Genomic DNA, 60533 nt, shown 5'->3' with positions numbered 1-60533 from the left:
GCTACAAGTAATAGAAAACATGTTCCTGAGTTATTATAATGTGAAATGAAAAACAATGTACATTAAAGACTAGAACCTGGGCAGCCTTGGGCTTCATGCATAATATCTTCCAAGACAGATTAATACCTTTTTTTCCAAGAATACACCTAGATCAACTCTGAGCTTTTTACAGAATATAAATAATTCACAGAATAAAAATAAATATTTGTGGACTGACTTGGTGGGCCAAAATTCTTGGCAGTTTGACATTTTTCCATTTTCAGCTTTATTTTTTATCCCTTTTAAAGTTTATTTATAAAGGCATAGCTGACTAGGGATCAGTACAGCTGTAATAAATGTTCGTGTTGGTTGCAGTCACCTATGTTTCCCAAGCTGGATTTTAAGAAACATTAATTGTGGGGTATCTGAGGGGGAAAAAGATTCTGTGTTCAAATAACTGAGTAACATTATTAAGCTTCCTACCTTGTCCCCCAAGAGTCTAAAGGTGCATAGTTTATTAAAGATACTGTGAAGAGTTGGGAAAAGAAAGTTTTAACTTTGTTGAAAGAGGCGTTTTCCAAGATTTTGTCCATGGTAGAATCCCTCCCACATTTTTGCACCTTGGATTACAGGTGTGCACAACCACACCTGGCTTTGCCAATCCTTTATTGGTTGATGTAATAGTTTCTTTTAGTGTGTGTGTTGGGTGGCTGGGGATTCAAAAAAGGCCTCATCTATGCTATGAAAATGTTCTATCACTGAGCTACATCCTCAATCCTAATTTAGGGTTCTTGTCTATTTTTTAATTCTCACTTCCCAACTGATCTCCAGTTAGCCGGTCATTTGTATTCCCTCCCCCTGTTTGTAAATTTGATACTAGGAATTGAACCCAGGGATACTTAACCACTGAGCAACACCCCCAGCCCTCTTTTATATTTTATTTAGGAACAGGGCGTCACTAAGTTGTTGACGTTAGCTTTAAACTTGTGATCCTCTTGCTTCAGCCTCCGGAGATGCTAGGATAACAGGCATGCCACTGTGCCCAGTTTGGTTTATCCCATCTTTATACTCTGTCCTACATAGAGGGAATCCGTGAAGACCCCAATTCACAGTTTTTTTTTTTTTGTCATCTCAAGAGAAAAACTTTCCTGGGTGTGCCATTCACTTTCCACTGCCAGAGTCACTAACTCTGTCTCCCCATCCAACTTGCAGGATTCTCCAGGATTTGAAGAGCAAAGAGCAAGTATCCATGGACAGGAGCTCTAATTCATCTTAAGAGAAGGCAGTGAAGGAAAACTTGAACTCTGCAAGGCTGATCATGCAAGCCCATGTGATATCAGGTGTCCAAACCCCTGGATAACCAGGGGTTCTGCCTATGGCTGCTGTGCTTGTAGTCTTATCACCAGGCCAGGCCTCTGACTGTCATGGGAGATTTCTGCATTGTGCACTCCTGCATGGCTTTCCACCTACAAGCCAATGCAGCCCCTTGCATTTACATATAGTTGCCCTTCAGTGGATATCTCTGGACCAGGTATCCATATCAAGGTCTTTCAGTTTGTTCTAGTGGTGCCTCCAGCTATAATCCTTGGATGGCAAGCCAGCACCCATCTAGCTTCCTCTCCACCATATGTCCTTATTTTTTTCCAAGTCCCCGCCCACCTACAATGTTGCCCCTCCCACTCTGGCCAGAGATTTTTCCACTCACTGCCCCCCAGTAAGATACCAGACTGGAGCCATCCCACGTCCTAGGGCGCTAGAAGAGGCCCTTCCAGAGGGGCTCGCTACCAGTAGAGGTGCAAAGTACCTCCGTGAGAAAGGGCCCCCCCCACTTCAGCATTTCAGCACCCCCAACATCCAGCCATGAACTCTGCCCTCTGCCCCCTTCCCCTGTTGAAGACCCTCAGTCCAGTCCCCACTACCCTCAATTTCCCTGCAGCGCCCCAGAACCCACCACCACCCTTTTGTCCTGTGGAGTACAATGAGGTGGGCTCTGCTTTGATTTTTGTGTATGACCTCAAATTTTTAATATTTTGTTGGTACCAAATTGAACCCAGGGCTGATAAACCACTGAGCCACATCCCCAGCCCTTTTTTATTCTTTATTTTGATTCAGGGTTTCACTGAGTTGCTCAGATCCTTGATAAGTTGCTGGGGTTGGCCTCCAACTTGTGATCTTCCTGCCTCAGACTCATGAGTTTCTGTGATTAAAGGCATATACTACTGCACCTGTTTCTCTTTGCTTTTTACATGGCGTCTTTTGATCAACAGTGTGAAATTTCATATAAATCTAATGTATCATTTTTTTGGTTCATGCTTTATAAGGCCTCTGTAATAGCTTTGTCTACCTCGAGGTATGGACATATTCTCATATGTTTTCTTGAACCTTTATTATACTCGTTTTTAAATTTATATCTATGATTAAACTCTACTCCAATAAAAACTCAGTGGTATCTTTTGCAGAATTTGACTTATTTTTTTCCAAGTCCTGCGTATTGAATCCAGAGAATTACAGGTATGCACTACCACATCTAGTAGAATTTGACGAGTTTTCACTAAAAGTAAAATGGAAGAACAAAATGTCACAATATTCAAGACAGTTTTAAAGAAAATGAAAAGGCAGCCTCCTTTTGCTAGATATTGAGATTTATTATAGAGATTTTGTAATGGATATGATGTAGTATTAGTGCAGGATTCCTAAGTAGCCAATGGAACAAATAGAGCCCCCCCCCCCAAACAGACCCTTGCATACCTAGAATCTTTGTGCACCACTCAGGTTGTCCAAAAAGAATTATCAATCAGTGGAGAAGGAACAGCCTTCAATAAATACACCTGGGAACTGGTAAAACAGAGCAACATTTCCTAAATAAGAAAAAAATTACAATTCTATCTCATATAATATACTAAAATCTCCTCAAGACGTTTTACAGGATACCTAAGCAATCAAAGGCTTAAGATGTCACTGATTCTGAAGCCTATCATATCCTCTTGGTAGAGAGAGATGGAATCAAAGGTACTCTGCAAAGGGTAGGTATAACTCATCTGCTGCACAAGATGCCACCACGAAGGAAAGGAGGCACAGCTCAGTGAACCAGTGAGGGACAGAGGTGCTATTCTTCATTCTGTCACAACTGAGCTCTTCTTGGAGCAGTTACTGATCTCTTGCAACCATTTTCCAATGAATCTTATGTCTTCTATGGTATCTCTGGGTATTTTCTTTGGTTCACTTTCAACTACCCACTGTTTTGTGACATATGGATTGTGGAATTGACAGCAGCATTGCCATGAACATCTGTTGAGTGTTTCTTCTGTTAGATAAATGCAAGATTTCAGACTGGAGATATATCCTGAGCCACTGTGGTTAAAGGCATCCAGAATATTCTCACCTTTTGCCTTGATTTTCATTGTCTTTTGATTTAGAAATGTTTACAATGTCTCCCCCCCTTTTTTAAAGAATATTTGTACTTTTTAAGGAATGCTTGCCTATCTTCAGATCAGAAATTCATGCCCATTATTTTCTTGTTAAACATTAGTGGTTTTTTTGCAGGGGGTAGTGTACCAGGGATAGAACTCAGAGGCACTCAACCACTGAGCCATATCCCCAGCCCTATTTTGTATTTTATTTATAGACAGGGTCTCACTGAGTTGCTTATTGCCTTATTATTTCTGATGCTGGCTTTGAACTCATGAAGTTCCTGTCTCAACCTCCCCAGCTGCTGGGATTACAGGTATACTCTACCTCACACCCAACTTTTTTTTTTCTTTTAACAGTTGCTTTGACATTGTTACTTTACGTAGTAGTTATATAATTAATTTATTACCCTAAACAGAACACTTCTAAGAATAAAAGTGGGTGATAATAACAATTATATAGAACAACAGGTATAAAATAGGACTATCTTAAGCAAACCAGATGTAAACTCACTTGATACCTAGAGTTCTATGTACACTAACAAATGATATGAATCAAATTTCACAGGCAGGATCATATCCTGTCTGGTAAATAATCCTGGCCATTGCTCTGCATCCCCATTCTTCAGGGAGAGGAAAAATGGTTATATATAAATAAAATGGGAATCTCATTTAATTGTTATGCATAGTTTAAATGGAATATAAAATAGAAGACATAATTAAAGAAAGATGGAAGTAATGCAGAAACTATTTTGGAATAAGGGTTAGGACTTAGGATAATAAGAAGTGAGAATTATATTCCAATAGCTATAACAGTGTGAGCAAAAGTTAGGACCGGTTGAACAGTTACAGATTATTGGACTAGAGAAAACAAGCTGCTTGGTAAAGACATAGGAAAAACCTAGGATCTTAAACATAATTGTGTCAATGTTTGCTCTTTAATTTGTAGGTGACAGGTAACCAGTGAGTTTCTGAGTACTGCATAAGCTTGCCTGAAGCTCCTGTGTAAAACTGAAATGCACTGTGTCAAGGGTATTAATTGGAAAGTTCAGAAATTGGAAGTATGGAGGCCACTTAGTGTTACAGTACTTAAGGGGAGAATAAATGTGGTTCTAGCAATAGACTTTCTACAGATATTCAGCAGTAGGAATATCAGGGGAAAGGAGATGAGGGCAAGAGTCTCCATGTCTGATAATGTGGAGGGCTAGATCTAGACAGATATGTAGTAAGGTTTCCCAGTTCCAACGTATCCATGATGGATGTACTAACCATAATTAATTAACATGAATGGAGCATACTTCCATACCTACAATACTGATCTCTGAGTCTGTTTTTTTAGAATCTAATTAAAGAAGGACCTTCCTCTAATAAATTTTCTACTGACAGAAACAAGTTTTTACTTATATTTGTGTAGTAATTATAGAAATATTGTGGGGAAAAAAGCCAGGGACTCTTATGGCTTTGTTATCCACTGAGTAGGCTAGTATGGTGCCAGGTGTACAGTAAGTGATTGCATATGGGTACACAATAAATTACCTTGAAAAACAACCTCTCAAACATGAGGCCATATGCACATCAAAGCCTACTGCCTAGAATTAGGATGTGGAGAGTGGAAGTCTTGGAGATAACCAGCTCTGAGACCAGGAACATAGCCATTAGGTCCATTGAACATATCAAGAGAGTTCCTGAAAACGGGCCCAGTGCAAGTTATCACAATAAATAAAAGGGTTTGGGGGATTTGGAATGATTCCTTCTAAAGAAGCTCTTGAAATGATGGCAAGAGTCACTCTGGGCAGGTGTGACAAGCTGAGTTGAACTGAATTGTGACAAGCTTAAGTTATAAAAGGGAATGACAAGAAAAAAATTCAGTGTTGGATGAGTATTATCAGAGAGGAATGAAATTTTTATCTCTAGGTTAAGAGACAAACAATTTGTGGCATTAAAAAGTAATATATTTTTTCCCTTTTCTTCTGACAATCATCCTTGACTCCTAAAACTGCTCCACAGATTCTCGTTCACTGCCCCCGCAATACAGAAACAGATCCTGGACTCTCTTCTTGGTTTTCACTTTTCCACTCTTTGTGATTCACCAATCCTCTACCATCCTATTACCATTCAAATCATGGCAAAGAAACTGACATCAATATGCATTTAAGTAATTGTTTCTGCCTGTCACTTTCTGTGGTGAAATAATGCCCTTGTGAAAGCACAGGGTGCTGATCTTCCTGCGGCTGCCCAAGGATGCAAAATCACCATCACTGTTCCACCTACGCTCCCCCAGGAAACCTTTCTCTACTATGGTCTAATAGACACTTTCCTATCTGCAATTGTATTTGGCATAATCTGCATTTCTTAAGCACTACAAACCACCCTTGTGGTGAAAAGTAGTTATTAGACTGAGTTTTCCAGGATCCAACCCTTCCCACCTTCTCTCTCACACTCACCTCTCTCCTAATCAAAAGAAATGGGTGTGTATATACTATGATTTAGCACCTGCTCATAATTATTCAGAAACACGGCTGTTTTGGGAGGAGGGTGGGAAGCCAGAAAAATCTTCCTTGTCAGTGCGAGAGGAGAATAGAGAGGAGATGGGTGACTGTTCATCTCCCCCTCCCCAAACATTGGGAGTTCACTGTGTAATATTAGTTTTCTTCTTTTGTGTCAACAAAACAGGAAACGCACACATATAGTAGGTTGCACTGTTCATCTGATTGCCACAAATGCATCAAACATAGAGCCTGGCAGATGGAATACTACTTAACAAATTTTGCCCACAATGTTGAGAAAAGTAGAAACTAAATACCTAAGTACACAAAATAAAAGTGTATGTGGGAAGCAAAGTCAAGTGCTGCCACTTAGGTCTTCAAAATGTGTCAGGATATTCTTTAGAATAAATAATTGATAGTTTTCACAGAGGAGAAAAAGTAAGAAAATATGAACCTGAACTTTGACGGGGTTGGGGAAAGCACTGGGGGATGAGCATTCTGAATCTCAGCTGGTAGCATAAATGGATATGATATTCTCTTGCAAGAAAACAATGCTTTGCAGGAATGGGGAATGAGAACAGTAACTAAAATACGTATGGTTATTGCTAAGTCATGCATACATGACATGCTAAATCATATTGTTTTTTTTTTTGACTAGAAATTCCATTTCTAGGGAAAACAGTAATAGTCCTAACCTTATCAATATTATTCACAATCAGAGATATTAGGGGCAACCCAAGTATCCAACTGTATGAGACTGGATAAACTGGTGGACATATACTTGATTATATAGATTGTATAGCAAAGGGAATATTGAATAGATCACAGGCAGATGAATTCTGCAAAATCCACAAATGTTCCTTCTAGTTTACATGGTTCCTCTTCTGTTTCTTTATCTGTAAAATGCATATGAAAAAAAAAAGTCTTGCCTAATAAAGTCATAGAGGTATCTAATGAAGACTGTATCACTGTGGCTAGGACATGGTGGATATTTCTTGAATGGGAGTTGCTATAAAGAGTTATGAAAAACCAAATGTTAAAACAGAAGGGAGAAAGTCAAATGCTACTGTATGGTGAAACGACATAGTATTCCCTTCCTCTCTCCTTCCTCTACTGGTCTTCTGTTTATTAATTTATTAGTTTTCAAATTGGTGTTTTATAGATGTACATAAAGTTGAAATTCACTGTTGTATATTCATATATAAATATAATTCAGTCCATTTCATTCCACAATGCCTCCCTTTCTCTATCCCTCCTCCTTCCTCTGACAATCTTTTTCCACTCCACTGATGGCCCATCCACTATCACAGGCTTTCCTCTGCTTTGATCAACTTATTTCACTCTAGCTTCCCCATATGAGAGAAGCATTTAACCTTTCACCTTCTGAATCTGGTTGTTTTCCATTTCCATCCATTTATCAGCAAGTGCCACAACAGGCAGCTGGTGTGGTGACCTTCTTGTGGGCCTCATGTGGCAAGTCAGTCTGCAGCCTGCCACCCTTCCTGTGCCAGGACCTGGAATAGCAGAGAGCAACGTGGGCATCGGTGTTGCCTGAGGTGTTGGGCTCCCCGGGAATGTTGTCTGCTTCTGGGTGGTGGTGGCCATGCATATACTGGGTGAGACAATTTGTGGGGACCCAAGCACAGGCTGTGGCAGGACAGGGCTGGGGAGAGGGAAATGCATGCTTTTCAGCAGGAACAGGTGGAATGGAGCGCCTGGGGCTACACACCTAGTCCTGACACTCCCTCTCTTTCTCAGAGCCCACAGCCAGCCTGTGTCCCACAGCCATACTAGCGGTCCTTAATGAGGAGGCTGTGCCTGAGCCTGAGGGTTAGTGGACTACCCAAACCCCAGCACCCATCCATGGAGTGAGGTGTGAGTAAGCCCAAGACCTGATTGCTCAGACATCAAGTCTTTCTGTCCCCTGGGCCAGGTCTTCCACAGAATTTGGCCTCCAAAACACGATTCTACCTGCTAGAGGCCTAGAAGTTGTGCCTTCTAGAGCAATGGCATGCTTTATGAGTGACAGTGCTCTTGTTAGAGCATCATCATGAGCTATGCTTTTGATGTAGAAAACAAGTCCACGTTCATTGTAAGACTTTTCCAAATAGAAATAAGATTAAGGGATAAAGATGTTTTTCTAATGTTACCAGGGATTGACCCTAGGGGCACTTAACCACTAAGCCATATCCCCAGCCATTTTTTATTTTGACACAGGGTCTTGCTAAGCTGCTTAATGCCTCACTAAATTGCTTAGACTGATGTTGAATTTGAATCCTACTGCCTCAGCCTCCTGAGCCATTGGGATTACAGGTATGGATCACTGTCCAGCTAAGAAAAAATTCTTTTCAACCATCAACTCTTGGTGGATTCCTTCCACTATTTTTATCATAGGTGTGCATACATGTGCAGATGAAGAAGTGCTGGACTTTGTTTTCCTTTTATGAAAATTGGAATTTCATGATCTACATCCCCTTTTTACTCCTAGGGGCATGTTTCATGTGTCCCTCTGAATCCTGAAACAATGGGTAGCCCTATATACTTGGTTTTTTCCTACACATGCCTATGAAGAAGTTGAATTTATGAACTTAGTAAGAGATTAACGTTTACAAATAATAAAATAGGACAAGTAGATGGCATAGTGTAGCACCAATCATTTAAAACTGTCTTTTTTCTGGAAGTTTCCATTTAATATTTTCAGGCCACAGGTAACCATGGGATACAAAAGTTAGGCTATGGGAGGACAACTATATGTATTACAGTTTCCTTCCTAGAATTTTCACATGAGGTCATATTCAGAAGACAGCACACTTCTCAGCCCTGTGATCAGATCATGAGTAGTGGCCAATCCCTTGCCTCCCATGAACCCCTCTATATGTTCTCTTCTTTCCAAATCACACTGGGGACAAGTGCATCATCTGCTTTCACCATGTTGCCGGCACCTGTCTTGACTCCTGTGGCCACTCACACTTCTGCAGCTCTTGCACCCAGTGGATCTTCAGGGACACTGCTATGTGTCCTGTGTGTCACTCATATGAAGGCAACAGCCACACTGTGATCACCAAGATCTGGGGATAGCTCATAAGAGAGGCTCCCAAGTTAGCAGATTGGATCTATTTCTGCAGAGGAAGCAGATGCAGCCATGCCTTCATCATGACCAAAGGTCATGGAGCCTGGCCAGCAGCAAGTAGGACAGAGGGAGGAAGGGGGCTGGTGGTCATTGTACTACTCTTTCTTCAGTGGAAGTCTGGACTGGGGCCATTGTAGCAATGAGAAACCTTTCTGCCCATACCAGGATAGACCCCTCTTGCTTTGGTGTGTACAGAGGGGGTAGCCTGATTTCTCATTTTACAGCCACAGTTGTTAAATCTGACCTGCAGACCTAGGGTGTTGAAGACCTGGAGCAGAGAGCTATGTCATTGGAACTTACTGGGTCATCTCCCTCAACTCCCCCCAAAAGTGATCTTTGGTTATCTCTCAGGGTGCTTGTGAGGTTGTGATGAGATTATATGGCATAGATGATTCCTCATTTGAAAATGTGCTGTAGTTATGATTTGCTTAACAATTCTGAAATACCGTAATAAAGTATGTCTTCTATGACTTTTTTGATAATGACTATGTTCTTTTTTTGCTCAGTGGGAAGAGTTCAAGTTCTAGACTTGTCAGGATGCCAGGGCATTTGGTGACCTGCCAACCTGCCCTCCCTGGACCACCCTTGACTTGTAGTGGACTGCATGGGCTAAAGGCACCTAGGCCCGTGTGTTGGCTCTACTGAGCTGAGCATGTATAGTGGATGGTCAAATAGCACCAGCCCACAAGTCTCAGCCAGACTTAATCTAGCAATCGTGAGTTTTGGTGCACTGCCTGGAAGCTCTGGCCGTAGCAGGGCAGGAGTAACCTGTGAGCCACTTCAGCAGGTGAGTATCAGGGGAAACCATATCTATGACTTTACTCTTGTTCTTTTCTCTGTGACTGCCTCTAAAGGGTCATTTCCTGGGTAAGGGGGCTATAAAATAGGATGATAAAACTTATTATGCTCAAAAATTATAATGATGGACACCACCATCATTGGCTTCTGTGCCACCCCATCACCAGCTGGAGAGTCAGGATGTTGAGATGGGTAACATCAGAGTATCCTGCACTCTGAAGAAGGATTTCTCTCTGCCACCCATGGTGTTCTAACCTTGAGGACATGACTTGACCTTTATGAGCTTCAATTTATCTGTAAAGTAGAAATAGGATGATATTCTTGCTGTTAAGTTTCAAGGAACTATGCAACTTCGATCTTCAAAGTGCTCAAAATGTGGCATCTCCCAAGGGAAGGGGCCTAGAGAACATGCCAGGCACCAGGGTTTAAGGTGAGTCCTGTCTTCCCACTGGCTTTTTCCAAAGGTACCCATCCCACCCCAATTTGGAGTGATTCATAAAGATGTGTGTATGCGTGTATATATGTGTGTGGGAGAGAGAGAGAGAGAGAGAGAGAGAGAGAGAGAGAGAGAGAGTTAGTTAGTTTATGCTGGGTATCAAGATCTACAGTAGTGTCCTAGATTCAATCCCCATTATCCAAAAAAAAAAAGAAAGTAAAGAAAAGGAAAGGAAAGACAAAGAAAGAAAAAAACTCCAGGGGTAGAAAGAAAAGATTGAGGTGTAAACTCCTTAGAAAGCTCCATCCCCTGGGTTCAATCGCCAGTACCAAGGAGATTGGTACAGTTCCCTGATAAAACATCATTAACAGTATGTTGTTATTTAGCCCAACATGGAGCTCTCTCCATGGAAAAGCCCCCACACCTAGGACATTATTAATCCTATTTGGGGCTCTCTGCATGGAAAATTCCTATCGCCAGGATGTTTGTCAGTCTCAATAAGCTTCAATTGCTTAACATCACAGCTGTCTAAATACACTGATACCAGCTGGAGCAAACAAAGTGCTGGCCATGAATTTAAACAGATGATTAAGGAGGTAAGATGTTGAGAGCCACAGCGGAGTCAGAATGGCCCCTGGAATTTTGCCAGAAGTAATGGTTGAGAGGCGAGCCCTTAAGATGATGCTGGATTGATTCAATTGTATATTAGACCTTTACTGTCCAGTAATAGTATGGCTCTTGCTGCATCCAGCACCGGATACTTTGGAGTTCCTGTTGAGTTCTTGGTTCCAAGAGTGAATGAGCGCAGCCCGGGGGGAGGGAGTTCCGGTTGGTGTGGTGTGACCTGGAAGAAAGCCACGTGGGTGGCATACATGGGAGTTCAGAAATAAAGTTTGTTCCTGCTTGAGTGCCTCGTGATTTGTGCCCAGCCAGACTGCGGCAGTAAGATATTCAAAGAATACTTTGAAAATTCTAATATATTTCTAGGGATCCAAAAATCTATGATATGCTCAAGAAATACCAAGGAAGGTTCCCAATCTCTTGCTGACCTTGAGGCAATCTCTTGCTTGACCTATAGGCAGGAAGTAAGGACCAAGAAAGAGTTGTAAACTGCCAGGGGACTGAAGGTAAACTCCTTGAAAATGGGTGAAAGTTTGCTAGGTAAAGGGGCTTAGGAAATCTTTGTCCAAGCATTATGAATCACTAACTGAAGAAAGATTTCATTTAGCTGCATGTTACAGGAAATATAGACTATAGAATCATCCCAGGAATGTCACTAAAACAAACAGCAACAACAACAACAAACCTTGGAGGACAGAATTTTTACTTTTCAGAATTGCCAAATAATGTTTCTAAAAAGTAAATTTTTAAAGCATAAAATATATAAAGAAAGAGAAAAGTTGCACAAATAATTAGCCACCAGAAACTGTCTCTGAGGGAACTCAGATGATGGGATTTCCTAGACAACGACTTTAAGTTAGCTACTATAAATATGTTCAAAGAATAAAAGAGGCTGGGAGCATAGCTCAGAAGTAGAGCTTGTGCTTAGCATAGAAGTTCCTTGGTTCAATTCTCAAGACAAAAAGTAAAAGGAAATCCTGTGGAAAGAATTTTTTAAAAGTATGTTAGTGATATCTCACCAAGTAGAGAAAGACAGAAAATACTAAAAAATAGAAATTCTAGAGTTGAAAACTAAAATACATGAAATAAAAAATCCACTGAAAGACTCAACAATGCATTTGATCTGGCAGAAGAAAGGGTTAATGTACTGGAAGATATTAGAATAGAGATTATGCAGTCTAACAAATAGAAAGAAAAAAGGAACAAAGCCTCAGAGACTTATGAGTTATCACCGAGTCCACCAGTATACATGTAATGGAAATGCCAGGAGAAGAGATAGACAAAAAGTTTGTTAGTCATCTTTCTGCTGCTGTGATAAAATATCTGAGATAAACAATTTTAAAGGAGGAAAGGTTTATTTTGGACCACAAATTTCAAAGTTTCCAGTCTATAGTCACTTGATTTCACCCTTTTGGGATCTGTCATGACGCAGAACATCAAGGTGCAGGAGCATATATCAGAGGAGGATGCTCATGTCGTGGTGGCCAGGTAGCAGAAAGAGGATGGGATCAAGGACAATATATCCTCTTTGTGAACACACCCACAGTAACCTTTCCCCAAAAAGTTTCCACCTCCAAAGTCTCCATGGCCTCTGGATAGCCCATTAAGTTTTGAATCCATCCATGAATTAATCTATTCATGAGGTAAATGCTCTCATGATTCAATCCCCCCACCCAATGTTTCTCCCCTCTGAACACTGCTGCTTGGAGATCAAGCCTTCAACAAATTATTGGTGGGCATCTAAGACCCAAATCATGACAAAGGAAATATTTTTAAATTGTAAAAGTCCAAACTTTCTTATTTCAATGAAAGAGATTAACCTATACATACAAGAAACTCAACAAAATGTAAGTAGGAAAAACTTGAAAGTTAATCCTATTTCTAATGTCCCACTCTGCCTCCTCCTTAATTAGGATAGATGGGCTCCATACTGAGACACACTATAGTCAGAAATTAAAAACCAAGATGATCTGAAAGACAGAAACAAGAATTTACCACATATTAGGGAACCTCAAGAGCAGCTGACTTTTCAGATTATACACTGCAAGTATTAAAGGAAAAGACTACAAATTATTTTTTGGTGGAGTACTGGGGATTTAACTCAAGGGCACTTTTGTGGTTGTTTCACCTGGTGTTTTCCTCCTTCTCTCCTACTGGATCTTTCATTGTGACTCTTGCTCTGCTGCTCCTTTGTGTGCTGTGCCCACTGCCTTTGGTTGATTCCTTGCCTGTGTCCTCCCCACCTCTGCCTCCCCATTTGCTTCCTGGAAGCTGCAGGCACAACAGCCACTCATTGCAACCTAATTCTGCCTGGACAGGAAGGTGGGAAAGGAGCCTCTCGTATCCTCCTGGACAAAGCTGCAGACCCAGTGCTTTCTAACTGCCATGTGAAACCACTGCAGTAGAAAGAACTTGAGAGAGGCCACTGGTCCCTGAGCCTATACCCTGGGCTGGTTTGTGGGTCAGCATAGATTTTTTCCACTGCACATCTCTCTTGGGCATCTGGGAGCACCTGTTCTTGACTTCTGAGTAGAGGTCATTGTGGGCATGATGGTCATGGAATAGGAGGTGTGGCTACTGGACACTCTGGAAAGATCCTCAGGAGTGAGAAGGCCAAGAGATAAGTCAAGTCTGCCTGGGTTTGACCACACTCAGCAGGAGCCCCTAGAGCCTCCTCAGAGGAACTCACAGGCATCCCCAGAAGGTTGGAGAGCCCACTGTGAGGTCCTCACAACCAGCAAGAGTGCTCCCTCCCCACCCACTCTACCTCTGAGTGCAAGGGTGAGGAGGGCAGCATGGCAGCTGGGGAAGCAGATTGACTGCCCCACTCAAGGACTTCAAATGCCAAGTCTCTGCAGGCCACATCATGAGGCTTCTTCTTCTCAGCATCCTGATGCCAAGGCTCACAGCCCATGAGACGCTTACAGCAAGTAAGCACTCCCATCAGGAAGTCCACAATCTCATCCTAGTACAAAAAGAAGCCAGGCAGATGGGTCCTCCACCTGACAACAGGAACCACCAGACAGTGTGAAGCTAATGTGACTCCTCCATTGCTTCTGTTTCAGGTGTGCTGCTGCTGCTCCCCATCTTACAGTGCCTGCAACAAAACCCAGCCTTCCAAACAGCCAGGTGCCTCTGTACAGACCCTCCACCCTTCTCCCACAGACCCTCTCTCTTACTGGTTCACCCTCCTTTCAGGTTGCCACTCTCTTTTGCTTATGATTTAGGCCTATCAGAAGCCCTCTTGGATACTCCCACACCATTCAGCAAGCTGCTGCCAACAAGACTGAACCTCAATGGCAAAAGAAGAGGGCCTTGCTGAGAGAAACATGAGACAAATGAGACAAGTGTTCACCTGAATACATCTGTCCATCATCCTTTGAGACAACACTTCTGATTTCTTCTTTGCCTTGCTTATTCTAAGAGACAGAAAGAAGAAAACTCTTATAAAATATTCCATAGCATCCTATGAAAATAAGAAAGGATTTTTCATCTGTCATTCTCTGCACAAATGAAACAGCATTTATTAGCCCTTGGGCAGGTGATGCAACCTTTCTTGAGCCTGTTTTCACATTGCAAAAAGGGAGAATCATAATACCTCATTCAGGTAGTCATGGGATTGAACAAAACAATCCATGTGGAAAATTAAGCATGGTGCCTGCTTCATCCCCTCCACAAATACCACACCTCAGTCTGAACAGATGAGTCCATCTGGACTGCTAGGCCTCACTGAGAGGTCACTTGGCCCAGCCTCCAACCCTGAGGTTAATAGTTTAGCAGATGTAAGGGGGGTCCTAGGCTAGTTCTACGGGATAAGAGAAAATGACCATAGTTGATTGGATTCCCTACTTTGAAAGCTAGCCTTAAAACCCCTGGCTTCTGATTGGGAATCCTGACAAAGAGAAAATCAGGTCCCAACATTCAGATGAAGACAGTGAGTGCCCAAATTTCTAAGAAAAGGGGACATTATTAGTGTTATCTGTCCAACACTCTCAGCACCATGCACCCAGGTATGCAGCAACTCCTGTAATCCCAACTACTGAGGAGACAGAGCCTTAAGATTGAAAGTCTGAGATCTAGCTCAGCAAATTAGTGATACCCTACATCAAGATCAAAAATTAAAAGTGCTGGAGATACAGCTAAGTTGTGGAGCATCCCTGGGTTCAATCCCCAGTACTGCAAAATAAAAAAAAATAAAAAAAATGAGGCAAATGTTTAAGGATCCCACAAGGTAACTCTGAGGAACAGTAGTCCTAACTCCCTCTACTCCCTACAGCAAATCATGTCTTTCTCATGTAGATGAGCATATCTGAATTACTAAGAAAAGCAATGTCAATAAAAGCCACACCCTCATTTTCAGTATATTCCATGTCAACATAACTAAAGCTGTCTGTACTCCAGCATCATAAGAAAAGAACAGCCATCTCATTCCAAATTTCAGCTGTGTTTGTACTCCAAAATACATCAAAAAAAGTTTTCATACAAATAATATCTACATTCATTCATCCTCAACAGGGCATATAATCCTCAACAGGGTATTTAAAAATGCAAACTCCAGTGAAAGTACATTGACAAAAGCATATTTTACAGTGTCCCAAGGATCCTTCTCCCTATTACAAAGGGAAATCAATGATTTCATTGTGGAGAACACTGAAGAAGCCACCTTAACCACATGAGCAAGGGATTATCAGTGGTGATAAGACAAACCAACAGGAATACTGTTATGGGAATCAATGAGAAAAGTCAAGAAGCATTTCTGCCAAAAACACATGTCTTCAATATAACCATGAAGAAAATGTCAAAAACCTAAACTGGGGGACAGTCTACAAAATAAATGGCCAGTCATTTTTGAAAGTGTCAAGATCATAGTATGGTGGTGTACACTGGTAAACCCATCAATTCAGGAGGCTGAGGCAACAAGGTTGAGTCCAGTCTGGGTAACTTAGAGAGTCCTTGTCTCAAAATAAAAAAAAAAATGTGGTGTGATGGCACCCACCTTTAATGCCATTGGCTTGGGAGGCTGAGGCAGGGGGATCTAAAATTAAATGTGAGCCTCAACAACTTAGCAAGTCCCTAAGCAATTCAGTGAGACCATGTCAAAAATTTTTTTAAAAGGGGTGGGGGGCTGGAGATGTGGCTCAGTGATAATGTGTGCCTGGGTTAAATACCCACTACCAAAAATCAAATAAACTAAACTAAATAAAGACCAAAAAGGGCAAAGGTATAGCTCAGTGGTAGATTACCTCTTGGCTCAGTCCCCAGTTTCATGGGGTAGGGATAGGGAGACTGAGGAAAGATGGCAACCATAGCCACATGGAATCCTGGATTGAGTCCAGGGCCAGAAATGAACATTTGGGAGACAACTGATGAAATCTGACTCTACAGATTAGCTAATGCCACCATAGTGATGTTCATCTCCTGACTTTGAGAATTATCCTCCATTTATATAATATGCCAACATTTGAAAAATCCAGGTTAGAGGTATATGGATTTTTCTTGTACCCAATTTTGCGACATTTTTTATAGATATAAAATTAACTAAAAAATAACTGCTTACTGTTACCTGATTAAGCAGGTTAGCCTACAGTTACAGCAGTACCATACAGCATTCCTCCAACACTCTGACAACCCCAGGAGGACCTTACCCATATGAGATCATCATCAGCTCCCCCAATGATCACCAAGCTGTTTTCCACACAGATCTTCTCCCAGAAGTCCTCCATGGCCTCAGGGTGACACTTCAGGGAATTCTGACCAATAACAAAGAGGACTGGAGTCTTCATATCAAAGAGGGGATCATCCACATCATATAAGGGGTATAGGGTTAGATCTGGCCAGTTCACAATCATGCAGAACTGACCCAGCATGTATGAGGATGTGTTCCTGATGCCCCTGCCCCCACTGTCAATGACCTCTGCCACCAGCTTCACCTTATTCTTACCCCCCGGGGGCCATACACAGTGAACAGAGGAAACCCAAGGCAGACAACAGCAGTGACATATTCCATGATTGACACCTTTGGACAATGGCACAGTCTGTCTGCAGGAAGGTGACTTCAGTGTACCTCAGCCTACCCAGTGTCCAGGGGATTGGCAGACCCAACAGCCATTCCCTCCTCCCCTTCCTCTGTCCTAACACAAGGTGTGCTCTCCCATGACAGCTACCATGAAGGGAAGTCAGGTCCTCAGATGGCACAGGATGGGAGGTTTCTTACTTCAACCTTGTCAACCTGCTAGGCCGAGACATCATCACTTTTCTCCACCAAGAGTTCATAAAATGGTAAAGGCATTGCCTTTCTCCCTTAAGTAGAATAGAATCTCTCTGCTCCAGACATCCCAGATTTGGTGGAACAGCTGCTGATTTCACGTCCCTGGGAGCAGGAGTCAGGTGGATGTGGTCTTCCTCTCTGGGCTCTAGGTATCTACTCCACTAGACTGGACAGCACTGGGGCTCTGGACATGTCAGGGGCACTTACAAAAACTAGTGGACACACAATTAAGACACAGGAAAAACTCCTCAATATCTTATAAAGGGACAGAATATGAACATGACATGAAATTCCAGAGCTATTGATTTGTGCCTATGAGATTTATTTTTTCAGTTGGGCAAATTAAATGGTACTTAAATGTGGGAAAAAAAGTAATTCAGGAGTTATTTTTGTTTGTTTGTTTTTTGAAATGCTGATTGATGTACATAAATAAAAGATAATATATAGGGATTTCCTTCAAATTAACCTGAGTGAGAAAGGAAGCAGGAAGGGGAAAGATGAAGCAAGCCTGCCATGAGTTGGTTATAGGTAAAGTTGAGCAAGGGGCCCTGTGGTGTACTTACTAGCTTCTCTCTACTTTGGGTCCTGCTGAAAAATTTCCATAATAAAGTGAAAAAAAAAACACTAAAGTTTGTTTTCTACAGTTTAAAATGCAATCATCAGGTAAGCATCTAGCACTGGGCTTGAAACACAAGTCAAGGCCTTGATGGCCATCATAAGCAAGCAGTACTGCCCCCCAAGACACCTCCAAATAAGACAGAAACCACTTAGCTGACAGGCCACCAAAGCTCCCATGTTCCAGCCAATCAAAATGATGGGTTTGTGTGGGAAATGGCGGTGAATCTTCAGAGGAAGGGAAAGAAGACAGTCAGAAGGAGGCTGCAGACAGGAATAAACACCCCAGCACACTGGGTGTACCAGGGTCACCAGGGGTGTGCCAGGGTCGCCCAAGACAGGGTCATTCTCACCTCCCAAACTTTGCTTCTCACTGCCCTGATAATATGCTCAAGACACTGCAGAAGGCCCACTCCACTGCCATTTTTTGGCAGATGGGTGGCGACCGGGATGACCTAAAGGAAGGAAGGGTGCCATGCCAAAGTGCTAGGTTCAAATCTCTCCATTCTACTTAACCTACTCTGAATCCCTCAACCTTGCAGCAAGTGGTATCTGAACACCAATTAAGAGTCATGGGATGCTCCACATTTCATGTTCATCCATTTTTACACCCTCCTGTGTTTCTTCTCTTCCATCCTCCTAGATCTTATTCCCATGTGGAGACATCCTCTTGCCCCCAACAAACCTTGCCTAAGCAGCACAGCTGAGATTTCCAGAAGCCGTGGCCGCGTGAGGTGGGGAATGCAGAGTTAGAGGGGCCTGAGGAGGTGATAAAAATCAGGAAAGCCAGGGAGTTTCCTCTGCAAAGAGAAAATCCCACCTGGTGAGTGAGAGGCTCATCTGCAACCATCAGGAGTGGCTTTTATGGCTGCTCACCCAACCCATGACCCATTGCTTACAGAACTATGTTAGGCACTAATAAACAAGTGGTTAATGGAAAAGGTTACACCTTCCTCCAGCCAGGGCTACAGGCTACGAGTCAGAACATCTCACTGCCACACTTAAGCCTGAGCCCCTCAACTTACTGGCTTGTCATGAAGAAGCACCCCTGCAGCAGGGTCCCAGGGCCTTTTCAGCAGCAGCGACAAGGCCTCAGTTCCTTTGGCCCCAGTCTTTGTGTTGAGTGACACAAGCATGCGGTCAATCAAGGTTGGGATCTAGAAAGACAAAGTTTGAGATGCTTCAGTGTGTAGCAAAGGTACAAATAAGTGGCTGCATGAAAAAGCCCCCAGCATGCAAGGACAGTGTGTATGCTCCTTTTGAAATCAATCTGGTGAAATGCATCTGGATCCTAAGTTTATCCCCATCACTGTACCAAACGATTTCACTAGAGAACCTTCTAAAAGGAATTATATCAATCCAGGTATGGTGGAACACACCTGTATTCCCAGCACCTTGAGAGGTAGAGGCAGGAGGATTGCGAGTTCAAACCAGCCTCAGCAAATGAGTGAGGCCCTAAGCAACTGAGCAAGGAGAACCTGTCTCAAAAATTTAAAAAGGCCTGATGTGGCTCAGTGGTTAAGTGTCCCTTGGTTCAATTCCTGGTTCCAAAACAAGAAATTATATCAAAAATAATCTATACCCAGTGACATATTATCTGTTAATAACAATCAAAATACATAAGCAATCTAAAGGTATCTGTTAGGGAGCAGTTAAATAATTTATCCACCTGACTGAATATCTAGGATTATTTTCTATTTTTTGGTACCATTGATTGAACTCAGGGATGCATAAAGACAGAAACACATCACCAATTTTTATTTTTTATTTTTATATTGTCTTACTGAAGTTACTTGAAGCCTCAATAGTTGCTTGAGGCTGGCTTTGAACTCACAATCCTCCTTTTTCAGCCTCCCAAGCTGCTGGGATTACATGTGTGTACCACCATGCCCACCATGGGTTAATTTCAAATACATACTAGACAATATACAACCCACAGAAATAATTAGCACCAGGCATGGTGGCCATGCTGCAATCACAGTGATGTGAAGGATGATAAGTTTGAGGCCAGCCTGAGCTGTGAGACTCTGTCTCAAAATGTAAATAAATAAAATGCAGGTCAGTGACACAGCATCCTTTGGTTCAATCCCTAGTACTGAGAGACAGAGAGAGACAGAAAGAGACAGAGAAAGCAAGGAACAAAAGAATTTTGCTAAAATTCTACATGTAAAACAAAATATATAAAACAAAATATATACAGCACTATATAAAAGGCTGTATGATGATATGAACATGCCAAATGTTCATAGAATTCCTGTGGAACTATGCATGACTTTTTCCTTATGTATTTCTGCATTTTCTAAAATTTCTAGTGACTATCTGCTAAAAAGAAAATATAAATATAAATATATATATATATATATATATATATAAATAATTTTGTTAAAAATTGCTTTTTCTGGGCTGGTATTTTGGCTCAGTGGCATAGCACTTGCCTTGCACATATGAGGCCCTGGGTTCAATCCTGAGGACTCCATAAAAACAAATAAACAAAATAAAGAAATTGTATCCTTATATAAATAAGAAAATTTAAATAAACCCTGCATTTTCTTCTAAAGTACAGCCTTCAAGTGTGGCTTGTTAATGAAGCCTACTATTATGTTCTAAAAACATATCCAACAATAGTGTATATATCATGAATTATACCATGTCCTGTTCTTTTACTGTCCACCAAAGATGTGACCTCGCAGATGTATAAATATGAGTTTCAAATACACTGATGCTTACACTCCAAATGAGTATCTGTGTGAATTCCACACTGCCCACAGAGGTCAAAGTGATCTCAGGGAAAGGAAAAGGTTTTTACATGTTAGAGATCCTTTTCAGAAAGAAAGAAAAAAGGTTCTTAAAGATTGGAGAATGAAAATTATCAAGGTCTGATGGAGGTTGTTAGACTTCAGAGGGAGTAGGAAAATAAAATCCAGTAATGACATAAGCCAGGGGCTGTCAGGCCATGAGTCCTCTGGATTTCAGGCTCTGCACCTCATTATGGAGATGGCACAAAGACATTACACCAGATCAAATGTAAAAACAAGACCTTGTCTCCTATTTTTATTAGCATACCTGCTAGCCATGCCCTCCAAACTGACCACGTAAAGACTTTACCTAACCCCATGTCTGAATGCATCACAGGGACTGGTGGCCCCCAGCACAGGGCAGACACCAACCATAGCCTTACCCTCCCTTTCAGTGTCTGCAAAGCATCCATGTAGGCAGCCAGCATGGGCAGACTCAAGGTCTCCATCAGGGTCGTGTGCAGCCACTGGATCATCTTGGTGTCCCAACTCTCACTGGCCAGGGCCTGCCGCACCCACCTTGCACACTTGTCCACAGCTACATGATGCAGCACTGGCTCATTACAAGCCTGAAAAATACAAGAAGAAGGAACAACAGTTCCACATAGTTAGCAAATAGGAGGTAGGTAGAAATCAGTCAGTCATAGAGGCCTGAACTAAGAAGAGCCCACATTGGCAGATTTCTGATTTCTTACCCTTTCGTTGGCCAAGCGGGCAAGTTGGTCAGACTGCAGGGCTTTGAGGATCTTGTTGAATAGTGTGTTCTGGGCCACTGTCCAGTCAGTCCTAAAGGGGATATCTGAGAAATTAAGGACATACCCTAGGGACACTCCTCATGTATGCACAACATTTAAGGAAAACTCTGTAATCTTTTTTGATCCCCTTCTGAAAGCATATAACTTGACACAAGATTCTGTTCCCAATCCTGGCAATGAATCATCTCAGCACACATTTGTATATTCTCACCTACAAGTTAATACCAGTCAAAGATGAATTCTTTTAGTGCTACCAAAGCTAATTATATATCTAATAGCTAAAATACACTAGCAAATGAAGATAGGGTACCAGTGTATAGAGAAATTTGAATTGCATAGTTTGTACATTTCACAAAACCTGAAACAGCAAAGCATTTCAGTATACCAAAACCTTAGACTATGGTAAGAATTCTACTTAAACTAGCTTTAAAAAAATATGACAGATATGTGACTATTCTCCTGGTCTCAATTCTACCCTACAGTAATTTCTCTCCCTTTTCCATGCTTCTTAATTTTTCCTATATGCCACAAAATTAGTAAACTTATGTCCTATATAAGTTAACATTTTGTTATCCCAGTATATGACACCACTATACACATGACCAGCTGCTTACTGACAACTTTTTCTGTCCTCCAAATCAGCAGTAAACTGCAATCAGGAATCTACCCTACAGTTCTTAACCCCACATCAATGAACCCAGACAGAACTGTGGATCCTGTTAACCTGCCCATCAACCCACTCCTGGAAATCTGAATTAGGTACTCTAATTCAGACTAGGAAGCCTCCTAAAGATATGAAAACAAAGGCAATAGAAGAAAACCAATCAGAGCCAAGTACAGTGGTACACACCTGTAATCCCAGCAGATTGGGAAGCTGAGATAGGAGGATTGTGAGTTCAAAGCCAGCCTCAGCAACAGTGAGGCACTAAACAACTTTTGACACCATATTTCTAAATAAAAAAATAATAATAGATCTGGAGATGTGGCTTAGTGGTCAAATTCAATTCCCAGGACCAAAACAAAACAGAACAAAACAAAACAAAAAACCCCACAAAAATACCACCTCAGTAATATTTGTTTACTGACTCTCCCTGTCATTAGGAAAAAAACTACTCAATTTTTTTTTAAATATAAGTGATTGTTAGGCCCAAACAAGATTTATATCAAGGTAGTGTTTCTTATCAGTAAAAATAAAGTCAAAAAATAGGGCTGAGATAACCACTAGCAAGGTAGAAAATAGTAATCAATCTACCTAGCCATATACCTATTTCAGATTCAGGTCTTTCTAAGAATGAAATAAGAAAATATCTAAAAAACCTAGAAGACCAAAAAAGGAAGATAAATGTAGCTATATGAAAATTCCAAACCTCTGTAAAAGGGAATAAGAATTATAAAGTTAAATCATTGTGGGAAAATGCAACTGCATTGAAATAAGAAAGATACTCCAGAGATGGGTGCTGTGGCACCACACCTGTAATCCCAGCAGCTCGAGAGGCTGAGGCAGGAGGATCATGAGTTCAAAGCTAGCCACAGCAATGGTGTTGTGACGAGCATCTCCCTAAATAAAATACAAAATAGGGCTGGGGATATGACTCAGTGCTTTACTGCCCCTGAGTTCAATCCCTAGTACAAAAAAAAGTAAGAAACAAAGATACCCCAGAGTCCAATGTGGTGACACCTGTACTCCCAGCATTAGGGAGGCTGAGTGAGTCAGGAGGATCTAAAGATCAAAGTCAGCCTTAGCAACATAGGAAGACCTGTCGCAAATACAAAAAACAATAGCCCTGCTTAGGGGGGTTAAAACTCCAGAACAAAAAAGGCTCCAGAAAATTAATACAATAAGAAGTAAAAGCATTCGGGCTGGGGCCATAGCTTAGTGACAGAGCACTTGCCTAGCATGTGTGAGGCACCAGGTTTTCCTTAGCACAACATAACAAAAAACAAATAAAAATAAAGTCATGCTGTCCATCTACAATTACAAAAATTCTTTTAAAAAAGAGTAAAGTATTAAGCTGGGTGTGGTGGTTCATGCCTGTAATCCCAGTAGCTTGGGAGGCTGAGGCAGGAGGATCGTGAGTTCAAAGCCAGCTTCATCAAAAGCGAAGTGCTAAGCAGCCACTTTGTCAAACAGTCTGGCAGTTTCTCAGAAGTTAAGTACAGAGTTCATATACATATGATCCAGCAATTCCATTCCTAGGTACTTCACACATACATTCACACAAAAACCTGTACACAGGGCCTGCTGAGGTAGCTCAGTAGAGCGCTTGGCTAGCATGCACAAGGTCCTGGTTTCAATCCCCAGCAAAACACACACACACACACACACACACAATTGTACACAAATGTTCACAGCATCATTTTCATAACAGCCAAAGCAGAAACAACCTAAATGCCCATCAGTGATCAGTGGACAAATAAAATATGGATTATCTAATCAATGGAATGTCAGTCAACAGAAAGGAGTGATGAAACATGGCCTAATAAGCATGACCCTTGGAAACATTCCACCAAGCACAAGCCAAAGCCACCCACCATGGAGAACATACAGTTCACAATCCCATATACTCAAGTCCGGAAGAGGCAAATCTATGTCAAAGAGTGCACTGGTGGCTCCCAGGGACCAATGAAGTCAGGAGGAATGGTGATTGACGGATAATAGGAATAGAGTTTCTTATTGAGGTGATGAAATAGTTCATCAAACTCACAAGGGTGTTGAGGGCATAACTCTGAATTTACACTAAAAAGCACTGGCAGTACACATAAACTGGTGAATTACAGGGTGTGTAAATAAACCTCAATAAAGTTGTTATATAAAGAGGAAATGTTGGGGCTGGGGATGTGGCTCAAGCGGTAGCGCACTCGCCTGGCATGCGTGCGGCCCGGGTTCGATCCTCAGCACCACATGCAAACAAAGATGTTGTGTCCGCTAATAACTAAAAAATAAATATTAAAATATTCTCTCTCTCTCTCTCTTAAAAAAATAAAAGGGAAATGTTTGCTAAACAGAAAAATGGAGGAATGCTGATTCTGTTGGAGGCAGGGGCAGGGAAACAAAACTAGCCAGCAAATCCAGGAAAATGAATGTAAGTATCCCTCAAAACCAGAGATTGCAAATCTTTGTTTGTATATTTTTTTGTTTGAGAATAGTGGGGATTATACCTGAGAGCTCATGCCTGCAGGGACATACTCTAGTACTGAGTTGTACTCTCAACACTTTATTTTAAATTTTAGGACAGAGTCTAATTAGCACGATGCTGACCTCAAACATGTAGACCTCCTGTCTCAACCTCCCTAGTAGCTCATATTACAGACATGCCACCACACCCAGTTTTAAATCTATTTTTAAAGCCACTCAAAATATCTCTTGGATTTTCATGTGATTCTAAAACATTTACACTCTACTAGCTATAGACCACAAAAATGTAAAATCATACAATGTACATTTAATTTTCGGTAGTCTGGGTGAGCCCTATATTGTAACCCAAGCTACAGAACTAGCCACACCCATCAAATTAAATTATTTTTTTATTTCACAAACTTTTTTAAAGAGAGGATTCTTAGCTAGGCACAGTAGTGCACACCTGTAATTCAGCAGTTCAGGAGGATCACAAATTTGAGGCAAGTTTCAGCAACATGAACCATGTTGCCCAGGTTAGAGTCAAACTCCTGGGCTCAAGCAATCCTGCAGGGATTATGCTGAGCTCTGAAAACACACTCTGCCTATATGCCTACTGTATGCCAGGCAATGCCATAGGGAGGCTGAGATGGCAGAGATGCAGGCCCTACTCTCAATGAGCTCATAGCACAGCAAGCTGACAGTTATGAGGCAGAGTTAGGAGAAAATTCCCATTTATGTAGCTATAATAAATGTCTCCTTAAAGAGGATGATACAAAATAATTATAGGATGGTGACATTAACCCATCCCTCTGAGGAGTGGCCTACTATTGACATGCTCCTCCCAGTGCTCTGGTGGAGGAGGGGCATCTGCATCAGGCCTGGCAAAGATGATGTGTTGTTCACACTCATTCATCATGCAGCACACCTTCTGGTTGTCATAGAGTTGCATGGGAGATGACATGACCATCTCCACATCTATTGGGACATCTGATTCTATGTAAACAGGTGAGGAAATGAGACAAGCCTACAAATACTGCAAACAACACCATGGTTAACAATCACCTGGTTACCAAAAAATGTCTCTTTAACATAGTCTGATTTATATTGCATAAGCACATTATAGCCACAAAAATTTTTGATCCTAAGTCATCTTTTTCACATTTTTCTAGATCTCTTCCCTCTCTGTGGTATGTGCTGAAGGAATATAAAACCAGCTAAAAATTTAAAAAGTGACCAATAGCTTTTATAAAGAAAGATATATTCCTTAAGCAAATAATTAATTACATAAAGGTAATTATTATTACAAATACAGAAGCTATAAGCCACATGCGACTACCTAAATAAATTGAAATTAAATAGTGTCAATAAATTTAAAATCCAGTTCCTAATCACACGAGACACGTTTCTAATGCTCAGCAGACTGGCCACCAGATCAGACCACACAGGATTACAGCATTTCTATAACTGCAGAGTTCTGTTGAATAGCACTGGTCTAGAGTTTTAAATGATTCATTAGTAAATCAACTTGTACTTAACTATATGATTGTAAAAGTCTGTGATTATCTAGGATCAACTGTTATGCAGACAGCTTCTATCTACTCATTTTGTGCAGTGCCTACAACTAAAATGAATATAAATGGATCATTGAAGGATCTTTCACATTTTAAAATGATGCTAATAGAATTTTAGTACCATGGGGATCCTTCCCCAACACCTTAGGTACACTGTACAATCTTTGTTGCCTGAAATACCATGCAAATCAATTGGGTCTACTAGCTATCTCCTTAACACCATATTAAATTTTTGACCTCGATGATCTCACTGCACCCATTCCCAATGACTGGAATAATCACATCATTGTTAAATGAAGTGAATAACTGTGCAGTAGATTTGGTAGTGGGAATAAGAGCTGATTATCTTCTCAGATCAGAAACTGAGTAAAACACTTGCGGACATGTGCGCCTACAAGACTACTCTTGATTTTGGCATCTCAAACCTATACTCCCTAAGTCTTCCCAATTCATGGTACCATCCAGCTACTCAAGCCAAAGATCTAAGAAGGATCCTATTTGAACCTTTTCCTTTAAACTGTTCCCATCCCTTTCCAGACTATCATGATGTCTAGCTCATCTCAAGCTACTGCAGAGGCCTCACTGCTGGTATTCTTAACCCACTCTTGTCCTATAATCTACTTTTTAAAAATCCAAAGTGATCCTCTAAAAATACAAACTGGATCCCTAGCTTAAAATTCTCCAATGACTTCATACTACTCATAATAAACTGAGATTTCTTCTGCCAACCTCTCTCTACCTCCTACTTACAACTCACCTGCCAGCATATTCCAGCCACAATGGCCTAAAATTATTTCCTGCAATATGCCAAATTCCAATTTTCAGGGTCTATGTATGGCACCAGGGTTTATATGAGGAAATAATTTTCTAACTACCAACAAAATGAACTCTACAGAACCTCACTTTAAGAAAAAACTGTCACAAAGTCTGGTGTGGTGGGACACAACTGTAATTCCAACTGCTAGTGTAGCTGAGGCAGGAGAATTAAAATTTCAAGCCAAACCATAGCAACTCAGGAAGACCCTGTCACAAAATTTTTAAAAATTATGAGAGATGTACCTCAGTGCTTACCTAGCATACACAAGGCTCTGGGTTCAATCCTCAGAACCTCAAAAATAAAGTAATATAACAGGGCTGGGGCTGAAGCTCAGCAGTAGCAACCTTGCCTGGCATATGTGAGGCACTGGGTTCAGTTCTCAGCACTGTATATAAATAAATAAAATAAAGGTCTATCAACAACTAAAAAAAAGAATTAAAAAATAATATAATGGGGTATGAATCCAGGAGTTTCAATGTCAGCAAGAAGCTTTACATAACAAAAAGGAAAAGATTTCAAATGCTTTTTACAGGAGCTTTTCAGTTATGCCTTAGGAGAGAGGCATCAAGCTTGCACATTTAGCACAGTGGTCCATGTCTATAGACAGCCCCAGGAGGGTCACTGGGGTGCAGGATTTGGAGAGTAACCTGGGCAACATAGAATTACTCCCTTTCATTGAAACGAAAACAAAAACAAACCAAAAAGTACAAAAGACAACCTGAATCAAATGTTAAGGAGGCCAGGAACAGTGGTGCATGCATATAATCCTTGGAGCTCCTGAGGTTGCGGCAGAAGGATAACAACCTTAAATCCAGCCTCAGCAAATTACCAAGGCCCTACACAACTTAGAAAAACCTGTCTCTAAATAAAATTTTTTAAAAAAATGGGCTGAGGATGCGGTTCAGTGGTGGAGTGCCCCTGGTTCAATGCCCAGTACCAAAAACAACAAAAACAACAACAAAGATTATGCTAGATATTCCCTAAAGTCACAGGTCCTATGTCTTATACAACAAAAATTTCTAACATCATTGGGAAATGAATCACAAACCACAATTCTATATGCATTTAAAACACATCATGGGTTGCTATGTTTGGAGCCCTGAGTTCAATCCCCAACACTGCAAAATAAAAGGAAAAAAAAAATTAAAAAACACGTCATGGTCCCTCTAATTCTTTAAGAATCAAAGGTGGGGTGAAGTAGAATCTAAAGAGGCAAAATACAAGATTTCTATCTCCAAACGAACTAAAGCCTTTGCTTAAGGAAAGATTGAAATTAGGTAAAATTATAACCAGTGTCCAAGAGATTAGGATGTCTGTGTTTCTATCTTTTCTCAGGAAAAATATTCAGTGCAAATGTTGACACTGAGGCCTGATATTTGTATATGCTCAACAGAAATGTGCAAATTAATCATCCAACCTTCCCATATAAGTACCCACCAATCATCCCTCCAAAAATCCACTCTAATCCCCACTTGCCCAGTTCCAGCAATAGTAACCTTTAAGAAAGAATCCCAAACTCACATGGTGTTCTGGTGCTGCCTCAGGGGAGTGACAAAGAGCATGCAGTTGGGGTGGACCCTACTGGCATTGGGTGAGCACTCCATGGCTTTGCATAGCTATGGTCCAGAAAAAAAAAACAGGTCCTCTGGAGGAGGAAGGGCATCTGCCTGAAGCCTGGCAAGTGTGACATGTCATTTGTACTCATTCATAACACTGTACACCTTGTTGTCATAGAGTGGCATGGGAGTCAACATGACCATCTCCACATCTATTGGGACATCTCATTCACTGTAAACAGGTGAGGAAATGGGACAAGCCCCACACATACTGCATACAACACCATGGCTAATAATCATCTAGTTACCAATAAATGTCTTTTATATTGCATAAGTACCTTATCACCACAAAAAAAATTATCCTAATTCATCTTTCTCATATTTCTCTCTAGATCTCTGCCCTTTCTGTGGTACATGCTGAAGGAAATAAAATCATTTAAAATGATATTAAAAAGTGACCAACAGCTTTGTTAAGAAAGACAAATAATACTGGTCACAGTGGTCCATGCCTGTAATCCCAGCAGCTCGGGAGGCTAAGGCAGGATAATCACAATTTCATAGCCAACCTCAGCAAAAGTGAAAAACTAAGCAACTCAATGAGACTGTGTCTCTAAATAAAATACAAAATGAAGCTAGGGATGTGGCTTAGTAATTGCATGCTCCTGAATTCAATCCCTGGTTACCAAAAAAAAGAAACAAAAAGACTCAATAGTGGGTGTGAAGTGGAATCTAAAGAGGAAAAACACAAGATCTCTAGCTCCCAAAAAAACTAAATCCTATGCTTAAGGAAAGATTAAAATTAGATAAAATAAAAACCAGTCTCCAAAATACTATAATTAAGGGCATCATTTGATCATCAGAGTAGTACATATCAACAAATCTCAAAATGTAAGAAATAAGACAGCCTTAAAGTTCAAAACAATTGCCAACAGGTTTATTTAAGCCAATGTAATTGTATCTCCTATCAAATAATAATATCATGAAAGCTGCTTGCTATATAATACAGATTGGCTGAAAATATTAGACTAAGAAGGTTTTAGATTAACCTATGGGTGGAAGTTCTGTCACATTGGGAAAGCAATGTCTTGGGAATTTGCTCCTAACATTTATGTATGAGGTCAGCAAATGCAAAATGACTGTTGTTGTAACTGTCAAGCAAACCACAGCACTACACCAAAGTGACACAGGTCTAACCCTGTATGGCAATTATTTATTAATATATTCATTTATTTATATATAGTACTGGGTATTCAACCCAGGGACCCTTACCATTGAGCTACAATCCAGCCCTTTTTATGTTGAGGCAGGTTCTCCCTAAATTGTGGAGGTTGGCCTTGAAATTGCTACCTCCCAAATTGCTGGGATTACAGGCATGTGAAATCATACATGGCCTGTGTGGCAATCTTTTTTTTTTTTTTTTTCTGTTACCAGGCATTGAACCCAGCAGGTACTTAACCTCTGAGCAATATCTCCAGTCCATTTTTTATGCTTTCTTTAAGGTCTTGCTATGTCGCGGAGGCTGGCTTTAGACTCACAATCCTCCTTCCTCAGCATCAAGAGCCACTGGGATTACAGGCACATGCTAACATGTCCTGCTGTATGTGGCAATCTTTTAAAATCAAGATCTCAGCATTTATTTTCATCAATTTAATCCTTTTCAATTTCTTTTTCCCTACATAAGGCTTATTTAAGTAAACACCCTTGTCTATTTTCCTTTACATGTCTTGCTTTTCTAACTTTTCTTAGGAGAAGTCTTCAATGCAAATGTCCACATTTAGGCCTGATATTTGTATGTGCTCATCACAGTTGCCAAATTAACATTCAACCTTCCCACACAGCACCCTTCCAGTCATCCCCATGAAAGTACTTACTTCCCAGTTCTAGAAGTAGTAGCCTTTAGGAAAGAAACCCAAACTCACATGGTATCCTGGTGCTGCTTCAGGGGAGTAACAAAGGTCATGCAGGTGGGGTGGGCACTACTGGCATCTGGTTTGGCATTCCATGGCTTGGCATAGCTGTGGTCCAGAAAAACTGGGTCCCACTCTCTGAAATCTGGAAGAGCACTGAGGTGCCCATGGGACAAGCTGAATTCTAGAAGTTCCTCTGCCCACCCCTGTGGGTCCTCTCAGTAAAGCAGCAGTAACTCAAGGCATGGATATCTGCATCCCAGTCACCTGCAGCAAAAAGTTTCCGTTCAAGTCAATTGGAATATTCTAAATTTCTCCAAACATAGACTATCTAATGGGAGTCAACATGACCTGCTACAGATCCTACTGCCCATATATTGTACAGAACATCTTTGCCCATGCAGGGAGTGCTCCTGACATCCCAGAACCACCAGCAAAAGAGTGATGGTGCCAGGACATCCTCCATACTCCATCTCCACAGAAAACTGGAGCACTGACTGCCTCCATGGTTCACCAAGACTTGCCCTGGACTGACACTGAACTTACTGGGCCAGCACCACACTTTCTATGTGGGCAGGAAGGAGTCTGGCCATCAACAGGTATCACAAACATGAGTTCCACAGAAGCCAATAGTCTCTTGTTTCCATTCTGTAAAGCAAACACGGACACCTCTATAGCAAGCCAGCCACGTGGGCCACCACCAGGAAGTTAACCACAGCCTGGGTTCCCTCTCCTCCTCCTGACCATGGTATACCCCACAACCATTTTGCAGTGACTGCGGGATACTCTGAAATCTTGGAAAGACAACAAGGCCTGCTCCCCCGAGGCAGTGTGGACCCAGTGTTGCCAGGGAGCCCTTTCTCCAGGCCGAATGGAGCCCCCAGCAAACCGTCCCCGACTCAGGCACCCTTGGGGTTCCTGCCACCAAACCTGGAGAGGGTCCCTCCTGGAGGCAAGGCTTGTGATCCCTGTGGAAGGCTGTGGCCGAGGCTCCTGAGTGCAAGTGGCTTGGCCAAGTTTGCTGTGGGTTCACGATGAGGAGGAGCCACCTGGATCGGCCTTGCGTCATTGTGGCCCCAGCCACCAGTCCCAGACCCCGTATGCAAGTCCTGCCTTGAGCGAGGCCATGACTATGGATCCTTCCCCAGGTCCAGCCTGCAGCTCACCCATAGTCAGGCAGCTAGCCCTTCTGAGCTGGGTTCTAGTGCGCTTGCGCGGTACTGCCTCCATCCCCTGGCAAGGAGGCACCATGCAAAACGCCAAAGGATCAAGGCACCAGACAGGAGGGAGAGTAAGCCGCAAAGTCCGGCGTGGACTCACCTCCAGGGACTTGGTTCAAAAGAGCAAAGTCAGGAACGCAAGCTAGTTTCTGAAGCAGAAATTTCCACGACCTACATGTTTAGCAAGGAAGAGGAGCACACAGAATGAGGCCAACCAGACAGCCCCCAATAACTGCCTTCTTCTCTTCAGGTGCTCCCTTTGCCTAAGTAAGCCCCACAGACCCAGAGCAGGGGTGGGAAGGCGTGCACCAAACCCTCCTCCAGAGCAGCCTCCTTGGATTTACTCTTTAGGAATATGCATGTTAACTCATTATCTCCTATACAGGATTGAAAACTCAGGACTAATGGGATTTATTAATGAGCCAGGGGTGAAGTGGTATGAGTTTGGCCCTAGGCTCATCCCCAGCAGAGCCAAAAATGTTAAAAATATTTTACTAGTTAAGGAATTTCTCGTAACAGAAGAAACAACCACAAAAAACTAAGAAATTAATTTAAAAATAAATAAATTAATTGTAATATAAGTTATGAACCAAAAAATAAATAAATATTCTAATAAATAAACTCTATTAAAAATAATTGCCAAGAACTGGATGAGGTTTATTAGTAGAGCACTTGTCTGACACACCAAAGGTCCTGGGTTAGATACCTAGCACCACAAAATAAATAAATAGCAAAACAAAAGTGTTTATGCAGTTTTTCTGAGTTTTATTGGTCCTTCCAGGAAGTATAGAGGGAAGTCAGTACCAGGGCTTTTTCCTGAGGAGTATAAGGAATAAAGGGAAGGTAGTTGGAGGACTTTGAGGGTGTGAGTGGAATCTCACCTCCAACATTCAACTCCCAAACACTAGGTAGGATCCCAGCAGGCAAGGCTTCAGCTTTCTCTTATCTCTAAATGAACAAATGCTGAGAGTACAACCCAGGTCATGAAGTCGTCACCTGTCAAGAACACAAACAGAAAACTAATCAACAAATATATGAGAAAATGTTAATCATATCTAGCAATTACAGAAATGCAAATCAAAACTACTCTAAGCTATAATTTCACTCCAGTCAGACTGGCAGTTATTATAAAGACAAACAACAATAAGTGTTGGTGAGGATGTGGGGGAAAAGGCACACTCATACACTGCTGGTGGGACTGGAAATTGGTGCAGGCAATATGGAAAGCAGTATGGAGAATTCTTGGAAACCTGGGAATGGAACCACCATTTAAATCAGCTGTCCCTCTCCTCGGACTATACCCAAAGGACTACAAAACAGCATACTAGAGAGACCCAGCCACATCAATGTTTATAGCAGCACAATTCACAATAGATAAACTGTGGAACCAAACTATATGCCCTTCAGTAGATGAATGGATAAAAAAAATGTGGCATATATACACAATGAACTTTTACTCAACAATAAAAGAGAATAAAATCATGACATTTGCAGGTAAATGGATGGCATTGGAAAGGTAATTCTAAGTGAAGTTACCAATCCCCCCCCCTCAAAAAAAAGCCAAATGTTTTCTCTGATATAAGGAGTCTGATTCATACTGGGGTATGGAGGGGGCACATGGGAGGAATAGACGAAATCTAGATAGGGCATAAGGGTGGGGGATAGGGAGGAGACAGTGGTTAGAAAGGATGGTGGAATGTGATGAACATCATTATCCAAAGTACATGTATGAAGACATGAATTCATGTGAATATACTTTGTATACAACCAGAGATATGAAAAAAATGTGCTCTGTATGTGTAATATGAATTGTAAAGCATTCCACTGTCATGTATAAAGAAAAAAGAAAAAAAAAGAATGCAAATAGATTTCAGTATGGCATTACCATGCAGAGACACCCTGCCCCTAAGAGTTACCACTGAGCTGTTGGAGAGCTGTCTAGAAAGGGAAGTCGCTGAAGCAGAGTGCTGAAAGACCAGTCAAGCCATCTCAGAGAGAGGATTGTAAGCCTTGAGAGGGCCAAGACAGAAGGGACAAATGATCATTTTCTTTAGCCCACACATTTCTTTCTTAAGTATTAATATTGTATTCAATTGCAACTTTTTTTGGTACTGGGTTTTTATCCGAGAGACCCTCTACCACTGAGGTTCATCAAAGCAGGACCTCACTAAGTTGCCCAGGCTGACCATGAACATCAGTCTTCCTGCCTCCACCTCCTGACTCACTGTTTACAAACACATCACCGTACCTTGCTCAGTTACAAACTTTTCCTATTGGCCATGTTTTCAGTCAGTAGCTGGACATGGGGGGACAATGTGATAAAAGGGGGAAATGACTGCACCCTGTGAGCTCCAGCCTCCACGTCCTACCTGGACTGCTCCTACAGACAACGAAGACATCTTGGGCATAACTATGAAAATGGTAGCCTGTCAGAAGTTGATGGTGCCCAGTGCCAACATGCTTGGGTCCCTGTCCTCAAGGCGTCAGCACTTTCTGGTGAGGAACCTCCAGGTTGAAAGTCCCTGTGACCTGCCTGACATCTCTGCTGTGCTCCCCAGCCATCCCCTCCTGTTCACAAGACCCAGGTGAGATCCAGCTTCAGGTCCTGAGATCCTCATTGCAGCCTCTGCTCCTCCAGGGGCCTTTCTGGAGAATTTCCACATGTGGATGGGGCTGGATAAGGTCTGGTGAAGCAGGTCCTAGTAGATGCTGGGAGGCAGAAGAAAAGGACCTCTCCTTCCAAGTCCTTGGATTGTTGGCTAAACAAGTGAGGCTCCTACAGTTCAAATCAAACTGTGCAAGAGAGTGTAACCAGGGTGTGAGGGGCCCAGGGGAATGCCTGCAGATGCCATCTGAATTCCAGAAGCCCATCCCATGCATTTCCAACTTTCCTCTGATCCATAGCCTGCAGCTGAACATTGTTGCTACAGGTCAGTCTGCTTCCCAGCATGCCACCTGCCCAGGAGGCCCAGCCAGCCTTGATTTCTCCTCTTCCTGCATCCAGTCAATGGCCCAATCCTAGCTCTTCCTATCACTAACTGCCCCACTTCTCCCTTATCAGGCCCATTCCCTGCCTAGTGCCACCATCGTCACTTCCCTTGACCACACTGACAGACAGCCTCCTCCTGAACTCCCAGACACAGCTCTCTGCTCGCCATTCTCTTTGCATTTTGAACCCAGAACTTATACATTCTAGGAAAGTACTCAACCACTGAGCTGAACCCCTAACCCTCCCCGTCTATTTTTTAGTTAATATCGTCTTTCAAAACGGTCTGACCATCAAGTCATACACCTGCTTTAAAAAATCCCAGTATCTTGGGACAAAACCTTGAGCCTTACAATGGTAGCCATGGAGTCTTCATCTATCCACAGTTCCTAGAATGCTGTTTATTAGAACAACGTAAAGAAAACCCCCATAGAAGAAGGGGAGCCTGAGCTCCCAGCGTCTCCCACGTCCTGTCCTCTATGGGTTCAGGTGATGGTGTGTGAAGGGGAAAACTCATGGGCAACAAAGTCAGGTCATAGGGAAGGTAACCATTGCAGGCCATCAGCATCACATTCAGATGAAAATGGGAAATAACCCTTTCTTTATGAGGCAGGCTGAGTGGGGCAGGTCTGGCAAGTGGGCCAGTCAAGAGGTGGGCATTTCCTGCAGTCAACCAGTATGCTTGCTTCTTATCTAGAGTGTTTTCCAGTACTTCTCCTGCAAGCATTTACTGATCACCTACTGAGGGCTGGGCACTGTGTTTGGGACTGGGAATACAGAATACCATGATTTGGAGCCCTGCATTTGAGGAGCAGGTGGTCCAGAAGGGAGTGGGCATAGTGCTTGAACCCAAAATCAGTTACATCAGGGAAAACGAGGGCTGGCAGGTCTGGGAGAACTATTAACGGAGACATGAAAATGCAGGTCCAGGCCCTGTCCCTGATGGACCCCCAATTTGCAGCATCATGTCTGATCAACAGAAGGTTCTTTGTAAATACTTGTTAAATTAATTGGTGAATAGATGAAAAAACAAAGGCAAAAAGACAATAGATGATGGGAAATGTGACTGAGTAATGAGGCTGAAGCAGCAGAGAGAACTCAAACAAGGCTCCATAAACCTTGAAGGAAGAGTCTACCAGGGGAAGATGGACAAAATGGAGAAAGATGAGTCAGGAGAAAGGAAGGAATTGTGTGTTCAAAGGCCTGAAAGCAAGAAGTGCCTTCATCTGTTTGTGGAACTTTAAATATGTGGATGACTGGTGGGGAGTCTGCCCCTTCATTCACGTGTGCTTAGTGGTTTTGATCTAGTCAATTCAGACCACTTCTAATTAATGGGTGCCATCAAGATCTAGCCATATATGCCATTTCCCTCTATGATCAGTATCAATGGGACAATGCTTCCAGTTATACAAAACAAAATATTCACATAGAGACTTTGACATAATTTAAGGAGCCATAGTTTCTATTGCTATATTGAACAATATCAATTCCATATATCTGAGTTCCAAAGTAAATGACAAAACTCTAAGTACCATGGGCAATATAAGGAATACAAGATATGGCCTCTTAACTGAAAACAAAATGATGAGATAAATAAATGCTAAGCCCTTACCATCTGAGCTATACCATGTCCTTTTAAATGTAATCATAGGTTTCCTACTCATTCTGATAAATAAGGGGCCTTGGTCTCAGAGGGATTTAATATTCACTAAAAGTTACTCAGTGAATGCAGAACAGCATCTCCCCAGACTTTCTTGTTGAGAATTGAGACACAGAAGTTGTTCTAGCCTGTTTTATATGCTGTAGGAAATGTTGGCATGCTGTCCCAGCTATGTTGCTTCCATGGGTCCCTCCCTGGGGAAAGGGTGCCCACCTCACAGAGGATGGCCAGGGCTCCAGTAGAGGCCCACACACCGAGGATCACCTTAAAAATTCCTTTTAAGGCACATCTCTGAAGCCCCCACCTCACATTTGTGCCATGAGGGGCAGGGACAGATCTGTACCTCCCCTGCCTGCCTAAGGCCTCCACGACAGTGGAGACAAGGTTGACTAGGGACCCTTGGGAAGGCATCAACTCACTGAAAGGTAGCAACCACAAGCCATGATGAGGTATATACCAGGGTACATGGTCTAAGGCCACAGTGCTTCTAGCCATCCTGGACACCAGGGCCTGGTGGGAAGGTGCAGCCTTGGTGGTAGTTTGTCATAGGACTACTGAATCTGACCCCCTCTTGGCCCAGCATCATGCACATTCCTCTTCTTCCCTGCACATGTGACACTAAGTGGCTCCTGGGCCACCTCTGACCCATACCTGTCCTTCTCATTCCCCTGCAGGGTCCTTCTTATTCCGATGCCACTCTATCCACAAGTATTTGTGGCACAACACAATCTCAAGCAGGGAGCAGACACAGCATCCAGGCCACAATCCTTGGCCACCTCTACCCTGGCCACTGCCTCCCTCTCTGAAAGGATCTGTGCCAATATTGATCTCAGCAGCCTCATCAGGCATCCAGAGACCAAGTGAAGTGGTCTCTGCTGACTTATACCTGAGCTGTTCCATCCAGCCTCTCTCCAAGAAGGACTCTAATGTGAGGTCTCCACTGGGTTGCTCCAAACTGGGGGTAACAGCCAACCTCAGAAGAGACCTTGATCTTTCATCTGGACAGAGGTGTTCCATTAGGAGGGTCTGAGGGAGGCTGTGGAGACAGTCCCAGCCCTGATCATCTTTTTCCAGGAAAGAAGAATGGAGACTGATCTCTTCTTTAGTTAGTGAGGTGACCTCTGAATCCTGAAAGTGAAATCTTCCCCCTCAGAGTGTTCACTTCTGTCCTGGTTAACTTGAAGGAGCTCAATAGTTGGCATCTTTGCACCCATTGGTGATGGAAGTGAAATTGAGTCATGTGAAGAAATATGCAGGCAAGACTTTTCTTTGGGCTTCCATTTTGTAAGGGAGACAGCTCCCACTGGAAGACCTCAGGTTGCCTCACTGGATGAAATTCAGGGGATATTTTTTTCCCCTGTGGGTGGGTTGTTATTTGGCTAGAGGTGTTCTCACCTCAGGTGTTTTTCTCTGAGTGCATGCAGTGCATCTGGCCTCAATGATGCAATATTGACACTGGTGGGGTGGCACACACCAAGCTCTTAGGGTCTGCTGACAGCCATGATCCAAGGCCCAGAGTGCACTGGCCCTTGGCCCCTATGATGGTTACTGTCTAGAATGCATGTTTGGGCTTTTCCCCTGCCACACATGTCCTGGAATATATGTTTGTGTTCAGAAGTAGAGAGGGTGGAGACCGGCCAGCAGGTAGTCCTTCCCTTCCAGATCATTTTGAATGACTCCTTTGTGGTGTAAACAGTGTAATGTGGCCCAAACCCTTAGAGAAAGGAGGGCTGTGAGTTGCTCCTACATGGGGTTTCCTTCCTCCAAGGAGGTTACAGTGGTGGGGTGGGGTGCCTCTGGGGTACTCTTCCTATGTCTACTGGAGTTTCATGGGTGGAACCAGCAATGTGGAGGATAAGAGAAAGTAGCTGATCTGGTCTCATGACATTCCTTTATCTCCCCCACCAGGCAGGGGAGGGAAGGTGTGGACAGGTGCCTCATAGAGGGGAAAAGCAAGGCCAATTATATATATATATATGCAACATGGTGAATGCCTCATAGAGGGAAGGAGGAGGGTGGATGTCTCATACAGAGGTGGAGGATAGTGAATGTATCCTAGGGGTTAAGAGGCATGAATATTTCATAAAGTGCAATAGCTGGGGTATGCCTTATAGTGGATGAACAGGGGGGGATTGACTCATTGAGGGAAGGAGGAGGGTGGATGTCTCATACAGAGGTGGAGGTCAGTGAATGCATCCTAGGGGTGAGGAGAGCAGTGAATGCTTCATAAAGTGAAGTAGCAGGGGTATGCCTCATAGTAGATGATCAGGGGCAATGACTCATAGAGGGGAGGAGCATGGCCAATGACAGAGAGGTGGAGGCTGGCTAAAGCCTCATCATGAGCAGGAGCATGGCCAAGACACACTGAAGTGAGGGACATGGTGAATGCCTCACAGTGGAGAGAAGCACAGTGGAGCCTTTCACCCTGCCTGCTACAGGGCTTGAGGTGCCACTGTCTGTACCAGCTCAGTTGAGACAGGGGTCCTTGCTTTACTACAGAGAGGTCTGTGAGGAAGCTCCTGGCTCAGCTGGCCATGGGGGTGGCCTGGTTACTGGCAGATGCTGATCTCACTGTGACTAACACTGATCCAGCCCCTCATAACTGGGGAGGAGACTCATGTTCTCAGTCAGGAATAGGACTAGGCACTAGGCAGCTGTTGGTTGAGCATATGGTGGGTCTTTCACCATCTGTGCAGTGTGACAGTATCACAGGCTCTGTGTCACACCTATGCTGGTGACTTATGACACACAGCACCAAGGTGAAAGGCCTGTGCACTGATGTACTCTGTGAATAGAAGTGAGGCCTGTCTACGGCCAGGATGAGAGGACCTGGAAGGCTGAGCTCAATGGCAGTGGGACAGAATCAAAATGGATGCTGGTCTCAGGACAAGACATACCAACTGCACACAGTGCAGGCTTCCATGCCAGGTGGAGACTTTCATATCCTGAGTAGACTGGGCTTCCCAGAACACCTGCTGCCAACACCACCTTCTTTCCTTCTCTGTGAGAAGCTGGAGAGGTGGAGAGTGATGGGGACCTCCACTAGGGTGGAAGGCTCAAGACAGAGGCTTGCTACAAAGGAGGCTTCCTGTGGCTATGGATCCTGCACCTCACACCTCCCCTGAGCACCACCTCATCCCTGAGGCTGGAGAGGAACTCTGAATGGCCCTGGAGCAGCCCTGAACACACACATCTGGTCATCCCCTCTGGTAGGGCAGAGCAGAGGAAAACAGTGAGAGAGGGAGTAACAGTGTGCCATGAGGGGCTACCTGCTTCTGATGAGGAAGTGGCTGCGTTTTGGCCCCAATGTCTTCATCTCTGGAGGTGTCAGAGGACTCCCTTCTGCATCTGTGAGACATGAGCTGGCAGAAACTGGTACAGTTCTATTAATATCAGAGAATCAGATTCTGAAATAGTGGACTTATTGTTGCTCCCAGCCAAGAGCGCCTGACTTCTATCAGAGTGAAATTGGGGCATCCTGCAATCTGGCCTTCCTGAAATCATCTGGGAGAGGACTCTGAGGTGACACCATGTCAAAACTAGGGGCCACATATGGCACCATCACTACCAGGATTGCCCACAATGGGGCACATTGGTGTGGACTCCATTCCCAGCCCCTTCATAAAAGTTAGGTAGCCCTCTCTGAGTGGCATTTCTACTTGTATTTAATATCCTGCATGTTCCTGGCCAATGCCACATTACCCCAAAAACAGGACCTACTTGAGCCTGTTCAGGACCTAAAACAAGTTCCTTAACCTCTTTAAATATTGGAAACAGGCAGATATTCATAGCAATTTGGGGGTAGGGGCAGCTGTGGAGGATGGAGGACATCAGTATCTGGACATATCTGCAGACTGGTCAGAACTCAATGTGAAAACTCAAGATTCCCTCAGATGCCTCAGAGGGCAACTGACCTTAGATGACCCTGAACGCAGGGGAGGTGATCAAGTCCAGTGTGTCATCTGGAATGTTGGGCTCAGCAGAGGTTAGATATGCTGAGTAAAACTAGTCTGTGCCCTGGGGACAAGCCCAAGTACCTGACCAAAGCTCTGCCTCTCTGGTCCCACTGAATTGTGATGCTGGCTGCAGTTGCCCTGCCATGGCCTCAGCTTAAAAGGGACATGTGGTTGTCAGCTGCTCCTCCATTTCTGGGATCCTGTCCTTTGCCATCTATCTTCTTTTTTAACTGATACATCCATTGGCACCTTGCTTGTCTTCACAAAGAACTGGGATGAAAGGTCCACGCTGACCTGGTCTGCTGGACCTTCCTTCCCAGCCAGAGGGCCAACTCATCCTGATCTGGGAATGGAGGCTGAGGGAAGAGGACTGAGGCCAAGCAGGGACATGGGTATGAAGCCTGGCCCAGAGTCCAGAACCATGTTGTAAATATACAGGGTGATGGGCACCTCAGGAAATGAAATAAACAGACTCTTCAGCTTTTTCAGTGACACAGACTTTACTTCTACATGCTGAAGAGCACACAGGAATCAACACTGAAAACAATCAGCAGGGCAAGAACTTTACTTCCCCGACATGCAAAATGGAACACAGTAATCAACACTGAAAATAAGCACTCTGAGCAGGCAGTCTGCTTGGCTCTTTATCCAATACAAAAAGTACTTGGCTGCTACCCACTGGTTGGGGTGACCACATGATCCTTGGTATGAACAGTTACCAAGGAGGTGAAGGCTGAGGAGGTATAGATTTAGAAAGGCAGCCTTGTAGGGAAATGACAGTCAGAAGTGAGGGGGCAAACATGGAGTTTACGTGGTTTGACAGAGAAGACTGACAGGCTTCTTCTTTCACAATATTCATGTCTGGAGGATGAGGGCTGAGGTAGTAGTTTGGACAAAACCTTTCACTAGGGTAGTAGAAATATAGCTTTGGTGATAGAAGTCTCAACTCTCTTGAGTGGTCAAAGAAACCCTGGGACACAGGTGTCCTGGGTGAGCCAGGAAGCGCCTGGGTCAGTCCTCACATCCTAGGCAAGGACTCAAATCCCTGAAGTTGAGGCTGAGGGGGCAGGAGGTGGGTGTAGGGCAAACAAACAATTTGGAGGAGTGGTGTGGGACTGTGTCATGGCTTGCTTCCCTTGGCAGGGGCAGGGTACTGACACTTGGCTGCTCACTCCTGCATGGAGCGCTGCAGGACCTGTGTCTCTTCATTGTACAATTCAACATAGGAAACCTCATCAGAGGAAACAGATGATGTGGATGGCTAATAAAAGAGAGGCAGAGTTACCAGTTAGACAGGAAGAGGACAAGCAGGGTAGTTCCAGATGAAGGCGAAAGAAGGTGGACCTGCCTGCCTCAGGAGCCCTCTTCCTCTGAGCGTGTGCATCAGCCTGACTTCCAAGCAACACTGTCCCTATCTTGGAGGTGACAGGCTCTGTGAGCCTCCTGAGGTCCCAGTTTAAGGAACCCAGTCCACCCCCTTGCTGTATGGATGATTCTTTCGAGGGGAGGCGGTTCATGGTGGCTCCATGGCTGTGGAAATCAGCCCAGAGCCATGTCTAAACCACTCATCTCCAGGGAGGAGGACTGGCGTCTGGGCCCAAGGGCTTTATGTGTACTCCCTGGAGAGTTCTCAATTCTGCAAGACAGAACACCATATTGTCTAGACTGGCGGGCTCTTCTGTAGGATGCTATGCTTAAAACTCTGCCCCACTGTGAACACACCTCAGAGCATAACTCAGAGCAGTAGGCAGGACCCTTGGGCTCCAACTGTCCCTGACTCCATAACCCTAAGCTAGTTGGGCTTCTGAATTCATGTGTGAGGCTGTGTGGAGAGAGAGAGACCTGGTGGGTGCAGTTGGCAAGGCTGAAAGTTAAGGGAGGGGGGCCAAGGGATGCATTCCCTGAAGCCTGATCCAACACCCCTAACCCCAGGCACCTTTTGGCAGGTACTTGGGCAGCTTGACTGGAAGTCCAGAGCCGTATATTCAATACTGACAGTGGTCTTCTCAGGGGCTTATCTACGGGTGCAACAGAGAGTAGGAGCTGCTCCCCCTAGGCTATCTGCTATCAAAAGGAGGAAAAGCAGCCATTGAACACTGCAAACACTGCTGTTGCCCCTACTCCTCAGGACATGGATAGCCTGGTTCAGAGAGGTACAGTGACCTGCCCATTGTGAAACACCTGTGTAGCCATGGTCCCAGGAAGTCAGCAGGTTGTCAGTGGGCACTGTGCATAGGATGTCTGTGGCTGCTCTAAATCAGCTCCCCGGACCCTCCCACCAGTGGCGTGAACACATCTGCAGATAGCTGGTCTTCCTCCAAACATGGATATTCACATGGCCCTGGGCAACTAGAGCAGCCAGGATCCCTCCTCCACCCCTTTAAAATGTCTAGTATTCTCATGGGGTCCCCTGAAATGATGCAGGTTGACCCTGTGTTCTATGACCAGATGCTGTGAAGCTGTGCCCTGTCAGAAAGGTCATCAGGGAGGACTCCTTGCACTGACTGAGCTTAGTACAGATGGAGGAAGGCACCCTCGGGCCTCCCTGCCTCTAGCACCACCATGTGAAGGCAATGATCTTGCCATCTGCACCCATAAAGATTCTTAGAGACTTCCCGGGAAGAGTGTCTTCTCCACAGCTAATGATGGTGTCCTGTGATCAGGAAGGACTTGAAGCCAGAGGTGGGGACCCTGGGCTAAGGCAAGTGAGAAGAGCCACAGGGAGCTGGGAGTAGGTCCTGGGTAGCTCACAGCAAGGACGAGTATTCCCTCTCTGTCTTTTGGGTGTAGGCTGTTGGTCCTCGGTGCAGGGACATGGCACAGTTCCTGAGAGGAGCTGGAGACCTCAGTGCAGCTGCTGTGGAAGGACAAATAGTCTCAACTGCATGCACTGATATCCAGCTGGCATGAGCTCTATTCCAACCCAGATTAAAATCTGATCTGAGACACAACTATCCCCTTCACATACCAGGGTACCCAGCCTCAGGAGGTATTTTGGCCAACAGCAGCAGTGGCTCATGTCCAGACCTCTGGAACCTTAGGTCAGTGATAGCCCAACCATCTCACTCCTCCACCAACCCTCCAAACATGGATGCTCACATGGCCCTGGGTGACTGAGAGGAAGGCTGGCTGGGGATGCTGGCTTTGCTGGAACAGGAGCAGGAAATCAGTGATCAGTAACAGCAACAGCACACAAGGGCAGACATACAGCATGTTCATGCAGGCCTTCATGGGCCCTCCAGTTTCACATAGGGAAACTGAGACACAGTCTCACATTGTTTTTGAGGCTCCTGAATATGTTTAATATGTTTTTCCTACTTTATTTATGGTGCCCACATGTGCAGGCTCCAAAATGGGACATGTGGTTCAACCACAGGTTTTCCTTCCCAGGTTTATGATGGTATAAAATAAACAAAGAGGCTGCATCTGAAGTGTAGTTGGTCACTGGAACCACTCCCCACCCTCCTGGGCAGGCTGGGTAGGCCACTGTGGAAAGAAGTGGCTCCACAGGCCCTGCAACTTGAGTTCCACACACTGGGACTGAGTTGCTGTTGGTCTGATCCAGTGCTCTTTCTGCTGGTGCTATTGCTCCTGTTCCTCCCCTGGACACCTATCAGTGGTCTTTGGCCTACAGAGCCAGGCATTGCAGACCTGAGACTTGGAGCCCATCCTCCTGGCCCATTCAGGGGCCAGATCTGACTGCAGTGTCCCAGTTCCTGCACTAGGGGCTCTCCTTCCACAAACCTAGGGGAAGGCATGTTATCTATTTCACAGATAAGAAACACGACTGAGGTTCAGTGATTTACCCAATGTCCAAACCCCAAGTTCAGCATGCATCTGATACCTAATAAAGCAACAGAGCCTGGGTATTGTCCAGAGATAGAACAGGGAAAGAGTGGACTTACCTTGCCAGCCTGGCTTGAGGCTGCGGTTGACCACAGGTGGCTGGATATGACTTCCTCTGACCTGGCCTTTGTGTAAAGAAAGGGCTTCAGGTGGGCAGTTATGAGAGCCAAACTGAAGATTCCTTGGGTTCCTTCGGTTATGTACATTTTGGGAATTCCCACCTGCTCCCTCCATGTCCTGAAGGGTTGAGAAAACTGTGCTCATGGGAAGGTAGTCATCTTCAGAACTGGCCTTATTCAGATGGCTCACATCCACTCCTGCTGGCTACAGAGAGGACAATGAAGAAACAGCCATCATTGACCAGAAGAAACAAGAAGAAAGTGAAAATTTCTATTCAAGTCAATATAGCCATCACTGGTTTGGCCAGACTTGTGGACTGTGGAGCCAGCAGAGTCCAGGCAGGAAGACAAGTGGGATTGGGAAGAGGAGAAGTGTGTAGGTCTCTTCCAGCTTTCCTGGATCCAGCATCTGGGGTAAGTTTGGTGTAAAATACTCCTGGTGGCTGGGTCCATTCACCCCAGAGGTTTAATGGGCATTGACAGCCCTGGCTGCAGACTGCATGGGCTGTATGTGCTTCCAGCCTCACCACACCAGGCTAGCTTCCCATAGCTGATCAGGAGAAGTATCGTGTGCAGGCCTGTCCCTGGAAGGTGGGCCTGGAGCCATGGTGCATGCCCAGAAACTTTCAGAACGGGTCACAAGCTGCAGTGGAGGTTAATAGCTCAGCTTCCTGCTCAACCCTGGCCCTACAACCAGGCATTTCACAGTACTCAGTGCACCAATATGCTTGCTGTCACCTTGGTAGCCATCTGAGCTGTCCATACCATCTGGGGTCTTCCACTTGATCTGTGTTCTCTTCCACGTGACTCAGCCCCTGCTGCACCATTCCTATTCTAGGTGAGATGCTGTGGATGAGGCTGTTGCATGGAAGACCACCACCCAGGTTTCCCCACTCTGCCCACCAGCTGAGTCAAGGTGCCAGTGCCTCAGTCCTTCCAGACTAGGGATTCTGCACTGACCAAGATCCTGAACTGAGGTACAAACCCAGGAAAGATGCTTTGAGGGAGTTGCCAGCAGAGGGGATGTACTGATAGATCATGGATTGTGACCTTACACCTGTCCAAACAGTCTGCAGAGCCAGTCAAAACCCACTCACCTGGTGAAAGCTGGCTCCAAGGCTCCTGGATTCAGCAGAGGTTCCCGCTCTCTCTGTTCCCCATGGGGAGTGGTTGCAGGCCTCAGGGAAGGAAGCTGTGACAGAGGAAATCAGACCCACATGGCCACAGATGGTTCTGCATGGACATTCTCCATGCCCTCCAGTCACTCTGGGTCTTACTAATCCTCCAGAGGACACAAGTCCTGATCCTCCAGCACATTTTTCACTTCTGACACATTGTGCCCAAGCACAGAGAGTTTGGGAGTCCCTCCTAGACACAGGGATTGCTCCATGTGGCATCTACAGAGACCCTTTGACTTCTGTCTTCTCTCATTCATTTCCCCCTTCACCCTACCATCCTGCTTACCCAGCCTGACCAGCACAGTGGGCAACGTCAGGTTGAAGCCTGTGCAGCCACCACAAGCCACACTGAAAACATGGGCACAGGTTTATATATGTGTGTTTTATCTTCCCAGCTGGAAGTGAGTTCTGGGGGGCAGGAACTTGTTTTCAAAAATCTCTGCCTCAGTTCCAGGACAGGGGCAGGAGCACAGAGCTCCAAACCAGATGCCAGGACCCTGGGTCTGAGTCATCTCTGCTTCTGAGGATGTTGAGTATGTCTCCTAACCTCATGCCTCACATGACGGGGAGATTAAGCTCTGTCCTGACTAACTCCCCTAAGCAGCAGGATGGAAGAGAGAAGGCTGTGCAGTTTCTGGGGTGAAGTGCCAATGGGAGGGCCCAAGATCAAGCAGATGAGAATCCCAGAGAGTTGGAATGCACTCAGGAAAATCCAGTGGCAGTGGAAGGAAGGACCTCAAAGGAAAATTCAGACTTAACCACAGAGAGGCAAGTGTCTCAGAAATTAGACCACAGGATGTCTCCTGCTATGTTTGTGACATGGCTTCCTCATGCCTGTCCCTGCTGGACCCCAGGGACAGCAAAACACTCTCCAAAAAAAAACAAAAACAAAAAAAAAAAAACCCAGAAACCAATCCCACATGTGATACATAATTTTCATATTTGTCTCATATGTGTGACATGGGATTGAAAGATGCAGGGTCACCCTCTACAGAACCATCTTTCAGGAATTGCAACTCTAGATCTCCAAAGTGTCCATGTTGCACCCATGAAGCATTTTTGAGTGAGAGAAGAGAGCATTTTGATCCCATTTACAGAAGGAAAGAATAAGAACCTTTGTCAGACTTGCTGACATCATCTGCGAAGTGATGTGGATTTGGGCAGGTTCTCCATACAACACTGAACCACACTGGGTTAGTGAGGAGTTAGCCAGGGTCATGTAGGACCTGGAGGAAGGGGTCAGGAGAGCTTATAGTCCAAAGGGCTATTGCACCCAGGACTGGATCTGGCAGAGGTCACTGTCAAAGAGGCAATACATCACAATAAAAAATCAGACCTGGCTGAGACAGACACCTACTTTCACCCAGCTCTGTGACCTTGGGTCAATCCTGGGTAGCTCTAAAGGCTGTTAGTTATAACCTGTTAGTTGGATTTATACTATGCTCTGATTTCAGGGAGAAGCTCAAGGTAGAGCTTCTGTCACATCCTTCTGTGTCCATGGAGGGCTGGTGTGAATGCAGGCTTCTCCTCACCTATGACAGGGTTGGATCCTGAGAAAAATGCATGGGAAGGCTCTCAACAGGCCCATACAGGGAAGGGGGTTGCCTCAAGGGAGTTGAAGGCAATGAAAGTGGAGTGCCTTTGCAAACCTAGCCAATGTCAATAGAAAGATTTTCAGCTCTGCAAAGGTTCAGAGTTAGTCAGTGTGGAAGTACTGTTTCCTTACTAGAAAACCAGAAACTCATGACAGAGCCATTAATGCAACAGGCTTTTCTATGAACAGTGGTCAGATCCTGGTTCCTTGCTCCTTCACAGCTCCAACTCAGCTGGGAACCCTGACTGGTGAATAAGGAAGATGGTTTTGTAATCACTGTGCACATTTTAAGAAAGCTGCTAACTTGAAACACACTAAACTCCTCTGAGAAGGAGGACAAGTCAGCTGTTTTCTTCAGAAAGACCTCAGAGTTCTGAAGTTCTCACAGCCCAATAATGTCCTACATGTAGTAACAGAACCTGCAGACAGCTAATAGAACATCCTCTCATGAACAGGAAGCCAAAAACCCAAGAGAACACACTCCAAAGAAAACAACAATACTGACTAACTACTCAATCATTCCACTACCAATCTTCCTGATCATGTAAAACCTCAGCTCACTCAGCATTTGGTGTCCAAGCCAGTGTCTCTGCCCTGGCAATGAACTCACCATTACTGTCTGGCTTGATGCCTGTCCCCACACCAAGCTGAACCCACATCAACTGACCCTGAAGTCAGCTGACCAGCTCTGCAGCAGCATCAGATACAACAGGGTGGAAGACATGAATGGAGAACCAAGTAGCTTCCCACCACAGAGATCACACAGGAATTTAAAACTGACTGAGAACAGCTGAGCTACACTTCATGAAGTGTGAGAGGAAATGGGCCTGTGATGCTTCCCCAAGGAAGAGGAGAATAAGAGCTCCACAGCAACACTTCACCCCGAGCCTACCTGGCCAACCACTTTCTAGGGCCTGGGCTACTATGAAAACACAATTCCCTCTCTCACAGGACATCAGGACTGCAGCAGTAAGGACTGGCATAATTCAAAGCTTCTGGGCTTGTGTGACAGCTCGGGGCACAGTCCACACAGCTAGTCCCAAGTCCAGGGAACCTGAGCCTGGTTGGTCGTTCGTAACCCAAGGAACTTCTTTAAAAAATGATTAATATTTCACATGCTATATAAGCCATCATTTCGAAATGTAAAATTTTGTTGCTTTTAGTATATCCATACAGCTGTACAAATGTCATCACTAATTCCAGATAGGCGGACCACTCAAAAAAAAAAAAAAAACTGTCATCAAAACCCAAATGTAAATTTTCACTCTTTCTCACCTGGCTTCTCCTAGGTGGATGTGGATGAGCCCTGTATTCCTCACCAACAATAATCACAGAGGACAGAGGGCCAAGCCTAACTGCAGGGGCTATATAGGGGAGGTCCTAGGAGGTATCTCCTGAGGATGGCATGTTGAGCAGAGGGAGTGACAAGGTGCCACATTGGCAGATGGAGGTGGGGGTCAAGATGCCAGAGGTTACATCATAGAACACATTTTGCTTCATCATGCCCCATATTTCTTGTTTTCCCATTTCAGTAAAGTGAGGGACAGGGGTCCACCTAACATCTGGTCTCAGCTGACAACTGCTCTACCTACAAAGGGAACCTCAGGGCCTTCTCAGCCTCCAGAGAAGGCTGGAGTGTCTGTACCTTTGCTCTCCACCTCCTGCCAGAAGCCACAGGCCTGGCAAATGCTCTGCACCCACTTATGCATGTCCTCTTTTGTCTCTGCCACCAGGTAAAATGTGTGATCCCTGGTCTGGACAATGAACATGAAGCCACCTGGCATCCACTTCTTGTGAAGATCATGTTTGAATGCAGCTGCTCACAGAGGACTGGTGTGGATCATCACAGGCTGATTATCCACAGGGCTTCTTAGACTGGTCATGCCTGTAGTATTCTAGGACACCTGGGTCACCATCTTCCTGGCTGTTCCTCAGGATGAACCAGCATTTCTTTCAGGCCTGAATCAAAGCAGAAATGTGTAAAAAGAGGTATGAAATTCACTCATTATTTCAAAGGATTTTCTCCTTTTTTTTTTTTTTTTTTTTGAGATGAGGTCTCCCTAAGTTGCCTGGGGTTTGTGATCCTCCTGCCTTCTGAATTGCTGGGATTCCAGGCATGGTCACCACCCACCATGCCAGGTGCTTCAATGTTTCTCCTGGGTCACTAAGTTAAGGCTAGTGAGTTTGGAACCTCCATGGTGAGCATGGCACCAAATCTCTCCTAATTTAGGAAAAAAAAAAAAACACAAGGTGACATGATGGAATAGCCTTCACCTATGGCCCAGTTTTTCTATTCATCTTCACAGCATAACCACACAATTTTCTACTCTACCACTCCTTTGAATGATAATGACTTTTCATCACAAAGGTGAATACCAAAGGAAACTCACAAACATTTTTCAGGTTCAAAAAAATAAGAGCTCTCACAATTCCCCATCGGTTGGCAATACCCTTCAGAATGAAGAGGTAAGGGAGACATTTTTCAGTGAGGGCAAATAGAGAACTTGCCACCAGCAAACCTGCCCCATGAAAGGGTCAGAAAAAGTCTCTGTCCAGGAAGCACTGATGAGAGGAGGGACTAGAGAATATCAGCAGGAAGAAAGCACCCAGCAAAGAGAAGTGTATGTTGCCATAACAGGCACTCCTCTCCTCAAGTCTCAGTAATCTGATTTGACAATTAAGGCAAAAGCCAAAGCACCATGTGATATAGGAAAAAACTTAGGACCAGGAAACATGGAGCAAGAAAATCCCTATCACAATCCCATTAAGACATTTTAGACAAAAACAACATTACTGCCAAATTTGTATTGATAAGGCACAACAATGACAACAGCTGAAATAGCTTGAAAATCAGATTAAGCTGGATGAGTTGATCCATCAGACTTATAGACTCATCCCATGACCACAACTGTGATGAATGACAGACGGAGAGAACAGAGTCAACAGATTGGAAAAGAGCACCAGGAGACGCAGAGAAATGTGCCAGATGACTTTGCACAAAGCCAAGAGAGCAATTCAGTGAAATAAGGGCAGTGTGGTCTGCAATAGTACAGGGACAGCAGGTATCATCCATTGGCAAAAAGGAAATAAGCTAAGTCACAAACCTTATACAAATATTAAAGTAGACTACGGACCTGAAAGCAAACACAACAGTATAAGATGCACAGGGTGTTAGTCAGGTCCTTGTCACTGTGACCTGATGAGGGCAACTCTGAGGAGCAAGGGTTTATTTTGACTCATGGTGTTAGAGTGTAGTCAGCCAACTCCACTACAGAAACCTCCTGGTGAATGGGCATGAAAGAGGAAACGTGCTCAGTGCTTGGCCACCAGAAAGCAGGCAAAGAGAGATAGACAGACAGTAAGGGACCTTACAGTTGTCCAGGCCACACCCTGGAACCCACATCCTCTAGGCAAACCCCATGTGATTCTCATTTTCAACACCTCCAAGTACATCCACTCAAGTCATTAATTTATGTTTTAATGTTAGTGCTGGAGGTGGAAACCAAGACCTCACACATGCTGTGCAGGTGCTCTACCATGAGCTTTAACCCAGCCTGCTCCATTCAAAATATTAATCTATTAGAAGGGTTAACCCACTGATGAGGTCAGGGCCCTTGAAATCCAGACTGTTCAGCTCTGAACACTGCAGCACTGTCACCTGAGCTTTGGGAAACATTCTAGATCCAAACTATGACATTTATGAAAACAAAACAAAACTAAATGGGAAAATCTTTGAATCCTAGTATTAAGCAAAGCATTCCCAGATTAGACAATAAAGTGCAATACACAAAAGGAAAGATGAATAAATTGGTTAACTTCTGCTCAGTGAAAGCCCTGGTTCAGTGGATGAAAATACAAATTATAGACAGAATGAAAATTCAAGCTGGGTAGGTGTTGATGCCTGTCATCCCCAAATCATGGGAGGCTGAGACAGGAAAATCACCTCAGTCTCAATTCCAGGACAGCCTCAGCAGATCCAAACTTTTAAAAAATAAATAAATAAAAGGACTGGGGATGTAAAGTATTCCAGGTAAAATCCCCAATACTTCCCACCAAATAAAAAGAAATTAAAAAAGCGAACCCCATTTTGAGCAAAGAACAACTACCTTGATGTGTAAGGCATTCTCAAAACCCAACATAAAACAATCCTGAAAGCAAAAGGCAAGACATCAAGGCATTATAATCAAAGAAAATACAGTCACATGGAAGGTGTTCAATGTCCTTATCCATAAGGATTCCTGAGCTAAAATGAGTGGGCAAATGCTCAAGCCAAGAGATTGTTGATGAGGCTGGGTTTGAACCTGCAATCCTCTTGTCTCAGACTCCCGAGGCTCTGGGATTAGAAACATGGGTCAATGTGCCCTGCTCACTACATCTTTCAACTAGGAGAACCCAAGATTAAAGACTTCACTGCAGGTCAACAGCAGTTGTGAACCACTGGAAGTGACCCCAAGGGCACAGGCGAGAAGGCTGGTCCCTGTTCCCTGCTGGAACTTCAGCCTGATCTTCCATGGTAACTATGGCACCCCGCCCTGGAAACCCACACTTCTCCAAAATCCTCAGTCTGAATTTTGAAAGTGGCTGCATTTCCAGGGAGACTGGATGGGCAGAGTCTGTACAGAAGGTGCCCGGTCCCCACTTACTTCCACCCATCCCCAGCACCAGTACCCGCAAGCACTCATACAGAGTCGCAACTCTTCTCTGCGGGCGATTTCCTCAGCCAGCCAGAGTGCATCAACTCTCTGCTGTCCCTTGCGCCTGCCATGATCGGCCTGAGTGTGGAGTTAGGTGCAGAGGCTGGGAGAGGAGACCTGGGCACCCTTATGTGCTCAGGAGCCTGCGGATGTCGCCGGCACCACGAACCCCTGCCCAGCTGCCTTGTGCACGTCTGGAGACCTTCAGGCCTGCCCCAGAAATGACCCCTTCCCTCTGAGAAGGAAGGGGAGGATGCTGAAGGCCCCCCCCCCCCAGGTTCAAGGGGCCGGGTATAATGACTCTGCATTTTCTAAACAATGTGGACATTCCATGGAGTACCCGGACAACACAAACACTATGTAACAGTTTAGAAATCTGTAGGTTTGCCTGCACCTGAGGCATGATGAAGTCAAGTGCAACTTTCCCGAGAGGCTGGTCTTCTGCATACCCATGGATATTTTGAATTTTCTTTTGTTTTAATTAGTTATACATGACAGTACAATGCATTTCTGCACTTTCATACATCCCATGGACACTTTCGCAACTCAACAAGACTGGCAGTTAATTAGGGGTAGATCACATTCAGCCAAAAAAGGTACTGGATTGCTGTTTATAATTCCATGTGGAAACAGTCTTGAAGGTTTAGTGGTTTTTAGTGTGGCTCCATGTCTTCCATGTACACATTATTTTTCTCTGGCTCTCCTACCTCCATACTATTGTGAAATTAACCTCCATTTGCAATTTATTTTAGTATTTAGCTGACTGGAAGCCTTGCTGTAAGAATTCTTTTGTAATTAACAGAGAGTCCCAGCCAATCATAGCAGGGAGGTTTGATCTGACCAAATGAGACAAACACCATTTGCAATCTGCAAAGCCAACTTTGTAACCAGTTGAGCTCTTCCTGTATCTTGTATCTCTTTTCTGTCTGGAAGGGCTGACTGATTCTGTGCCCCTAGCCCTACTCTTGTGCTCTTAAGAAAAAAAAAGAAAAACTTGTTGAATAAACCTTTTTTTTTTTTGACTTGGGAAAGATTTATTACTTATTAGTGAATTTGGGACCTAATCTAAAAGTTTATTAATTTAAATATAATTATATCTTTGATGTTTATAACAAAATTCCATGCTTAAGAAATCTATTAATATATGAAATAAAGCAAGAAGGGAAAAGTAAATCTGAAATAGTTAAGCTACAGAAAATAATGTTGAAACTAGTTTTTAACTTTCAAGACCCTATTACTGACTTTGCCAAGTTTTATACCAGATGTCATACTGGTAGCATTCACATTGCATGATTTATCAGGGCTGTATGCATGCTAGGTAAAGTACCAATGAAATATACCTCAGCTCCTAATATTAATTTTTAAAATATTCTGTGCATTTCAGCTAATATTGCTTTATACATCATTGGTCCTTTCCAGTATCTTATGTTTTAGGATTTTAAGTTATAGCACTTCAAAATATGTTTTTAAAAAGCATATGCACCAATAGTGCAATTGAAACAACTTACAAGATCATGAAGGAAACATTAAAGAAATGGAGATTCAAAGGAAGATTTGAAGCAGAATTCATTCATAAATCAGCTTTAGCATTAACTGCATATAATAAGATCATGTTCTTAATGCTCTAATGATTCAATGTTAGACAAACTGGTATGTGAGGCATCTACATTAACAACATACATAAAAATGTATTTGCTTTTTTCCTCAGTAGGATTTTCACAGTTCCAAAGAAACTTTTAAAAATCAATTTTTAAATTGTGTTATATTCAGAAACAGTGATTTTAATTGTTATGTGATTTCAGTTAAAGAACTACAAATAATATATCCATGTAAAATTATTTTCAATATTCTAGCTAATTATAAACTGACCCTCATATTTAAATATTTTATTGAGTAATATCAGAAGAATTTAAATCTTGTTTAAAAATAATAACATACAAAACATTTTTGTTACTATTTTGGTAATATTAAATCAAGAAAAATATGCATCCATGCATATCCATTAAGAGCAAGATACTTCAGAAACCGCCTAAGATTAAAAATGTAGTCAAGAATTAACAGTAGAGAAACATTTCTTAAACATGAGACCAAATCCATGAAACAATCCTCTACCAAAAACACTAGATTGTATCCCCAAGACGGGGCTCTGATCCCCATGGTGTCTGTTAGGTCCATGTTTCCAAGGTATTTGCAGGACATCAACAATGCAGGTCCAAGTGGTAACTCATGTGTGTGCCTCCCAGCAGAACATGGGAGCCCTTTCCTCAGACTATTGCTGCAGGCTCATTCAATCTGATGCATTAGGAGCAGATCATAGATGGGGAAAAAAACAAAAACACCTTTTGATTCTATGTTTCCTTGAAGCCTGCAGAGGATCCACTTACTCCTGTGCCACTTCCTCCCCTACTGTTGAGGCTCAGTTCTATTGCATCTTGGTGAAATATCAGCATGTCAGCAAATTCTGTTACATACTGTGCTCTGAGCAATGAGGTTATTGTGTGGTATCACCCCCAAATCTCTTTAGTTCATAGCACTGGCATATATTAGACATCACATTAAATTGACCTGAAATAAGAACAACAACAATATCACTGAGGAACCTAAAAAAGGAAAAGTATCTGATGAGTGATGTTGATAAAGAAGAAGGCTATACCCTTACATATAGAGAAATGGGGCATGGAGTATGAATATTTTGTTTAATTTAACTCTAAATTTTTCTGTTACCATAAAATTGCTTTCAAAATAATTAAGGAAATTGAAAGTAAAGAGAAAAGACCAACTTTACTGTTTTCACTACAAAATGAGTACTTGTCCTGAGTGTGGGAAAGAATTTCCCTTTTTTTCATTCCCTGAGGATAAATAGATTAGAATTTTGAAGATCAGTAGAAAAGTGAAAACATCAAACTGATACATATATAATGGACAAACACTTTTGCTTATGATGTGATAATTCTTCCTACAAAATAATATAAAGTGTGAACAATACAATTATAATTTTCTTAATTCTGACATACAAAAGATGTAAGCAACCACAGCATATACTGCAAATAGAATACATGGGCTGCAAATCATTTTATGTGCCACAAAAGGTGATCTCATTAAAAGAAAATTAAGTCAATACATTTTTTTTGCATTTCATATACTCTTTGACAGAGTCTTCATATACTTTTATTAAATTTCTACAACTTTTTAAAAAAAATTATTTAGGTATTTTTATGTGGTGCTGAGGATAGAACCTAGGGCCTTACACATGCGCTCTAGGGAAGCGTTCTACTGATGAGCCATAACCCCAGCCCCAGTCTTCATATTAAAAACAGAATAACATCATATTCAAGAAGATACTTTCATACCTCTAAGAACTTTTTTAATTTCCTCTTTGATGTCTTCTGTAACCCTTTGTTCATTCAGTAGCATATTGTTCATTCTCCATGCGATGTAGCATTTTTCCTTTCTTATTTTATTATTGATTTCCAATTTCATTCCATTGTGATCAGATAAAATGCATGGTAGTATCTCTACTCCTTTGTAATTGCTAAGATTTTCCCTGTGACATAATATATGGTCTATTTTTGAGAAGGATCCATGTGCTGCTGAGAAGAAAGTGTATCCGCTTGATGTTGGGTGGTATATTCTGTATATATCAATTAAGTCTAAGTTAATAATTGTATTATTGAGCTCTATGGTTTCTTTATTCAACTTTTGTTTGGAAGGTCTGTCCAGTGGTGAGAGATGTGTGTTAAAATCTCCCATGATTATTGTGATGTGGTCTATTTGACCCTTGAACTTGAGAAGAGTTTGTTTGATGAACGTAGCTGCACTATTGTTTGGGGCATATATATTAATGATCGTTAAGTCTTGTTGGTGTATGGTTCCCTTGAGAAGTATGTAGTGTCCTTGTTTATCCCTTTTGATTAACTTTGGCTTGAAGTCTATTTATTTGATACAAGTATGGACATCCCTGCTTGTTTCCGGGGTCCATATGAGTGGTTTGATTTTTCCCAACCTTTCACCTTCAGTCTGTGGATGTCTTTTTCTATCAGATGAGTCTCCTGTAGGCAGTATATTGTTGGATCTTTTTTTTTAATCCATTCTACTAGCCTATGTCTTTTGATTGGTGCATTTAAGTGATTAAAATTTAGGGTTACTATTGATATATGGTTTGTACTTCCAGCCATATTTGATTATGTATGTTACTTAACATGATTTGGTTTTCCTCTATGATTAGTTTTTCCTTTACTGTACTACCTCCTGCTGTTGGTTTTCCTTGTTATTTTTCATTTCCTCTTCCTGTAATGTTTTGCCAAGGATGTTTGAAGAGCTGGTTTTCTAGCTGCAAATTCTTTTAACTTTTGTTTATTGTGGAATATTTTTATTTCATCTTCAATCCTGAAGCTTAATTTCGCTGGATACATTATTCTTGGTTGGAACACTTTTTCTTTCAGTGTTTGAAATATGTTGTTCCAGGATCTTCTAGCTTTCAGAGTCTGTGTTGAAAGATCAGCCGTTATCCTGATTGGTTTACCCCTAAATGTAATCTGCTTCCCTTCTCTTGTGGCTTTTAAAATTCTCTCCTTATTCTGTATGTTGGGCATCTTCATTATTATGTGTCTTGGTGTGGATCTTTTATGATTTTGTACATTCGGTGTCCTGTAGGTTCTAGTATTTGGATTTCTTTTTCATTCTTTAAGTCTGGGAAGTTTTCTAGTATTATTTCATTGAATAGATTGCTCGTTCCTTTGGTTTGGACCTCTATACCCTCTTGTATCCCAATAACTCTTAAGTTTGGTTTCTTTATGTTATCCCACAATTCTTGGATGTTCTGCTCATGATTTCTTAACATTCTAGCTGAGCTGTCTATGTTGTTTTCAAGTTGAAAAACTTTGTCTTCATTGTGTGAAGTTCTATCTTCTAAGTGTTCTACTCTGCTGGTAATACTCCCATTGGAGTTTTTAATTTGGTTTATTGTTTCCTGCATTTCCAGGATTTCTCTTTGTTTTTTATATCCTCTATCTCCCTATAGAGTTGATCTTTTGCTTCTTGGATTGGTTTATGTAATTCATTGTCAAAGTGATCTTTCATTGTCTGAATTTGCTTTATAATGTCTTCCTTGAGACTCCAGATCATGTGAAGCATGTATATCCTGAACTCTTTATCTGACATTCCATCAGCTGCAGATATTATCTCATCTAATGTTGAATTGACCTGTATTGTTTGTGGTCCTTTCTTTCCTTGTCTTTCATACTGCTCATGTTTCTTTCTAGCTTTGTAAAACTGTTGTGTTAATGGTTTTCCCCTTATATATTTATATTGTTCTTGTACAGCTCAAAAATCCCTCTTTTGCAGAGAAAGACAATATTAACAGTTCCCAATATCAACAGTATATCATCTAAGCACAAGTTTTCATTATTAATACATTTATAGTTAGATTCTAAGTCTACAAATATTGGTTTTAATTATTATTTAAGAATATAGTCATTGGTTTCATAAAAGCATACCATATCTGTTGGCATATACAAAACTTAATTTCAGACAAAGAATGTTATACTTAGAGGGAAAGGAGAGAGGGTATGAGGTTAAACTAACTTAGCAACTTTGGAGAACTCTAACCAATAGACTGGTAATTTATGGAAGAATGTATAGACTCAATCTCCTATCTGTATTTAGATAGTTACCCTATGTATAGCTAGCAAAAGTTAGGGGGTTGAAAGTGGGATAGAGGGAATATGAATGAAGAAAAGAAAAAGAAATAACAAGGAAGAAAAGAAAATAAGAGAGAAGGAAAAAGAAAGTAAGATAGAAATAAAGAAAAAAATGGGGGAAAGGTGGGGTATATACAATTCCTCTATATTATATTATTTTGGTGATTCAGTTGTTCATGCACAGTTCTTGGTTTCACATATGTTGAGGTTGTGAAAGAGAGAGAAGAAAAGAGAGAAACCAAGAAGTCTCTCAGAACACTGTTTTCCTTGCTTCCAGTAGGTGGCATTGTCTATTCCTAGCTTGAGCCTCTGTGTTTAGGGTGGTGAATATAGCCAGTGTGAAAGGACACGAGCTTCCACCTGTATCTTCCCTACTCTATTCTCTGAGGTGGAAACCAGGTGCTTGTATAGTTGTTGTTTTGCGTTGATAGCTACAACCCCCAAAAGCTTGTGGGAAATATTTTGAGTTATCACAGCTAAGAGTGGGGGAGTTGGAAACCGGGTACCTGGTTCATCCGCCGAACCATGCTGGTAGCCACACCCCCTTTGATGGGTTTTAAGGTTTCATGGGCTTCCTTCAGAGTAGCATGCGGGGCGGGGCTGGGCTGGGCTTCCTCCTCCCATCTGGCTTGGCACCAGGCAAAAAGATACATTCTTTTTGCACTGGAGATTGAACTCATGGCTGCTTTACCACTGAGCTCCATTCACAGAATTTGTTTTTGAGACAGGGTCTTGCTAAGCTGCCCAGGACAGCCTCAAAGTTGAGGTCTTCAATCTTTAGCCTTCCAAATTATAAAATTGCTGGAATTAATGTGTATGTACCATCATGTATGGCTCAAGTAAAAAAAATGCTTAAAAACACTATTGAACAGCATTGTTGAATTCAATCCTGTTTAAGGGGTGGCTGAATTGGATTTCCCAGGCATAGAGTGTCCTGACTTAATCTATGGTCATTTGGGGCCAGTGTAAACAAAAGGCCTGACAGGGAATTTAAGAGTCAGCAGTGCACCAAGATAGAATGAAACTCTTGACAATGTTCACAAAACTCACACTTCTACCGTCTGAACCAACCTGGCTCTGAGGCTTCTCTATGTAGTGAGGAAATATTGCAGAGGTGGTCAAGAGAATGTGGTGATCATCCTCCTTCACACACAGGAGGAGAAACACGTCTTCAAATTTAATCACTGTGCTATTCTTCATCACCTAGGAATCCTTACGGATTCCTAGAGCCCAGTCCCAAGAGTCCTTCATATCCAATTGCTAATACTATTTTCCATAGCTAAAACTCTCTGTTCCCCATGCAGCAAAATAGTTAGATCTATCAGAATTCACAGATAAGTCAGAATGTGTCTGCCCAAACCTCATACTTCTCCCATCATCAAATACCCTGATGTTAAAATTGCTTACTGCATTTTCAAATGGAAAGAAGAGAATATTCTAGTCAAAATCAATTTTTAAATGCCTGTAAGATGAAAGGGTTACCTGAATCTCATTTGGGGGACTGAGGCAGGAGCAATTTGTTTTACAATATGTCAAAATGTAGGAAGAATAAATGTAGAATTTATTCACAATATCATTTAAATGATAAATTTCCTATAATTAATTAATAAGTTATCCTGAATTCTATATGGTCAAGAAAGATATTGAGAAAAATATGAATGGAATTTGAACATTTATTTTTTTCCACTGTTCTTTTGTGATCAAACTTTCTTACTCTTATTTACACAGGGCATGAACACCAAGAGTAACTCACTTTTGTGAGTCTTACCTGGATTGAAATTGACTGATGTTCTAGATTGTGCTTTCATATGTCAAAGAATTAGATTCCTGTTGCTATGTTTAAAAAAGTAATAAAATTGGTATTTTAATATTCAGATGAAAACACTGACCAAATAAATTTCAATACTTAATAATGTTTTAGACCTAGTATCAGAACTTTTTTCATATGCTCTTCAAATCTGTGTGCCCTATAAACATTTTATTAACTTGAAAATTATTTGTACAGTGTTGTTCTGTTATGTTTTTGAGATTGCATTTCATGATGATGGTCAGGCTGATCTTAAATTCCTGGGCTCAAGCAATTGTCCTGCCTCAGGCTCCCAAGTGGCTGGGGTAAATGCATGTGTCTCTGTACTCATAACTTGTAATTAAAAAGAAAAAAGTAAGATAAAATGATCATGAATTGAGAGAAAGACAGGTAAATATATTAACTAGTGTATCTTGAACTCAGAAAATGCTCTGTCTCTGTAAAAAATAGCTTTTTGTTCTTGCACAAGTACTTTCTCTTAGGCTTAAAGCCTTCTAAAAAATAAGGGTTGTATAACTTTAGTTCACCAGGTTGTTATGGAGATTTACCAAGATAATATTGAAACATGTTAAGTAAAATAATGGCATACTTCACTACTTAAAACTTACCTATAACTAATGTGTATTTTTCAGACTCTAATATTCAAAAGTTAAAATTATTTTAAAAAATGCTTGCGTCCTAACTTTCATTATCAATTGGGCTCTTCTTTGTGCTTTATAACTCAGAGCAAATCAGAAATTAATTTATAACTCTATTTATAAACATCTCCTTTAATTAAGAATATAATCATCCCCTTCTGTGAGACTAATCAATAACATCAAAGGCAAGAAATTAACAAATGCCAAGTACTGGCTTGGACGACTACTATTTCTTCTCTACCTAGTTGAACAGAATCGGCAGACCTTTGTAAGAGTAGCTACATTTCCATGTTGATCTCTGTCGCGACTTCTTGCCCGCAAGGAAGACGCAACACTCAGGAATCTTCTTTCAGTAGTTTATTTCAGGCCCTTGATAGTTCTTCTTCTCTCTCTTGGATGCCCCTCCCAGCCTTAATAAAGCATCTCAAGCCCCAATGCAAAGCAGCCACGTGGAGCTTTCTCATAGGGTGATGAAAAGTCATGCGCCAACTCTCCCAAATAAGGAGTTGTTTGTCACAGACCACAGCGGAGCCAGCGCCATCTTGTAATGGCGACCATAATTTGCATAAACGGCAGAAGCGGCTCACCACAGTTCCCCCTTTCTGTTTTCTTAAAACAATACAGGCAAGAGTAGAGGTCCTATCCCACTGTGCAGAAGTGGCTGCATAGTATGGCTCAGTCTTAAGGAGGGCCCTTCCCCAGATCCGAGACCATATCAGCCGACGCCTTTTTTCGTGGGGCGGGGAATGGACGCGTCTAACCCGCATGCAATAGGACATGCTCTCCTTGAGGTCCACGTCAAGGATCACTCAAGTGCAGTGCTTTGCCTCGCATCCTGTATCGTGGCGATGGTGGACGAAGGGGGATAACTGAGGCT

General features: G+C 42.8%; 1 protein-coding gene across 3 annotated transcripts; it reads right to left on the bottom strand.

Annotated features, from left to right (window-relative positions):
• Positions 1 to 31588: 31588 nt before the first annotated feature.
• Positions 31589 to 49239, bottom strand: LOC125614710 (GRB2-associated-binding protein 2-like). Of its 3 annotated transcripts, XR_007345276.1 has the most exons (5): positions 48464 to 49239; positions 45144 to 45238; positions 43987 to 44251; positions 32361 to 32475; positions 31589 to 31650 (listed from the first exon to the last, which is right to left on the bottom strand). XR_007345276.1 is itself a non-coding variant. In XM_048797616.1 (4 exons), exons 1-4 carry the CDS (start codon positions 48600 to 48602, stop codon positions 42829 to 42831), a joined length of 609 nt encoding a protein of 202 aa, XP_048653573.1. In that variant the 5' UTR covers positions 48603 to 49239; the 3' UTR covers positions 39226 to 42828. The 3 variants fall into 3 exon arrangements, 2 of the variants coding, with proteins under 2 accessions (XP_048653572.1, XP_048653573.1); XM_048797616.1 differs by lacking the exons at positions 31589 to 31650; positions 32361 to 32475 and adding an exon at positions 39226 to 42938; XM_048797615.1 differs by lacking the exons at positions 31589 to 31650; positions 48464 to 49239 and having other exon boundaries at positions 32235 to 32475; positions 45144 to 48438.
• Between the last annotated feature and the right edge of the window lie 11294 nt (positions 49240 to 60533).

The sequence above is a fragment of the Marmota marmota genome, unplaced genomic scaffold (genome assembly GCF_001458135.2).
Source record: "Marmota marmota marmota unplaced genomic scaffold, marMar, whole genome shotgun sequence".
In the NCBI taxonomy this organism is placed as follows: domain Eukaryota; kingdom Metazoa; phylum Chordata; class Mammalia; order Rodentia; family Sciuridae; genus Marmota; species Marmota marmota.
Note: the sequence above shows the minus strand (reverse complement) of the source record. Positions and strands in the feature narration are given on the sequence as shown.

Bases quoted from the DNA above. Each gene is read 5' to 3' on its own strand.
- LOC125614710 (XM_048797615.1), bottom strand. From the start codon at position 45,443: ATGCCACATGGAGCAATCCCTGTGTCTAGGAGGGACTCCCAAACTCTC. The intron at 44,252-45,143 runs GTGAGTGGGTTT...TCCTCTCTGTAG, and splicing joins TTGGAGCCAGCTTTCACCAG to CCAGCAGGAGTGGATGTGAG. The intron at 32,476-43,986 runs GTAAGTCCACTC...TGTTCTTGACAG, and splicing joins CCTCAAGCCAGGCTGGCAAG to GTGACGACTTCATGACCTGG.